The 72089-nt window shown below is 42.9% G+C and overlaps 1 pseudogene; it reads right to left on the bottom strand.

The window, feature by feature from the left end:
- Positions 1-12853: 12853 nt before the first annotated feature.
- LOC124860767 lies at positions 12854-56499 on the bottom strand (annotated as a pseudogene).
- Between the last annotated feature and the right edge of the window lie 15590 nt (positions 56500-72089).

Here is a 72089-nt window from a genome sequence, read left to right as displayed (position 1 = left end):
GAGAACGTAGATAATCTTAATCGTCCAGAAACGTCCGGACACAAAGACTGTGTACAATAATGTAGATCCAAGGTTCAGGTTTTCAGCCTGCAAAGGAACATAAACTAAGTTACACGAGATCGAAGGACGAAGCATAGACTTAGTGTTGGCTTGAGCTTGTTACCAAAGAGGACATACACTCTGGCGTCGAAGTGCTCGCACCCTCCTGCTTAAGTACTCCTCCATACAATCAGCAGAATAAGTCGCACGTGCCATCCAGCACACCTGAGAACTCCAGCACCATCTGAAACACTGAAACTATGTTGCAAGCACAAAATACACAAACACAACCCAGATCCCGACAGTGCCATTCTTACTCAGGTAATTGATGCAGACACGTCCGACCATGTGATGTAGTGATGGTACAGTGCACAGGGGTCAGAACAAGCCCCCATAGTCTGCGACTATGCGGCCACATATATACCAAACTAAGATGTTCTGTATTCAGCCAGCTTTATGTCAGAACCAGCCATAGCTTAATAGTCAACTTTAGTTACAGATGCTCGTCTGTGGAATTGGACCACCTGGGCAAGCCTTCACATCAGTAAGCTTACCCTGCACATGTCATCAGTTCACTACTGTTCCTTTCTTGGACCACATTTTTTATTTTGTGGCACCAGTAGCCTTTATTTTGTAAGTTTACAAATATTTGGTGGAAAAAGAGAGGAGAAGACATGCAGCAAAGGTCAACGGGCTGGGACTCGAACCCTTGACAGTGTGTCAAGGACCTCCAAACACTGGTAGCACACTTTACCCCGGCAACACTGCTGTTCCATCTCTTGGACAACTTTTGATAGATTCTGACCATTGCAGACCAATAAGACCTCACAAGAGCTACAGTTTTAGAGAAGCTCTGACCCAGTTATCTTGGCATCACAGTTTGCACTTGCAATTATTTTCCCACATATAAACTACCGGTCAAACGTTTTGGAATCAGTTTCTCATTTAATGTTTTTTTACAATGTAATGACTATTTCTCACTGCTGGCATCACAACTGTAAATGAACACATGGAATTATGAAGCAAATAATCAATTGGGAGGTTAAAGAACTTTATTATGTTTTATATTTTAGATTCTTTAAAGTAGCCGCCCTTTGCTGTGATAACTGAAGTATTAAACTTTGACCCTCTGTCAATGAACTTCTGGGAAGTTCTTTCAACACTCTTTGGGAAACCATTTCAGGTGACCAGCTCATGAAGCTCATGGAGAGAATGCTAAGAGAGCAAAGCAGTAATAAAAGCAAAGGATGGCTATTTTGAAGGATTTAAAATATAAAAATACTGAGAGTTATTTCACACTATTTGTTAATTGCATGCGTGTTCATTCAGTTTTGATGCCTGTGGTGACAATCTACAATGTAAATAGTTATGAAAATAAAGAGACCCATTAAGGGAGAAAGTGCATCTAAAACTTCTTACCAGCATTTTATTCCCTCCGTGGTCTTCCGATGTAAGAGGCAAAACTTGACACACAGCTTCATGGACTTGGATATTCCCTAACCCCGGGGTTGGCCCTTGTGACGTTGCGCTGCATGTCACTTTAATAGTGAGAAGGAAATTGTTTGCCTTCCCAAACAATGAGTAACACTGGGCTCTGACATGTCTACAGTAAAACTAACTTTCACTGCACATACGCAGACTAAAAATGGTGCTGGGCTATTGTGTGTCACATATTAACACGCCATAAATTAAAACAGAAATAATACTTCTGTGTTTTCAGTAATGTACAGCGCAGAATGAATCTCTTTGTTTTGATTCCTTTAATTATTCTTATCACTGAAGAGGCCAATGAAGAACAGATACTAAGGGGAGGTCACATACTATACAACCTTTATTTTGTATGGTTCAAAACAAAAACAGACTCAATCTAACAACAGATACATTACACCAGACAGAAATCCAATATATGACAAGATAGTGCCGACGATGGCAGCCTCGGAGCTTCGCTCTCTCTTTGTTTTTGTATTTTGTGTGTTTTCATGTTATTCGAGCCACAGTTTTGTGGTGTCGGGCCACAATACTGTGGTCTCATTCAGTAGAGAGGAACTTCTCAACATCATAGAGTCCTCTCTTGGGTTTTTTTCACCATCTTTCATCGATCCGAGGTTCACTGAGCTCCTGGCAAGCGGAGCTGCGGCTCTATATGGGATCCTGCGCTGAAAACGTCGAAGGGGAAAGCGTGCTGGCGCGCTGGTAGAGCTCTGCAAAAGAGGACTTCGCACACCACTGCTTTCAATCCACCTGGCAAATGTCCACTCTCTCAACAACAAGATGGACGAGCTGCTTCTTCTCACCGGTAAAAACACAGACCTCCGCGGATCAGCGGTTCTCTGCTTCACCGAGACATGGCTGAATGAAAACATCCCGGACAGCGCACTGCTGTTGCCGGACTTCCAGCTACTCAGAGCGGATCGCAGCGCGGAACTATCGGGGAAGAGTCGAGGAGGCGGAATCTGCTTTTATATAAATGAAGGTTGGTGCAGAGACGTAAAAGTGCTGGGAAAAACATGTAGCCCGGATCTGGAGTCATTTTCCATAATCTGTAAGCCGTTTTATTCACCGAAAGAGTTTCCTCGTTTATAATAATCGGCTCATATTTTCCACCGCATGGCTGCACTTCTGCCGTGGAAAAACATCTTGCTGAGCTGATTACAGACCTGGAGAAAAAATACCCTGACTCTTTCCTCATAATACTGGGAGATTTTAACAGCGCAAACCTCTCAAGTGTCCCACCAGAGACAAAAACACACTGGACCATTGTTACACAGCTTTAAAGGCTGTTACCCGGGCTGCTCTGGGTTTTTCAGATCATAATCTAATCCACCTCATCCCAACCTACAGACAGAGGCTAAGAGCTTCCAAACCCAAGGTTCACACTGTTAAGAAGTGGACTGAGGAATCAAAGCAGATGCTACAGGCCTGCTTTGAATGCACAGACTGGACTGTTTTTGAAACTTCAGCCACTGACTTAAACCAACTAACTGATGTGGTGACATCATACATCAGTTTCTGTGAGGACATGTGTGTGCAGACCAAGACCTTCTGCCCCTTTGGGAACAATAAGCCATGGTTTACTCCACACCTCGGGAATCTGCGCAGGGAAAAGGAAGAAGCTCACAGCAGTGGAGATTGGGCGCGGTACAGGTAGGCCAGGAACAAACTAACAAAAGAGATCAAAGCAGCTAAGAGAAGCTACAGTGAGAAGCTTAAGAACAGCCTTTCTACTGGTGACACTTCAGTTGAATGGACTAGTCTGAGAAACCTGACTGCCTACAAGAGCCGCTCCACCCATCCTGAACAGAGTCGTCTCCTGGCCAACCGTCTGAACGGCTTCTGCTGCAGACATGACAAAAAGCCATTCACACCTCAAATCATCCCCTCTACATCCCATTCAGGAACAAATTCCTCTCATAAAGCAACCAACCCCACACCATCACATCCTCTGCCTGCACTAAAGATATCCGAGGAAGAGGTAAACAGGCTCTTTCAGCGCACGAAAACAAAGAAAGCTGGAAGACCTGATAACGTCTCCCCATCATGCCTGAAAGCCTGCGCACATCAACTCGCTCCGATCTTCACAAGGATCTTCAACAAGTCACTGGAGAAATGTGAGGTCCCCTCCTGCCTCAAACGATCCACCATCATCCCGGTTCCCAAGAAACCCACCATTGTAGGATTAAATGACAACAGGCCTGTAGCCCTGACGTCTGTGGTCATGAAATCCTTTGAGCGGCTGGTGTTGAAGCACCTGAAAGATATCACAGGCCCCCTGCTGGAGCCCCTGCAATTTGCTTACCGAGCAAACAGGTCGGCAGATGATGCTGTTAACTTAGGTCTACACTTCATCCTGCAACACCTCGACCGTCCAGGGACGTACGCCAGGATCCTGTTTGTAGACTTCAGCTCGGCCTTCAACACTATCATACCAGACATCCTCCACCAGAAGCTCACACAGCTCAACGTCCCAGCCTCCACCTGTCAGTGGATCAACAGCTTCCTGACAGACCGACAGCAGCAGTTGAGCCTGGGGAGCATCTTCTCCCGATCCAGATCAATAAGTACTGGTGCCCCCCAGGGGTGTGCTCTGGGGTGTGTTCTATCCCCACTCCTCTTCTCTCTGTACACAAATGACTGCACCTTAAGGAGTTTCACGGACTCATCCGTGAAACTCCTTAAGTTTGCATATGACACCACTGTCATTGGACTGATCCAGGACGGTGATGAGTCTGCATACAGACAGCAGGTGGATCGGCTGGTACACTGGTGTGGTCACAACTACCTTGAACTCAACCCACTCAAAACTGTGGAAATGGTGGTGGACCTTCGGAGAACACCACCCCCATACACCCCCCTCACCATCCTCAACAACACTGTATCGGCCGTGGACCACTTCAGGTTCTTAGGAACCACCATCTCTGAGGACCTGAGATGGTCTTCACACATAGACACTGTTCGAAAGAAGGCCCAGCAGAGACTGTACTTCCTGAGGCAACTCAAGAAGTTCAACCTTCCACAGGAGCTGTTGGTCATCTTCTACACTGCCATCATTCAGTCTGTCCTGTCTTCATCCATCTCAGTGTGGTTTGGCTCATCCATAAAAAAACAGGACAGGTCCAGACTGCAACAAATAATCAGGACTGCAGAGAGAATAATCAGAGCTGACCTTCCCGCCATCCAGGACTTATACAGGTCTAGGGTCAGGAAAAGAGCTGCCAAAATATCTGCCGACCCCACACACCCTGCACATAAACTGTTTAGAGTTTTACCTTCAGGCCGCCGCTACAGAGCACTGTTTACTAAAACCAGCCGCCACAGAGACAGTTTCTTCCCCCAGGCTGTTTTTCTGTTGAACATTCAACAGCATACAGATGTTGCAAATGCACATTTTTATTATTATATATGTGAATATTGTACATTGTAAATATGTATATTCTGTAATACAAAAACAAAACCAAACAGCAAAGTGTACCGGAGTCAAATTCCTTGTTTGTATGTACGAACTAGGCAATAAAGCTGATTCTGATTCTAAATCATATTCTCAGATTCATTATCACAACACACATGTTTTAGATGTATCCTTGCTTTAACACACCTGATAATCAGCTATCAACTGAAATCAGGTGTGCTAAGGCAGGAAAACATCTAAAAACATATAGGGCAGCGTGCCTTGGGCTGAATAACGTAGCACTAGATGACAAGATGACTAGATGAGTACAGAACAACAGCATACAGATGTTGCAAATGCACCTTTTTTATTAGATATGTGTATATTGTACATTGTAAATTTGTATATTCTGTAATGCAGAATATTGCATTGTACATTGTAAATTGTAAATTGTAAATTTGTATATTCTGTAATGCAAAAACAAAACAAAAGAGCAAAGTGTACCGGAGGCAAATTCCTTGTTCGTATGTACGCACTTGGCAATAAAGCTGATTCTGATTCTGTTTCTGATATTCCCCAACATCATGGTAAATGGCCTGACTTGTGTAGCTCTTTATTAAGTCCACAGAGACCCCAAAGCACTTTACACTACAATCAGTCATCCACCAATTCATACACACATTCACACACTGATAGGGGTAAGCTACATTGTAGCCACAGCTGGGCCAAACTGACAGAAGTGGGGCTGCCATACAATTGGCGCCACCGAGCCATCTGACCACAGACAAAAGCCAAAAGGATATATACGGTCTGTCTAGGAGTGCTGCTGAAAAACTATTGCATGTATTTGTTACTTCATGGTCAGACTATTCTAATTCTTTACTATCAGAATGTCCAAAAAATGCAGTCGATATCTCTCAACCTCCCCCTCAGGCTCCTTCCCCGCCAGTGAGGTGTCATTCCATGTCCCTAGAGCCAGCCTAAGCATCCGGGGATTGGGCCGCCGAGGTCTCCACCTTCGTTTGCCTGCCAATCCTCTTTGCACCGGTCCCTCTTGGTTCCCCCTGCAGGTGGTGGGCACACTGGGGGATTGCCTCGTGTCTCTCCTTCAGGCTTGGCCCGGCCGGGTCCGGCGAGGAGCAACCCAGTCACCAGGCGCTCTCTGATGGGTCCCGACCCCAGGCCTGGCTTCAGGGTGGGACCCTGGCTCTGCCATACCGGGCAATCTGATTGTTCCATATTGCATTCTCCAACTACTCTCCAATTTTGCACTTTTTGCCATTATTTTATCTTTTAACTTTATTTTCTCTCTGTTTTTCTCTTTATAGAAGCTACATCTGGCCTGGTGTTCTGTTTAGCTGTAAAACACTCCTGAAGGGCGACATCTTCTTGTTTAATCCTGTCTCTCTCCTAGACATAGCCAAAAAATTTGCTTTTACTCCTTTACAAAAAAATCCCATGAATTTCACAAGTGATCACATAAGGTTCCCATTTCCTGAAATCATGGAAAATGTGGATTACCTTTTCCACGTGATCAAGTATTCTCTTCATGTGTTCCACCTGAGATTAGCTTTTAATCACATATTTTTCACATGTGCACAACGTGATCATATTTTTTTTTTCCCTATGTGATTGTGCTCAGTGTGTCAATATCTTTATTACGTGTCCAAATATAAAAGCATCTGGAGCATCTATTACCATTACCACTGCTGCATATTAAAAAGATTCAAGATTTTTTACCATCATCATGTCACCATAATGAAATTTAGCTGAGACCCAGCTCAAAAGATGCAATTGTAGGTTATAGACACTTACAAAATTTAAAAACACTTATAGGAAAAAAGAACATATGTACATGGAATGTGGCAAGTCGTATTTAATATATACATAAAGTGCAGCTTGTGCTGAAACAGCAGTGATGTTTAGTGTCTGCCTGTAGGGGGACAATTGCCTTCACTGCTTTGGGAAAAAAACTGTTTCTGAGTCTATTTGTTTTTGATGTGATGTTCTTAAATCGTCTTCATGACGGAAGTGGGACAAATAGTACATTGCCCAGGTGGGTGTGGTCTGTAGCAATGTGTCTAGCCCTTTTATGGACTCGTGCAGCAGAAATTGAGTCCAGATCCGGTAGACGACATCACACAATCCTCTGTGCTGACGTAACCACCCGTGCTAAATGTCATCGTATGACATCCTTGGACTTGGTTTGTGTTTTTGTATTAACCGTTCTTAGGTCTATGGTTTCCTTTATTGTTAATTAGTTCCACCTGTCCCTTATGCCTCCATGTCTCCTTGCCACACCTGTTCTTAGTTCCTGTGATTACCTGCCTTTGTTTTCTCCCTGTATATTAGTTGGTCTGTGTTCTTTGTTCCCCGCTGGTTCCTCCGTCACAATTCCTCGTTCACTACCCTTGTTTTTGCTCAGTTTTGCTACGTTGCAGAATTATGTACACATGTAAGTTTTTGGCTCGACTCATGTTTGTACTTGTTGGATTATGTTACGTTTTGGAGACCTTTAATTAAAGAAAAGTCTTCCTCTCATCATGCGGCTGCCAAGCTCTTATCTGCACTATGGTCCGATCCAAACCAAGAACGTGATATTAGGAACCAGCCATAAACAGGACCAAGCAGACAGAGCTAAAGAACTTAAGATGTGGATAAAGCAGCAAGAGGAGACGCTACATGCTATGTATGGAGAGGGGGTTGAGATTTTACCTTCGCCTTTGTTGCTGGAGGAGATGGAGTGTCTCGGTGTGTCTGACCGGGTCCCCATGAATGTATTACCGGATCGGAATCATACCTCTCCAGCTTGTTCCTCCTCCAGGCGACGTCGCCCTCGCCGCAAGCGCTCCACCCCAGCCATCCATGTCAGCAGCGGTTCCTGCGGAGCCATCCTCGTCTTCAGCAGCACCTGCTGTGGCCGAATTCCCCGCTGGTTTCGGCTCCCGCTATGGACGACGTCGTCGCCGCAGAACAGTCGCCATTGGCGCCTCCAACCCTTCTACGGAAGGTCCATCCGCCATGGCCTCCTCGCAGCTGCTTTCCCCGGAGTTGGTGGGTGGTCACCTCTGCAGGTCACTAGTCGCCGGTGCAGCCTCCAGCCCTGAATTGGGTTCAAGCCAGGCTAGAGAAAATGAAAGAGGATTTCATGAAGGGACGTTGCTGTGATTTTGTGCTTCATCTAATGGATCATCCAGAGGATCTGAATCTGGTGCACTCTGTTGTACAGGCCGAATTCATTGCGGAGGGATGGCTCGACGCTCCAGCTCCACTTTCTGCTGGAGGTCCTTTCGACCCTCTTCTTGTGGCCGTTAGAGCAGCACAGAGCTCCAAGGATTATGAGCCACAGCCGTCCGCCATCAAGCTTCATGAGTCACAGCATGCAGCCAAGCCTCTGGACTCACAGCCTGCTGCCAGGCCTCTGGACTCACAGCCTGCTGCCAGGCCTCTGGACTCACAGCCTGCTGCCAGGCCTCTGGACTCACAGCCTGCTTCCAAGCTACATGACCCAGAGTCCAGAGAGGGGTTCAATGGAGATCTGCCTCTCATCCTAGTTCCTGAGTTTCCTGAGGGGTCCGAGGACGGACCGCCTCTCATCCTAGTTCCGGAGTTTCCTGAGGGGTCCGAGGATGGACCGCCTCTCATCCTAGTTCCTGAGTTTCCTGAGGGGTCTGAGGACGGACCGCCTCTCATCCTAGTTCCTGAGTTTCCTGAGGGGTCTGAGGACGGACCGCCTCAGATCTTGGCTCCAGGACCCATTGACTGTGCTCCCGAGCTGACCTACTGTGCTCCTGGCCAGACAGACGCCAGGCCCAGACCTCTACGGGCCCTGCCTGGGCCCAAGTCTTCGCTGCGGTTCTGGCTTTGCCGCAGACCTCCGAGGCACCTGCTTCCACGTCGCAGACCGCCTGACACCTCGCTTTGTGGGCCTCCTAGACGCCTGCATCTCTGTCGCCGCCGGCCTCTTAGACGCCTGCATCTCTGTCGCCGCCGGTCTCCTAGATGCCTGCATCTCTGTCGCCGCCGACCTCCGGATCGTCGGCCTCTTCGCTGGCTACAGCGCCGCAGACCTCCGGATCGTCGGCCTCTTCGCTGACTACATCGCCGCAGACCTCCGGATCGTCGGCCTCTTCGCTGGCTACATCGCCGCAGGTCTCCACGGCTTGACCGCCGACCGCTCAGAACTCTGTGGAGCAGGTCCAGTCGCCCGCCTGAACTCTGTGCCTGCTGGGGACGACCTCCTGGTCACCCGCCTGAACTCTGTGCCTGCTGGGGACGACCTCCTGGTCGCCCGCCTGAACTCTGTGCCTGCTGGGGACGACCTCCTGGTCGCCCGCCTGAACTCTGTGCCTGCTGGGGACGACCTCCTGGTCGCCCGCCTGAACGGAGTATTTTTGTGTTTTGGACATTGTGTTTTCTAGTGTTCGTCTGGGATCCGACCTTGAGGGTGGGGTTAAGTCATGGCATGACATCCTTGGACTTGGTTTGTGTTTTTGTATTAACCGTTCTTAGGTCTATGGTTTCCTTTATTGTTAATTCGTTCCACCTGTCCCTTATGCCTCCATGCCACACCTGTTCTTAGTTCCTGTGATTACCTGCCTTTGTTTTCTCCCTGTATATTAGTTGGTCTGTGTTCTTTGTTCCCCGCTGGTTCCTCCGTCACTATTCCTCGTTCACTACTCTTGTTTATGCTCAGTTTTGCTACGTTACAGAACTATGTACACATGTAAGTTTTTGGCTCGACTCATGTTTGTACTTGTTGGATTATGTTACGTTTTGGAGACCTTTAATTAAAGAAAAGTCTTCCTCTCATCATGCGGCTGTCAAGCTCTTATCTGCACTTTGGTCCGATCCAAACCAAGAACGTGATACTAAATCCTTTCTCTTCTGTGCCTTGCAGCTGTCATACCACACTGTCACATGGATGCACAGGATTCTTGTGGCCCTGTAAACGTTTGTGAGCAGCTGAGTAGAGAGAGCAGTCCGTTTCAGCTTTCTGAGAAAGAAGAGCCGTTGTTGGGCCTTTTTCACCAGGATGGAGGTGTTCTCAGTTCAGGAGAGGTCAGAGGAAATGTGAAGGCCCAGGAACTTTATGCTGTCCACACGCTCCACCACCTCCCCCTGTATGCAGAGAGGCATGTGATCAGTCTTCCTGGACCTCCTGTAATCCATTATCACTTCCTTGGTTTTGCTGGTGTTCAGGATGAGGTTTTCCTGTAGCACCACTTAGATTGTGGACCACCTGTCTGTAGTGGGTCTCATCATTGTTAGATATGAGACCCACCACAGTGGTCTCGTCCTCAAACTTCACAACCATGTTTGTTTTGGGAATAGCAGAGCAGTCGTGTGTGAATAGGACGAAGAGGGCAGGGCTGAGAACACAACCCTGCGGGGTGCCGATGCTGAGGATCAGTGGGGCAGATGTGAGTTTCCCTATCCTCACCACCTGGGCCTGTTGGTGTGGAAGTCGCTGATTCAGGAGCAAAGGTTGTCAATAAACCAGGGTTGTGGAGCTTCATGGCCAGCATGTTAGGAAGGACGGTGTTGAAGGCTGAGCTGAAGTCCACAAATAGCATCCTTACATAAATGTTAGGGGGCTGCAGATGAGTCGGGGCCGTGTGAAGTGCTAACGAGACAGCATCCTCTGTGGAGCGATTCTCCCTGTAGGCAAACTGCAACCTTTCCAGACCAGCAGGGATAGCGTCCTTGATGTATTTCAGGAAGATACACATACAAAATGATTAACAGTTCCATGAACATTAGTCATGCTAAATTTTTTGATAGTAAACAAAGTAAATAGCTATCATTGCCCTTTTTGTACACAACAAATTTTACTTACAGCTGACTAATGTCCACAGCAGTCAAATCTGTAAATTCAGATGTGAAAGACATTATGTTTTGATCTGGGATCTAGGTTTTACCACAGTTAATGAAAAACCTAAGTTGTGTAACACAATTTTCACAAGACAAAATGCACACTTTCAGCCATCAGAAGAGTTAATGCTTACAAAAGTGACTATTTAACAAGGGTTCACAGACATTCTCACAGCACTGTTATCCTGCTGTAATTAATGGTCATAAGCATTTGAGAGTTTCCTATTGCCTTGAGGTTAAACACAGCTTGATCATTGACAGTGTAGCCAAGGCACTATTCAATGACTTTATTTTAATTTGGGCTGAGAGCTCTGCAACAACCATAGCCAAAAAAAAAAGAAAGTCATTACATATTATTTGTGAATGTTTATTCCTGTTATATCCACTCATTTACATTACATTTTTACTCCTCTTTCAGCACTTTTCATCACAGTTTCACCAATCCTCTCCACATGCTTTAGCAAAAGAAAATAAGTTATTATTTGTAAGGGTACAGACTACGTAGCAATATAGGGTTAGGGTTAGGGTTATAACAACATAAAGGTCCCTAATTTCTGACTGTATCACTAATGCCTGTTTCACACGGCAAGCTTTTTATGCAGATTTTTGACTTGACCTTCCCCTTCTTTCATTGTGATGGCTCTTAAGATAATTGTATATGTTATTCCTGCTGTGTGTGGTGTGTTAAGAGTAATCTAGTCTGCTCTAAATAACGTCGGGACCGCTCCGACCTCATATTGGATATTGTCTTCGCACGATATCCTTGCATGTGGGTTATTCCCAGAGGACAAATGAGCACCCCACCCTCAAGGTCGGATCCCAGACGAACACTAGAAAACACAATGTCCAAAACACAAAAATACTCCGTTCAGGCGGGCGACCAGGAGGTCGTCCCCAGCAGGCACAGAGTTCAGGCGGGCGACCAGGAGGTCGTCCCCAGCAGGCACAGAGTTCAGGCGGGCGACCAGGAGGTCGTCCCCAGCAGGCACAGAGTTCAGGCGGGTGACCAGGAGGTCGTCCCCAGCAGGCACAGAGTTCAGGCGGGCGACCGGACCTGCTCCACAGAGTTCTGAGCGGTCGGCGGTCAAGCCGTGGAGACCTGCGGCGATGTAGCCAGCGAAGAGGCCGACGATCCGGAGGTCTGCGGCGATGTAGTCAGCGAAGAGGCCGACGATCCGGAGGTCTGCGGCGCTGTAGCCAGCGAAGAGGCCGACGATGATAGTAGCCTAGTAACAACAATCTATTCTGCGCTTTACAGTGTTTTCATCACAAGAAGAGCGCACACCTGAGAGGAAGGATGAACCGGCTCCACACCCCTTTCCTGTTTCTGGTTCTGTTCCGGAGGGGTTCATGGATGAACCGCTTCCACACCCCTTTCCTGTTTCTGGTTCTGTCCCGGAGGGGTTCATGGATGAACCGCCTCCACACCCCGATCCTGTTTCTGGTCCAGTTCCGGAGGGGTTCTTGGATGAACCGCCTCCACACCCCGATCCTGTTTCTGGTCCTGTTCCGGAGGGGTTCTTGGATGAACCCCTCCACACCCCGATCCTGTTCCTGGTTCTGTTCCGGAGGGTTCCCAAGCCGAGCCGCCCTCATACTTTGTTCCTGTCCGTGCGGGGCTCGTGGGTGGACTGCCTCCACTCCATGCTCCTGTTCCCAGTCCTGTCCTGGAGGGCTCCGAGGACAAACTGCCTCCCTCCCTGGTTCCCGTTCCGGAGGAGTTTGTAAAGGACCTGTCTCCACTTCCTGTTCCTGTCCCTGAGGGGGGCGAGGACGCACCCTTTCCGCCTGCTGTGTCTTGGCGGCTCCACCGCAGATCTCCATGGCCTCGCCGAAGGTCCCAGCGGTCTCCGCATCGCGCCTCTGGGCTCCACCGTGGGTTCTCCTGGTCCCGCCACCGGCCGTCAGATCATCAGCTCCTACGTCACCGGCCTGCTCAGCCCCTACGTCGCCGGCCTGCTGATTGCCGGATCGGCTGGAGACGGCCTGTGATCGCCGGATCTGCCGGGGACGGCCTCCGGGCTTTTGGGTGCTGGGCATGTAATGTCCTTCGCTTCATCGGAACAGAAAGGCCTGATCTTTCAATAAAGATAAGTCTGCCAGTCCAGGTGCAGGCAGGGCAGGAACACAGGCGACAGAGGGTAAAACCTCCGGGTCACAAAGCAGCTGAAAGCTAACAAGCTTTGCATCGGTGGGAATCCTAGCTAGGACCTCACCATGTCTGTTGGCATCAAAGCTGTAAATAAAAGCACACAAAAGACAATTAAAATATTGCATGTCGCTGTGTTGTTGACACATACAGATTGTGGAAGTCTGCATGAGAGATACCTGAAGTGCTGACAACTCTTGATCTGTGGGAGCTTTCGGAAGTAGGGACTCAGGTGTGCCTGCCAGTCAAATGTCTTGACTATCACTGTGCGATCTTCTAGTCCGACCAGCTGAGGGTAGTTGAAGCAACTTTCAAGAGAGCTGTTTTCCACTACCTGTACACAGAAGGACCGTCATAGAAATAAGCATATTAGTTTTCATGTATATGACTGACTTTCTTCTTCATTTTTGTATCAGATTATCAGACATTGGCAATATCTACCAATGTGCTGACCCTGGTCCTCTTATATGGTTGTTTGAGAAGCCCAAAGCCACAGTCTGGGGCAAATTTTGTGCGGCCAGCAATCAGGAAGATGATGTTTAGAGTGGAGTGAAGCCTGTGTGTGTGATGGACTGAAATGTGGTTATTATAAGCCAGAAGAATAGTCTCTCTGTTCATACCTGAATGTTGTATTGACTTCATTGAAATGTGCTTATTGTAAGCCAGAGGTATAGTTTTTCGGTTCATACATGAATATTGTGTTGATGTGAATAGGTGTAGTAACCAAAGGCGACCAGCAGAGGGGATTGAGCGCTAGTGAGCGATAACAAAGAGCACGGCACTTCTTCTTCTTCAGTCAATATACGCCTGAGCAGAGGAAAGACGTGTCCGCGACTCATTTATTTAATATTCCCCTTTTCAGGTATGAGTTTCTCATAAACCAATCTGTACTGTCGAGAGTGGGTTTACTAACTGTTAGACTAGTTGAGGATGTTTGTTTTGTTATAATTACAGTTACATACTTTGCTATTATTAAATGAGATTTAACCACGGTTAGCCGGTAGCTCACAGCCTAAGATGCTAGCCCAGGTCACGTGTGAATGATGCAGCACATAGTATGTCTAGCTGTAGACAGCCTTTGCACATGAGGTTAGGAATGTTGCATACATTTTGAAGTTAATTCATGCACTATTGAGCGTGTGTATTTTGGATTTTGGAAAAGGAAGCTATACAGAAATATGACATATCACAGTAAGTTGGATTATTTTGTATTTTTATGTTTTTTGTCACTTGTTACTGACATATTTGTGTACAACAATATTTTGTGAAACAACTACTGAAGTATATGGATATAATTATTATCCTGTATATACCTATGTTGCAATTTGTTTCAGTCAATATACGCCTGAGCAGAGGAAAGACGTGTCCGTGACTCATTTATTTAATATTCCCCTTTTCACAGGCGATTACATTTGGAGGCACCGCTGGGATAGTGATTGTGAGGCTGGGATCCTACTCCAGAGGAAAACACCCCACATCAACTATCTCATTATCGTAACCCAGGTTGTGGAGAGTGCAGTTAGAAACAAAGGTGATGCCTGTCCAAGAGGACTCTGTATTCTGAGGTGGAGAAAAGCCATTAGGGAACATCAGTCCTGCGGTATCTGGCAAAACACTATTATTCAGCACACTTTTCCACTTAAAAAAAAAAAAATTTGATTCAGAAGTTGACAAGTTACAGTTTGAAATTAAAGGAGCCCTTTTCCAACTTACCAGTGACTAGCTGATACAAATATGTGACTTCCTTGCAATTTCTGGAGCAAGGCAAAACCCGCAATGCTCTTGTTACACTAATCAGCAAGCATATTGAATGTGATGAGCTAAGGCAACTGGAGAATGAAGGAATGTCAGCATTGCTGAGTTTAATGGACATGATAAAAGAAGTGCAGAAAGCTATCAAGAACAGCACACCAGAAAAGGAAGACGAGGAACCGGAGAAACTTGGCAGAGAACTAGAGCAACTAAAACTCATAATTCAACAGAAAGAAGCTCAAATGCAAATTCTGGCTAACAAAAATGTAAAGAAAATTGAGACTGTAATGTGCCAAGCTGCCCCTGCCCATATAAACAGTCCCTCATGGAGAAAATACTTTAAGATCTCAGGTCAAATTGGCGACCCTGGACAAAAGGACAGACTAACCTTTTCCAGTCTGGCCCGCCAAATAGAGAATGGCCTCAGCAAAGGTTACCCTGAATCAGAGATAGTGGATGCTGTTATTAGGGCAATAGTACCTGGCCTACAGCTGCGGAGCTGTGGGGAACTGCTTAGTTTCAGCAGAGGTTTGCACCACAGAGATACCCAGTGCCACGCCAATGACCGAGGTGTGCTGCATGCCAGCAGCAGGGAGAAAACGTCTGTCAACACTGCTACAGGTGTGGTAGTAGTGAACATATCCAGGCTGGATGTAGAGGGAGCAGCAGTATTCCCACCAAAGCAAGAGATTATCCTTTAAACGATGGAAGGTTGCCCCCGGGGGACAGGGAGTGACCATGCCCACCAAAGCGTCCCAAAAATGTGCCAGTTGTGGTGGAATGGAAGAATACCAAAACTTTGGACAGTGCTCAGTGTGCAAAAGAGTGCTCTATTGTTCTAAGGATTGCCAGGAGAGTCATTGGCTAGAACATAAGGAGGCCTGTAAGCCCCCCACAAACATTGAAAAACCCTTTGAACACATACAACTATGCAAGACTATGAAAGGTAAAAAGAAAAACACTCTATCAAAGAAAAACTTTACATTAGCTGACCTGGTTGGAAAGAAATGTCTTGTTAGCTGCTACCTACAGCGAAAGAAAACTCATGCACTCTGGGATACAGGGTCACAAATTTCGGCAGTGGATGAAGCATGGAAAGCTGAGAACCTTCCAGATGTGCAGCTCAGGGACATAACAGAAATTGTTGACTTAGGAGACCCCCTACAGATTGAAGCTGCTAATGGTACAGAAATACAATATGTGGGATGGGTAGAAGTAATGTTCAAACTAGCAGCTGGCCCTGAAGAATTCCATGTACCCATGCTTGTTATGAAAGGCAGTCAACTTCTCCGCCCTATTATCGGCTTTAATGTTATTGAACACATTATTATTAACAGTCAAAAACAAATGAATAGCTATGAAAAAAAGAGGGAATTTTAAAAACAGTGAAAATGGCTTACCCAAATTTAAGAAATGGGACCAAGAAGGCTTTCATTGAAGCAGTGAGTGTAGAGAGAACGAGTGAGTATCTTGTAAAAACAGCATGTCAGAGAATGAGTGTACCAAGCCATAGTACTGTCCAAGTAAAATGCCGGGTAAATGTCAGGCCCTTCAAAGAAGATGTCACATTAGTGTTTGAACCAGATGGAAACCCACTATGGCCAGAGGGGCTTCAGTTTTGTGACACAGTATTTCAGGTACAGAGAGGTGCACAGCCTAATGTTATCCTTAGTGTACAAAATCCCACTGATCATGACATCACACTAACAAAAAGAGTAGCCATTGGCACAGCACAGCTAGTCACATCTGTGTACCCATTAAATATAGATGATGGTTCAAAGTTGTCTGCTGCTGTGAATAATATTAAGACCCATCATATCAAAGATCAGAATGTTTACGCAGACCCCTGGGATCCTCCTATTGATCTCAGTCACCTGAATGAGAGTCAAAGACAGGTGGTACGTGAAATGTTGAGGGATGAGTCAGATTCTTTCTCTCGAACAGACGGTGATATTGGATGTATTGAGAAGCTTCAACTGAAGATTGATCTGAAAGACTTTGAACCTGTTGCCCGTACCTACCTGTCCGTTCCTAAACCGTTGTATGATGAAATGAAGGACTACCTAATTGATTTGATGGCACATGGATGGATTGAGAAATCTCACTCATCCTATGCTTCACCTGTCGTTTGTGTAAGGAAACAATGTGGGTCTTTACGCCTGTGCATTGACTACAGGGAATTAAACCGGAAAACTCACCCTGATCGACAGCCATTCCCCAGAGTCCAGGATATTATGGATGGCCTTGGTGGAAACACCATGTTCTCATTGCTTGACCAAGGAAAGGCTTACCACCAGGGGTTCATGGCAAAAGACAGTAAACATTTGACAGCCTTCGTTACACCCTGGGGGTTATATGAATGGACCAGAATTCCATTTGGGCTTATGAATGCCCCAGCAGCCTTCCAACGCTGTATGGAAGAGTGTTTAGAAGGGCTTCGTGACAAAATATGTGTCCCATATCTGGATGATACACTAGTATTCAGCAAAACATTTGAAAGTCAAGTCAATTAGGTTCGGAAAGTTTTGCAAAGACTTAGGCGTCATGGAATAAAACTAAAACCAAGTAAATGTGAGCTGTTTAAGACCAAAATCCGCTATCTTGGAAGAATTGTATCAGCAGACGGAAACAAGATGGACCCTTCTGACACTGCAGCTGTCCAAGTTTTAAAAGACAAACAACCAAAAACAGTTGGTCGAGTTAAGACACATTTTAGGACTGTTGAGCTACATTAAAGACTTTTCCCGCATTGCTGCCCCTCTGTATGACCTGACTAAGGGACCAGTTAAAGATGAGGACCAGCCGCCCGGTAAGGGGAGAAAGTCACGCTGCATGAATACAAAAGTGGTGCCATCGCACACTCCAATTAATTGGACACAAAGCCACCAACAAGTTCTCGAGAAACTGATAAATTATCTGATTCAGCCACCCATATTGGCATTTCCAGATTTCTCTCTCCCATTTGTTATACATACAGACGCATCCAATAAGTGCCTGGGGGCCGTACTGTACCAAAAATGGAAAATTACGCATCATTGCATATGGATCTCGAACGCTGTCAGCGGCAGAAAAAAACTACAACCTCCATTCAGAAAAATTAGAATTTCTTGCTCTCAAATGGGATATCAAAGAAAATTCCGAGATTATTTGTACTACGGTCCCTTTTTCACAGTTTACAGTGACAACAATCCATCAACATATGTGTTGTCAACAGCAAAGCTAAATGCTACAGGGAGTAGGTGGGTTGTGGAGCTTGCCGATTTCAATTTCACTGTAAAATACCACCCAGGCAAATAAAACATTGATGCTGATAGTTTGTCTCGGATGCCATTGGATGTGGAGAACATGATTGCTGAGTGCACAGAAGAGATGTCATATGATGCTGTAGGAGCAACTGTTCTAGCTGTAGAGACAATCTGAGTCAAACCCCTCTTGGTCAATGCCCATCTGTGTTAACAGTTTGTTTGATACTCAAGAGAATTATGCTTCAATAGCACCAGCTCAGATACAATAAGATCAAAAAGATGACTTATATTGGGATTGTGTTGCAGTCTAAACAGTCTGCAGTAAAACCTTCACAATATGAACTAAACAGACTTGATTCACAGAGTCGGTGTTTTCTCAGGGAATGGGATAAGTTGGAGCTGGATGAAGATGGGGAGCTTTGGAGAAAGACTGCGCACAGGAAGCAATTGGTCCTTCCAGAAAAACATAAAGCAATGGTTCTAAATGAACTACACAACTGGATGGGTCATCAGGGCACTGATAGGACAGTATTTTTGATTAGAGATAGTTTTTTCTGGCCCTATATGCAACGTGAAATAGAACAGTATGTGATGAAATGTACCTGTCTGAAACAGAAGAAACCTAGCCGAGAGATGAGAGCTCCTCTTGTAAACATACAGGGGTTGAACAATGAAACTGAAACACCTGTCATTTTAGTGTGGGAGGTTTCATGGCTAAATTGGACGAAACTGGTAGCCAGTCTTCATTGATTGCACATTGCACCACTAAAAGCAGTGTGAAGGTTCAATTAGCAGGTTAAGAGCACAGTTTTGCTCAAAATATTGAAATGCACACAACATTATGGGTGACATACCAGAGTTCAAAAGAGGACAAATTGTTGGTGCACGTCTTGCTGGCGCATCTGTGATCAAGACAGCAAGTCTTTGTGATGTATCAAGAGCCACGGTATCCAGGGTAATGTCAGCATACCACCAAGAAGGACGAACCACATCCAACAGGATTAACTGTGGATGCAAGAGGATGTTCGGGTGCTAACCCGGATTGTCTCCAAAAAACATAAAACCACGGCTGCCCAAATCACGGCAGAATTAAATGTGCACCTCAACTCTCCTGTTTCCACCAGAACAGTCCGTCAGGAGCTCCACAGGGTCAATATACACAGCCGGGCTGCTATAGCCAAACCTTTGGTCACTCATGCCAATGACAAACGTCGGTTTCAATTGTGCAAGGAGCGCAAATCTTGGGCTGTGGACAATGTCAAACATGTATTGTTCTCTGATGAGTCCACCTTTACTGTTTTCCCCACATCTGGGAGAGTTATGGTGTGGAGAAGCCCCAAAGAAGCGTACCACCCAGACTGTTGCATGCCCAGAGTGAAGCATGGGGTGGATCAGTGATGGTTTGGGCTGCCATATCATGGCATTCCCTTGGCCCAATACTTGTGCTAGATGGGCATGTCACTGCCAAGGACTACCGAACCATTCTTGAGGACCATGTGCATCCAATGGTTCAAACATTGTGTCTTGAAGGCGGTGCCGTGTATCAGGATGACAATGCACCAATACACACAGCAAGACTGGTGAAAGATTGGTTTGATGAACATGAAAGTGAAGTTGAACATATCCCATGGCCTGCACAGTCACCAGATCTAAATATTATTGAGCCACTTTGTGGTGTTTTGGAGGAGCGAGTCAGGAAATGTTTTCCTCCACCAGTATAACGTAGTGACCTGGCCACTATCCTGCAAGAAGAATGGTTTAAAATCCCTCTGACCATTGTGCAGGACTTGTATATGTCATTCCCAAGACGAATTGAAGCTGTATTGGCTGCAAAAGGAGGCCCTACACCATACTAATAAATTATTGTGGTCTAAAATCAGGTGTTTCAGTTTCATTGTCCAACCCCTGTACATATATTTATATTATATTGTAGATATGTTTATACTGTTTAATTTGTGTTGTATTGCACCGACTACGCCAAAACAAATTCCTTGTATGTCCAAAAACGTACTTGACAATAAAGCTTTTCTGATTCTGATTCTACCACACAGCCATTTGAACTCGTGTCAGTGGACTTTCTCCATCTAGAACATTGCAAAGGTGGCTATGAATACATATTGGTGATTGTGGATCATTTTACACGATTCGCTGAGGCCTATCCCACAACATTGAAATCTGGGAAAACAGTAGCTGACAAAATCTTCAATGATTATGCACTGAGATTTGGTTTCCCAACACGTATCCACCACGATCAAGGTGGTGAGTTTGAGAATCAGCTATTATCACAGCTCTCCAAATATTGCAGCATGGCAGGATCAAAGACATCTCCATACCACCCTCAGGGGAATGGTCAGGTGGAACGGTTCAATCGGACATTGATTCAAATGCTTCGAACACTCACAGATAGGAATAAGACAAACTGGAAAGACTCTTTCAATAAGCTTGTCTTTGCTTACAACTGTACACGCACAGAGGTGACAGGATTTTCCCCCTTTTATTTGTTATACGGCCGCTCTCCAAGACTGTCTATTGACATGTTGTACAGTTTACCGACAGACACAGGAAACTATGACCACCATGCTTATGTTGAACAGTGGAAGCAAGGAATGCAGCAGGCACATAACATTGCACAACAAAACGCACAGAAATCTGCCCAAAGAAACAAAAGAATATACAACGCCAAAGTAAGGAGCTTAGCCTTGTTTCCCGGTGACCGGGTGCTAGTGAGGAATTTGACTCCTCGTGGTGGTCCTGGTAAGCTGAGGAATTACTGGGAGGACACCATACACACTGTGGTTCGACAAGTGGGAAAGGATGTCCCTGTGTATGAGCTAAGACCTGAACAGGGAAAAGGAAGATCTAGGGTACTTCACAGAAACCACATCTTGCCTTGTGATCAGTTACCACTGGAAATTAGGACAAAGACATCTGTAAAGACTGTAAGAAAAAACACAGTAAAGAAGGAAACCAGGGAGGAATCAGAGGATGACGATGACGATTATCATTTCATGGACCCATCATTTCATTCACCAACTCGGCCAATGACATCAACGAATGAGGTGCCTGCAACCACACAAGATGCAGTTGAATCTGAACCAATGGAGCAGTTATTAGAAGCTCATCAGCTTGAGTGGGATAACGATCAGCAGTTAGAAATTCAAGACACTCAGAAGGAGAACTCACCCGATATTGGAGCAAACACACCCCTGGTCCCAACTCATCACACTTTCGAGTGTGAAATGGAAGTCAGACCACAACGACCACAAAGACTGTGTCGGCCCCCAAAGACATTAAGATATGACAAAGTTGGTTCTCCATCGTGTTACAACCTTGCTGCATTGCCCTCTTAGGCAAGGCCTCCAACTTGGATTCACCCTGTGCAGCTATACAACAACCAGCATCTTTATTTGTATGGACAGTAAAAGGACATTTGTATAGAAAAAGAAAAGCCTGTTTTGATTATGTCTGAGGCACCTGTACTGAAGATGTGTCTACTTGATCTGTAAGACGTAATGTGAGCGGTTCAGATATGTGGAGGTGACAGTTTTCTTTAGTTGTTTCAGAGACGTTTTTCCAGAGTTTTTCAAGTGATTGGAATGTAATCGGAATGACTGTATGATTACCACAAGCTGTAGCCTGTAAGAAATGTGTGAGAGCCGTTTTCCATTATGTCCCAATATAAAGGTAGTATATGATGTTGACGACAACATCTAACTTTGAGGGGGAGTATGTGATGGATTGAAATGTGGTTATTATAAGCCAGAAGAATAGTCTCTCTGTTCATACCTGAATGTTGTATTGACTTCATTGAAATGTGCTTATTGTAAGCCAGAGGTATAGTTTTTTCGGTTCATACATGAATATTGTATTGATGTCAATAGATGTAGTAACCAAAGGCGACCAGCAGAGGGGGTTGAGCGCTAGTGAGCGATAACAAAGAGCACGGCACTTCTTCTTCTTCAGTCAATATACGCCTGAGCAGAGGAAAGATGTGTCCGTGACTCATTTATTTAATATTCCCCTTTTCAGGGCGATTACATGTGCAAACTTGTTTTTTTTGTTTTGCCCAGTGCAGTTGTCACAATGAAGACACACATCAGTTTCTCCAACCCCGAAATGAGTGAAGAAGTGGTGCATGTAGCTGATGACTTCATTGCTCCCCTTCCCTGACGACAGGCCTTTATAAATCAAGAAATTCACCTGTTTCTGCAGGCCTTCCGAAAAGACACCAAAAAGTCCACATTCCATGGTGTCAGGAAGTACATTGGCCCAGGCTGCAGTGGGTTCGAGGGGAAGCGCATCCGATGAAGACAGAAGAAAAAAAATACAAGCTGTGTATCGTTAAAGCTGTAGTGCATCCTGATCTTCTTACTACAAGGTGGGGAGGGACCGATGAATAATTGATAGTCGTCGCAGGTCTTTTTGCAGGCAGTAGTCATGTTGTTGTAGACGGCCCTCTCTTTTTGAACAAGCTGAAGATGATCCTGTTGTTTCTTGATTGCTGCAGTCTTCCTCTCTTCTGGAAGGTTTGCACTTCTTATAAGCTGGTCGTTATTCTGTTGGCACTGCCAGCAGAGGTCGGTGCAGGGCCTACAGCTTCTTATGTGTGGGAGTAGCTGGGTCAAAGGCGCCTTGAAGCTTGATTTAAAAATTTCACGGTCACCCGAAAAGAAAAATATCACAGGGTTATTAATTTTTGATGAAGTTTTACATTACTGGTCATTAGACGGACGTCACTGTTCTATAAAAATATATAGTTTCATTCATACGAAGCACCTTAGCTGACTTCATATAGAGACGCCACACTGAGGCCTTTGACACATGTGTTGGCAGTAGCTTCACATGCCAATCCCTGTGGCCAGGATGTCAACCAGGCAGCATGATGGCATGATCCTCAGTAAGGTAAGGTAAGTTTATTTATATAGTGCTTTTCAGCAATGAGACACTCAAAGTGCTGTACATTCATTTACAATACAATCACAAAGCAAATAAACACAGATATACACATAGAAAAACAAATCAAGTGATAAAATCAAACAACAGAGGTAATTTAAAAAAGTAAAATAAAATAAAGAATAGAATGATGGACAAGAAAATGAAAGGAAAATTGGACTGAAAACGCAACTAATCATGCCTAGATGGCACAGTCAAAGGCCACTCTAAACAAGTAAGTTTTTAATCTTGATTTAAAGCAACTTAGGGTTCCGGCGCTTTTACAGTTTTCTGGCAGTTTATTCCAGATTAGTGGAGCATAAGAACTAAAAGCTGCTTCTCCATGTTTGGTTCTGGTTTTGGGTACACAGTAGATTTGAGCGAGATGATCTGAGAGGTCTGGCTGGTTGATACACTGACAAAAAGTCTGTAGTGTATTTGGTGCTAAGCCATTCAGTGATTTATAGACTAACATAAGTATTTTAAACTCTATTCTCTTAGCTACAGGGAGCCAGTGTAAGGACTTTAGAACCGGGGTGATGTGCTCCACTTTCTTAGTCCTAGTGAGGACGTGGGCAGCAGCATTCGACTTTTTAGGCAGGCCTGTGAAGACACCGTTGCTGTAAACAATTCTACTAAAGATGAACGCATGAATTAGTTTTTCAAGGTCCTGCTGAGACATTAGTCCTTTAATCCTGGAGATGTTCTTTAGGTGATAGAAGGCCGACCTAGTTACTACCTTTATGTGCCCCTGAAGGTTCAGGTCTGAGTCCATCACTACACCCAGGTTTCGAGCCTGACTGGTGGTTTCTAGCTGTGTTAACTGAAGCTGTGTGCTAACTTTTAAACGCTCTTCCTTTGGTCCAAAGATTATTACTTCAGTTTTTTTTTGATTCAGCTGAAGAAAATTTAGGCCCATCCATGGATTTATTTCTTCTAAGCATTTACCCAGCACTTGAATGGGTTCATAGTCACCTGGTGACATCGTAACGTATAGCTGTGTGTCGTCCACATAGTTATGATAACTTACGTTGTTGTTTATTAAAATCTGAGTTAGGGGGAGCATGTAGATATTGAATAGGATGGGCTCTAAGATGGACCCTTGGGGAATGCCACATGTGATTTTTGTGGTCTCTGATGTAAAGTTACCTACTGACATAAAAAAGTCCCTGTACTTAAAGTAGGATTTAAGCCAACTGAGTGCTGTACCAGAAAGGCCGACCCAGTTTTCCAGGCGCTCTAATAAAATGGAGTGATCAACAGTGTCGAATTCTGCATTGTTAATATTTTTGCTGATGATCTCAGAAAAGAAAGATTCCCTTGCATTTTTCAGTTGTAGGTTATAGTCTCTCTTTATAGATAATATAGTGAACCTGGAATATAGTGAACCTGGAGTCCAGTCTTTCACCACCTGCGTTCAGCTTTTCGACACTCCTTTTTTTCACTTCTGACTGGTGGAGCACTTCTCCATGGAGACATTTTCTTCCCAGAAACGACTTTCACTTTAATTGGAGCAATTTAATCAATGATGTCCGAGATTTCAGAATGAAAGTTTTCTACCAGCTCATCTACAGTGTTACAGGGCAAAGTGGAGGTAGAAGAGTAAATCTGGTTAAAGGTTTCAGCAGCACTGTCCTTAAAGATGCATTTTCTTATCATGTCTCTTTGGCAAACTGAGTCATTGCAGATGATGCCTTCAAAAATAACTGAAAAGTGGTCAGATAGAGCAACATCAGTTACAGACACCTTGGAAATGTTTAGACCCTTAGTGATGATCAAGTCCAAAATAAGTCCCTGTTTTTGCGTTTGCTGTTTAACATGTTGAGTCAAACCAAAATTTCTAAGAGTGTCACATAGATCTATTGCACTTCTGTCTTCAGGATTGTCCATGTGAATGTTGAAGTCTCCCACAATAATTAAACAGTCATAGTCAACACATATCACAGATAAAAGCTCATTAAGATCACTGATAAAGTTTGTTTTGGACTTAGGAGGCCTGTAAATATTCAAGAACATTGTTCGGACCTGGCTCTTTACCTGGAGAGCCAAATATTCAAAAGAGTCAAATTTGCCCAGAAATACTTTTTTACACTCTAATAAATCTTTAAACAAAGTGGCCACCCCTCCACCATTTCTTTGCTGTCTGCTCTCACAAAGAAAATTGTAGTTCGGAGGTGTCGCCTCTATCAGAATGGGAGCTTCATTAAATTCATGTAACCATGTTTCTGTTAAAAACATAACATCAAGATCGTGGTCAGTAATGAAGTCATTGATTAAAAATGATTTTCCTGACAGAGATCAAATGATCAGTAAAGCCAGTTTATATGACTTCGTTGTTGATATTAACTCTGTGTGTGGTTGTACCTGACAGTTTATGGCTTTTGTTGATTGTTTATTACTGTCTCTTATCCATTTGACTTTGTTCTTTCTGTCATGTATAAGCACAGAGATTTTACAACTATCTTCTATTAGGGGCCCAAGTTTTTCCTGGACATGCTCATTTATGATAGAGTAACCACTGGGGCCCAGACTGTATCACAGAGATGTTATTTGATGGTCCTGATTAGGAGGAGATAGATTAGGAGGTGGTGGAGGTCTGCAGCATTTGGAAGATGTTGGTTTAGTAGCAGGGCCTCGGCTACGGGGGTGTTGAATGGAGAAGATGTCAGAGCCATTTGGGTCCTGATCTTAAAAGCTCCTTTCATGTTATCAGAATCCAGTAAAGCAAAAAGCGGGCTCAGTGGGGAGATAGGAGAGCTCTGTGCAGACTGGGTCGGGGTCTGGGGTGAAGGGGGTTTACCAGGGGTGTGGGTCTGGGTCTGGGTTTGGGGTGATGGGGGTATAATGGGGGGGTCCACTTCTCCTGTGGATTTCGACGGGGAGACCTTTTGTGATGACTTTTCTTTCTCAGCCAACTGGCCGATTGTTTCTGCTGGAGCTGTTGGAGGCAGGGTTATCATTGTTGTTGATACTCCATGTTCTCTGCTGAAGGTCGAAGCTGCTGACAGATTATTTACTGAATAGAAGAGATTAGATGTGAGACGTCTGGCTCCTGGCTTGTTCAAAGAGAAACCATATTGCTTGAAGAGTTGTCTTTTTTCCCAAAAAATATTAAAGTTGTTGATGAAGTTCACAGGTGTGGTGGCACATGTTTTTTTCAACCACTTATTAATCATCAGAAGTCTGGAAAAAATCTCACCTCCACAGAAAATCGGTGCAAAGGGTCCGCTGAGAAACACCTTGATATTGAGACCTCCAACAATATTCAGAAGACGAGTGAAATCCTCCTTCAATCCTTCTGATTTTTTCTTAGCCACGTCATCATTGGCTCCACAGTGTGTAATAAGGTTTTCTAGAGACGGGCGCTTTTCTGTGATTGCAAGAATATTCTCTGAGATATCAGACACCACGTTACTGGTACCAATCATAACTTCTGTGTTTTTCTTGTTGCAGAGGTTTTTAATCCCATCCACAGCTGTGTTGCCCACTCTTAGGGTTCTTAGTCTGGTGGGGCGCTTTTTCTCTGGAAATTTAGGAGAAGACAGTTTAGAATGAAGGTTGTGTATTTCAGTGTATTTCTTTATAAACTCCAGAACTCTGCGGAGATGCTCACTGCTGATAAAATGATCCTGAGGATCCTGTGGACATCATAATAGTTTTTTTAAAACTATTATGATGCATCTCTGACCTGAATACCTTTCTGTTTCTCACCCCATGAGAAACAGAAAGGTATTCAGTCAGACTTCGATGCCTCCGATGGAATAAGTTGTCCTGGCATGTTTTCTTTTCCTTGGTGTCTTCTTGGTGGATGTGGTCATTGCTGAAGTTTCTAGCGTACGCCGGTTTGCTTAAAGATGTCCAAATATTCTCAGGTCCTGCCACTCCCTTTCTGCTACAGGAAGCTACAGGACTGTGTTCCAAGTGAAGAATTCTGCTTTCTTCTCCCATAGCATGTACAGTCAAAGCCTCTATCGTCTTCCGCTTCATCTCCTTCTCTAGCCACGGGGTTTCTTGAAGCATGCTGTCATATCCAGACATCACGGTATGGGACCATGTCATACTTCTGTTAACCTGTCAAGTCTTGTGAGTAAGGATAATTAAAACTCGACTCACCGTCATTCATCTGACTCCTGGCACCTTCTCTGCACTTTGGTCCTACCACAGACCTCAAATCATGACAGAAGGAACCAGCCTGATGGACCAAGCGAGAAGGCAGCAGGGGTTCGAGTCAGGGCAAGAGTTGTTTGGGCCACTATAATGCCTTCTGACTGCAAGCAGCTCTCCCTGGCAATGTCTGGACCCAATAGAGAATCTGTGGGATATTGTGAAGAGAACGTTGAGAGACTCAAGACCCAACACTCTGGATGAGCTAAAGGCCGCTATCGAAGCATCCTGGGCCTCCATAAGACCTCAGCAGTGCCACAGGCTGATTGCCTCCATGCCGCGCCGCATTGAAGCAGTCATTTCTGCCAATGGATTCCCGACCAAGTATTGAGTGCATAACTGTACATGATTATTTGAAGGTTTACGTTTTTTGTATTAAAAACACTTTTCTTTTATTGGTCGGATGAAATATGCTAATTTTGTGAGATAGGAATTTTGGGTTTTCATGAGCTGTATGCCAAAATCATCCGTATTAAGACAATAAAAGACCTGAAATATTTCAGTTAGTGTTCAATGAATCTAAAATATATGAATGTTAAGTTTTCATCATGACATTATGGAAAATAATGAACTTTATCACAATATGCTAATATTTTGAGAAGGACCTGAACAAAAGGACTCTCCAACCTGTGCCTCAGAGTCACTGAGACTCCTAGTGGCAGTTATATGTCAAAAACAATGGGAACTTCACTCTATGGACATCAAATCTGCTTTTTTACATGGAATGCAACTGTCCAGAGACATTTTTATCAAACCTCCCCCAGAGGCCAATAGCACAGGTGTGCTTTGGAAACTGAGAAAATGTGTGTATGGTTTAGCCGATGCTTCACTGTATTGGTATAACAGGGTAAAAAGCATCACGATTGAAGCAGGAGGCATTATGTCTAAGGTTGACCCTGCAGTTTTCTATTGGCTGGATGAGCTGAAAAGTGTAACTGGTGTACTTGCTTGTCGTGTTGATGATTTTATATGGGGTGGATCACACATGTTTTCAGAGTCAGTCATACCTCACCTGAGGTCAAAGTTTAATGTCGGTCGTGAAGCAAATAATAGCCTTTCCTATGTGGGGGTAGATCTTGTTACTGAAGGTAAGAAGGTACAAATACACCAAGAAACATACATTCAGCACCTGCAGTCCATACACCTCTTACCCTCACGAACAGCAGAGTCAGCTTCACCTTTCACTAAATAGGAGACAGAGCAGCTCACATCTAAGATAGGCCAACCTCTGTGGGTGGCGAGACAGAGCAGGCCTGATGTCATGTTTGATGCTAGTAATTTAGCATCTCGTCTTAAACATGCTACAGTACAGACCATTAATGAAGCAAACAGAGTTGTGTGTAAACTCAAGGCCAAGTCAGTTGAATTGAATTTTCAACACATTGGGGAAGACAGTAACTTAAAGATGGTTACATTTACTGATGCATCTTTTGGAAATCTTTCAGATGGGGGTACTCAAGGCGGGCACTTCATTGTTTTGATGGGAGACAAGGGGCGGTTCTCTCCCATTTCACGGCAGTCAAAGAGAATTAAGAGAATTGTCAGAAGCACACTGGCAGGTGAAACACTTGGTATGTCTGAGGGGATTGATAATGCCATTTTTCTTTCCACACTCTTTTCTGAACTCAGTGCTTGTAGTACTGCGTATCCTCCACCTATCATCTGTGTGACTGATAATTTCTCTCTTGTTGATGCACTTAAGTCAACTAAGTTTGTTGCAGAGAAAAGGTTACGGCTGGAAATCAGTTCATTTAAAGAGCTGATTCAAACTAAGAGAGTTTATCAAGTGTTGTGGTCTCAAACAAAAGACCAACCTCACTTCTTAAGGCTCTTTATGAAGGCCTTTGGACAATTCAATAAATTCATTCACAAGGTGTTTCACATTCTATCATGTTGAAACTGTTCTAACAAAATCCTTAACGGCTGTGCTTTCTCATGAGCCTTAAAACAATCTATATCTTTGTTTTTGATAGGTATTATTTAATCAACTCAGAGGTAAGGAAAGACACCGAGTCAGTTTTACTTGCAAGGGTAACTGTGCACTACAGACTACGAAGTATTAGCCCCCTCTCTCTTTATTTATACATGCTTGGTCACACACAGTTCAAACATCATTCAGAGTGGGTGTGTGTGTGGGGGGGGGGGGGGTCAGAAAGGTTAGGGTTCATGTGTCTTGATTTTAGAGAAAGGAGTGAGGATTGGTGCCAGTCCCTAGATGTTGCTGATAATAGCATAACTCACCCTTCTCTCTTATCTCTTTGTCTATGACATGTGGGGGAAGAAAGCACTTAGAGCAGACACAAGTGATAAACAATATAAAAAGTCGTAAAACCCTAACAGTTCCCCCCTGTTTTATCACGAATAAGTCATGAGTAAATACATGTAAAATGAAACACTCTGTGTAAGTACAAACCCACAGGACGGAAAACAGATTATTTTGTGGGAAACACTTACACGGTCCCTCCGCCAGGCGACCACCAATCATGGCAGAGTAAAACAATAATAAAGCAAAGAAACAAAATGTAAGAATAAAAAGTAAAAGAATTAAAACAAGCCTTGTTCGTATCATCATTGCACTTTTTCTCATTTCACTTAAACAGCAACTTTTTTCAATTTTCTGCTATAAGGTCATTTTATGAAGTACAATTATGAATACACTCAGGCATGGAAGATATATTCATTTACAACATGTCATCATAATCATCTGCTTTTGGGTTTAGTGTGGTGTCAACATTTACACACAGTATTTAAAAGAGTATATGGGTGTTATCACCACTTAAAAGAGTTTGTGCTTTATGACCCTAGACCGTTCTCGGGTTCAGAGGTGAGAAGGTTACCTAGGAACAACATCTGCTCTTCCAAAGGCATCACCCTAACAAATGGCCTTAACCATTAAACTTCTGATAATGGCTTTTACAGCTTCCACCACTAAAAGATGTTCAGGGGAGTGAGGTAACCCAAAGGTCAAACACTTTGGAACACTTAATAAAATAATTTCCATTACAACTCCTTCCTTCTGATACCGAAAGCAAACAGTTTTTTCCTCAAAGAAAACAAATTATAACAACGGCGGAAATGAACACATTTCAAATTTGTGCCATAATGATAGATATCAAGCAATAAACATGAAAGTTAGATAAAAGCATCCAAGATTTCCTCCTCAGAGTCAGTTTCGCTGTCAAAGTGGGAGAAAAGAATTTGGCTGACCCTCACTGTCCAGGCAAAGGAGCGCCTAGTAGCCACCAAATATTAAGAAATTAAGGAAAATAAGCATCATGGCGCATGTTTGACTGTCTCTCTGTTGCAGACGTCGCCAGTCCATCATCCAGAAAAAGGTTATGTGCAAATGTGTAGAGGTCTTCTATGTGTGTCTCACTGTGGTGTGTGTGCAGTGAGGCAAATGACCTTATGATTTCTAATTTTCAAGCAATGCGATGGCCTTAAGTAGATTCTGAAATAACGTTGCACTGCCCAAGGGATTATTGTGCCCTTGTAAGAACAGTGTTCTTCAACCACCTCTTCAATCACTCGCCAGTGATCAGCTTACAGTTCTTTGTCTTGTGGTGGTCCGCTGTCCTCAAACCTTTCGAGCCCTGGATGATCCAGCTGGAAGATGACTTGTCCTGGAAACCAGATGAAGCTGGAGGAGCTGGAGCTTTCCTGCAGCTTTCCTGGGTGTCTAGTAGGATCTGATATGGGCCATTCCAGCCCTGGACTTCCTGTGTTTTCTCCTAGATTCTCTGACCAGAATCCAGTCGCCAGGAATAAAGGACTGGAGGGTTGAAGTGGCTGTTTCTGGTAATGCAGCCTTCACCATCTGTGAAACTTGAGAAAACACAGTGGACAGGTTTTGACAGTAACAACATCCTACCTTCACACAATGATGTGGAAAAAATTGATCTTGGAAATATCTCCATGTTACTTTATTCTGACATTCCCCCCTGTTGGCGCAGGGTCCAACCCCTGCGACAATCCAGCAAAAGGTTTAAACAAGAATGTTCTTGTAACCAAGATCACATTAGATAGAACCAAATAAATTAATTCTGACATAACTATGTGTCACTATGAATTTAACGAAAGCAGCATAAAGAAAATCCAGATGGTTTTAACTGTAACTCAGTTCCATTAACAACAAAACACAAACTTCAGTCGTCGTACAGTTCATCAATATTTCACTTAGAAATAAGTCACATATCATCCTGATTTATCTTGTATGAAGAAAAGTTTTAGATTAATGGACATCTAATGTAATTCAGATGCATAAACCCTACAAATTCGAATCTAATAAATAATTCCAACCAAGTATGAAATCATAACTCTGATTCTTTATCAGAAATATATTCCTTACTTTTGGCATATCTTGAACTGTCAGTTGGCTTAATGGCACGAGGGAAAACTTTCAATCTAATAAATCATCAATGATTATGTATGCAAAACATATTCTTCAAACTAGTTTAAACTATTTCATTAACCTTTTAATAGTAAAACACATAAATCTAAATGTCATCCTACATCCAAAAAAACATGTTATTAAGGCAACAATCACTACAAGCATTTTGATTCTATTGTCTCTTAAACAGTGTTAAAACTCAGGAAGGGAGGTGCTGAGCATTACCATGACAGCAAAGGCATGAACCAACCTGGTAGGTGGGCAGAGTCAGGCAGAACTAACCTCTGATTGGCAGCCTCAGAAACAAGCTGCTTCTTAATTCTCCTGAAAACTCAAAGTTTTAATCAATCTGAGATTTAGAAATATTATTCTAAACATGGATTATTGTTTCATGCAACAAATAAACAAACATTCATTCCAACAAAGAAAGACAAAACATCAAAGACAGACAAATGGCCAAATTTGAAGCTTCAGGAATTAAAATAAATTTTTAACAATCTCTTTTCAGAATATGTTTTCTCAGCCATATCTTTTAATGCTATAATTGATAAATTTTGTTATGACAATCTTCAGGATCCTTTTTAAGATGAGTGCACAAACTATTTAGAAGCACAGCAACAGTTTTCTCTTAAATTAATCCAAATTTACTGATGCTGAAACCTTTTGCTAATTCTTTGTACTGTAACTCTGTAATAATAACTACAATCCTGAGAGTTATTGTTATAATTCTCTTTTTGTTTGGCTCAATTTGATCACAGCCGTATTGCCGAATTTCAGGTTAAATGCAAATAAGTATTTTAATTCAATTCAATTCAAGTTCAAAAATACTTTATTGATCCCCGAGGGGAAATTAGAAAAGTCGGCATTGACATTTTTATGTTATACCCAAACTAAACAAACTGCAGTGTTTGACTTAATCAGAAATTAAGATAAGAAGCTTGTCTCCAAACTGGACTTTTTCCCACATAGTGTTTCAAAAAAATAACAAATCATTTTCTTTAATTTGGGCTATTTAAATTTTGAGAGTTGGGGAAAACTTATTACTAGAACCCCTCTTTAATAATCCACATGCTGATAAATGTTCCAATATTTTATCTCTTAGTAATCTGAAATTACCTTGTGTACCTTTGTACTCATATGTATTCCTATAATCTTTAAACCCTAAGAAATCAAACAAGGAGACTGGAGTTTGAGCCGACCATCCTCTTTAGTGTTGAGAGGGCCTTTATTTCTTTTCTTTTCCTAAAATGAAGGATTTTACTTGTCTTGATTCTGTTATAAAAATCCTAACTTTGGTTCCAAAACAAAACTCTTCAACCCCAATCTGTGTTCCCCAGACTAGAAATTTTGAGTATTATTGCATTTCAAAGCCACCAAATGACTGGAACTCATCATTGGCTTAGATCTGTTTTAATAGGTAATCGGTCTACCTTTAGTTAAATATTATAATTTTATGGACCCAAAATCTATGGCTTATGGTCTTCAGGAGTCCAGGAACCACAGGTTGAGTACTACTGCATTGAACAATGGTGTTAACTTTCTGCAGAGATTGAAGGATTGGCTAAATATGTTATTTCTGCTTTGACAATAATCAGATTTAAAATTATTAGTTCACAGCTCCTAATTTACCTCAGATCATATTTGCTTCTAACACAGTTCATAAGAAGCTTCAGACAAACATGCTAAAAAGCCAAAAACAAAACAAAAACCAGATCTGTTTTAAAATAAAGAAAAAGCATGCTTAAAAAACTTGGTACTGTGGTGGAAAATAACTCCACGGTTCTGAAGGCCTTTTCATGCAGACTCTTTTAGGAAACATGAGATTAGTTTAATTTTTTTTGTGTGGTACCACTGTCCAATCAGAATCTTTCTAAATAATCCAAACTGATCAGGTTTCCTTTCCTTCCCCAAAGGGAGAAAAAAGGAAACTGCAGAACCAAGCCTTTCATAGTTTTTTTGCCAGGACCTGATATAAGGTACAGTGTAAATCAACACGCTGCATGAATCAGAAGAGGGAAGAAAAAAAAACTAATATAACCTCTTCCCAGCAGCTGCTGTGAAAAACAATGAATTTGTACTTTCCATAAGCGTCAGTTAGCACTTGCAGACAAAAACTGCACCAAACTGTAAATACTGTGTCAGAAACTGTATGAAGACCATCTGCAGTAAAACTAAGCCTGTTTTAATGAGGTCTCTACCCATTAGATTTATGGGATACAAACTCTGACAACAGAAAATAATATCTGAAGGAGAAACCTTCAGGTTTTACGCATGCGCTGGGTTTTAAAAATGCTCCTTCATGAGATCTGTCCTGAGAATAACATAGAAACACATGGTTACTGCTGAGTTTTGGAGATGTTGTAACTTCCTCTGCATTTTAATAACTTTTAATAACTATAATAATTGACCCTGAATATTCCACGACAAAAGATAACTTGTTTCTCTAAAAGAATTAACTGGAAAGTATCAAATGAGTTAAGTTATCACCCTTTTAAAGATACTTTCACACACAGTCCTCTATCAGTCCTAAAAACAACCAGGCCCTTCCCAGGTCTGTTGGTGAGACATTGAATCATTCTTTGTCCACTTTAACTTCTCCAGGAGGGAGTTTTAAGTACTTTTCTTCTTTCATTTCTATAGCGCTTAATCTTATCTCACGTACTGTATTTTAAAACTGTCTCACCTCTGAGTTGACTTTCAGGTGACTCTGTCGGATCTCCCGGACCCGCCCGGCATCGAGCAAGACAATAATCCACCGGCCAGATGCGAACGTCACACACCGGGACTTTCAGCCACCAGGCCTAGATGCGGCTGTGCGGCAGCGCTTAACTCGACGTCTGGCTGTCTCCGGAGATCTGCCAGTCACTGCAAAGAAAGATAAAATCAGTTTAGTTCTTATAATATCCGGCTCGAAGGACCAAATTAATGATAGGTATTATTTAATCAACTCAGAGGTAAGGAAAGACACAGAGTCAGTTTTACTTGCAAGGGTAGCTGTGCACTACAGACTACGAAGTATCACCCCCCTCTCTCTTTATTTATACATGCTTGGTCACACACAGTTCAAACATCATTCAGAGTGGGTGTGTGTGTGTGTGTGGGGTCAGAAAGGTTAGGGTTCATGTGTCTTGATTTTAGAGAAAGGAGTGAGGATTGGTGCCAGTCCCTAGATGTTGCTGATAATAGCATAACTCACCCTTCTCTCTTATCTCTTTGTCTATGACATGTGGGGGAAGAAAGCACTTAGAGCAGACACAAGTGATAAACAATATAAAAAGTCATAAAACCCTAACAGTTTTGTTTTTCTTTTTTAGAAAAAGTGGGAGATTGTTACTCCTTTGTTTTGTTCGTATTACATGTTCATCCGCTAGGGGCACTGTTTGTGGTGAGGACCGTATGTTGGGGAGAGGGCTCTCTTCGGAGGAGGAAGAGTGGGTCCGGGAAAATGTTCATGGTGGAATAAAGCTAACAAAGAAACAAGTTATTGTTTTTTCTGACTAACGCTGACCTGGCTGCAGGTGAAATAACTCCATTATGGTTCTTTCCCTACCGGTGCTACCTGGCCTGCGATGACTTCTCTTTCAGGACACCTACTTAGAGAGGCTAGCTTGTCAAGGTTCTTGCAACTTCTTCCCTTAAGAAGTATTCCTCATATTTTACCACCTGTTTCTACTACAAGACACTTGCTTTCTTCTCTCTTGCACTCATACTTGAAGAAAGCCTGAGTCTCCCAACTTTGTCTGTTGTCTTTTTACGGGCTAGTGTTGTGAGCAAAACTGTCATTTATAAGTGCTGCCAGGGACTATGGGTTGTCCTACAATGCTGACAGTTTAAGTAACTGGTCATGTGGAAAAAAATCCATTTCACGTCAGTTCGTAAGGCTTTTAAATAAATTGATAAACATGAAAAACAAAGGGTATTCTGTCAATTATTTCAGTTCGTTTTAGTTGGTTTTAAAAACCCACATACAGTTATAGTTAGTTATAGGTTTTCCCTTTTAATTAGAGTTTTTATTTATTCCATTTAACAAAAATGTTTTCCCAATTCCATTTTTTTGTTTTTTGTTTGTTTTTGTTAACTATAATATCCCTGGATATAGCTGCAATGAAAGACAACTTTATTAGATTTTTATAAATAGAATTTTATAATCTATTCAGCAATAATGTCATTATGGAGGCTGTGTTTCACAGGACTTAAATGGGAATGTTTCCAGTGAAACTCTACAAGTCACTGTAAGTACCCTCACTAATAGATTTTCTGTAAATCCCAGTGTCTCACAGGCACAGTAACAAAATACAACAAAGACAGTGAAGAAACGTGACAGCCTTTTGCAATGAGGATTCAGTCTATTCTCTGTGCTTCATCTAACATCTATATGTCTGTGTTCTGACACTTTGTTCTGAATCTGAGAAGCCAGTGTGCGGAAATTTCTCATGGGTTTGCGCCGTGCACTGCCGAGACACCGTCCTGTCACTCCAGCAGGTCTCAGAGTATCTTTCCATATCCGTAAAGTGCTTTTCTGTGACAGCTCAACAATGGCAGCAATGCAAAACCATCGGACAGCTCTGTCAGCAGCCATTACCCAAGTGCATAGGTAGCCTGAATATTTAATGCAGTTGCTCTGCCACACTTGTCACGACAACAACAATAATTGATTTCTGTGTTAAGCCTGTTAATGTATTTTCCCTTTCACCACCAGTCCATGTGTTTCAGTTAATTTGGCAGGGAGCATCTTTCACCAAGCAGATGTATGGGACAGTAATAATGGGAAATATTGTAGAAGAAAGGGAAAGAAAAACAATTATATGACACTAGGTGGATGTTAATTAGAAATGTACCAAAAATGGAATCTCCAAGGAAACTTCAGTTGAGTGGTGATAAACTCAATGTGTATTGTTTGTCATTAATGAGCTAGACCAATAGAAAGTAAGGGCTAATTGTTAGGTAGAAAGAAAAATATAAATGGCTTTCAACACCTTTTACAGACATGAATCTGAAAGTGTGCGGTGCATTTGGACTTGTCTCTACTAGTTTTGAACATCTAGAGACCTACACTTTTGCTCTCACTTTGCAAAAAAGCTCAATCCCAGTGAGAATTGATGTCAGTAAAAAAAACAATTTTCAAGTCTTGCAACCCATTCTCAATTAGATTTAGCCCGGACTTTGAATGGAACACTCTAACACATCAATATGCTATCCTTGCCCTTGTCTAGTGTCCCATTTCAAATTTATGACACCTTTCAAAGAACATCTGTGTTTATACTGAGATTAAACTGCACATAGGTGGACTGTAATATTTAGGTAACTCCTAAAGACTATCGGTTGCACTGGAAGAGAACTGAGTACAAAAGCATCAAACTTTGGAAATTTTTATTTGTACAACTTTTGAAAACCATGCTACCTTTTTCTTTGTGTTGGTTTGAGTGTTGTTTTAGGTTGTAAAATGACAACATTTGAAAACTTTGAAGAAGTATGAATACTTTTGCAAGGTGCTGTTCATCAACAGAAACAAACCCAATGATATTATAGACTGAAAGGCATAAACAAGAATGGTTGAATCAATAAGGTGACTTCCACATAGCACTTTTTTCTAACCCCTGGTATATCTTCACATGGTGTGCAGGGTGTCCTTAAACATTTATATAAACCTTAACAAGTGCAGGAAGAACTAAGTCACAGGCCTGAAGCAAAAAACAATGTCTAAAAGACACATCCTTTAGAAATAGTAAAAAAATACAGTAAAACCTACCTGGGATTTGGGAGTGGGATATAAAAGTATGAATCGTTCTTGAAATGTTCCCTCTTCTGAATGTACAATGAAAACCAAGAAGCCCCACAAAGAGATCTGCAACAACAGTTTGTCAATGTACAAGTTGGTGTTGGTATATTTTTAAACACAGTTGCATCTTACAGATGTAGTTGCACTCAAAATAATGTAAATAGTACATCTTAACAAACAAGTCCATCAACTGTTCGAAATTCAATGTAGCAAGAACCTCTTCAATGGGAGACTGAAGTCATTCCTGCTCATGTGGTCTAGTCTGCATGACTAAAGATTCTTAGAAGAGTCTAATAATAATAATGGCAAAACTTTTTATCTTGTACTTACGGGCCTATTCACTGTCGGAATTCAATAGAAAATGTTGTCCACAATACCGGAATTACACTACTACTACTAACAGCAGTACTATTGTCCATTTGTTATTGTGAAACTACATTCTTCAGGCAGCAGAATGTAGAACAAGTTAGAACATAAGGTCAGTCACTCAGTTTCTTCTGCTGCCTGTTTGGCTTTTATTTGTCTGTTGGCCAGGTCAGAGTGGTGGCTTCTTCTTTATAAAAAGATATATAATCAGGCATTGATGATGCTGGCTAGGACAAAGTAAGCAGCTGACACGGCACCCCAGACCATCACTGACTGTGGGTACTTGACACTGGACTTCTGGCATTTTGGCATTTCCTTCTCCCCAGTCTTCCTCCAGACTCTGGCACCTTGATTTCCGAATGACATGCAGAATTTTCTTTCATAAAGTACTAACCCTAACCCTAACCCTAACCCTAACCCTTGACCCCCTGCAGTTTGCCTACAGAGCCAACAGGTCTGTAGATGATGCAGTCAACCTAGCCCTTCACTTCATCCTCCGGCACCTGGACTCCACAGGAACCTACGCCAGGATCCTGTTTGTGGATTTCAGCTCTGCCTTCAACACCATCGTCCCAGTTCTGCTACAGGAGAAGCTCTCCCAGCTGAGTGTGCCCGACTCCACCTGCAGGTGGATCACTGACTTCCTGTCTGACAGGAAGCAGCGCGTGAGGCTGGGGAAGCACGTCTCTGACTCCCTGACCATCAGCACCGGTTCCCCCCAAGGCTGTGTTCTCTCTCCTCTGCTCTTCTCCCTGTACACCAACAGCTGCACCTCCAGTCACCAGTCTGTCAAGCTTCTGAAGTTTGCGGACGACACCACCCTGATCGGACTCATCTCTGATGGTGATGAGTCTGCGTACAGATGGGAGGTGGACCATCTGTTGGACTGGTGCAGCCAGAACAACCTTGAGCTCAACGCTCTAAAGACAGTGGAGATGGTTGTGAACTTCAGGCAGAACCCAGCCCCACCTGCCCCCATCACCCTCTGTGACTCACAATTGACACTGTGGAATCTTTCCGCTTCCTGGGAACCATCATCTCCCAGGATCTCAAGTGGGAGCCAAACATCAGCTCCCTCATCAAGAAAGCCCAGCAGAGGATGTTCTTCCTGCGGCAGCTGAAGAACATTCAACCTGCCAAAGACTATGATGGTGCACCTTCTACACAGCCATCATTGAGTCCATCCTCACCTCCTCCATCACCATCTGGTACGCCGCTGCTACAGCCAAGGATAAGGGCAGGCTGCAGCGTGTTCATTCGGTCTGCTGAGAAGGTGATTGGCTGCCAGTCTACTGTCGCTCCAGGAACTGTACACCTCCAGGACCCTGAAGCGGGCAGGGAAGATTCTGGCTGATCCCTCCCACCCCGGTCACAGACTCTTTGAAAACTCTCCCCTCTGGCAGGAGGCTGCGTCCATCCGGACCAAAACCTCACGCCACAAGAACAGTTTTTTCCCATCTGCCACCAGCCTGGTTAACAAAGCTCGGAAACCACCCTGACACTGTCCCTTTCCCCCACACCTCCCCTTTTTTTGCTGACAGGACACTTGTAACTTGTAACTCTATGTGTTACATTAACGCTCAGCTTGGACTCCTGCTTTACTTGCACTGCTTTACTTGCACAATGATCACCTGCACTGTTGTATTGCTCTTGCATCTTATACTGCTCTATATTTACTCTCACTCACTTAAAACTGTGCACATATATTTATATTATATTGTAGATATGTTTATACTGTTTAATTTGTACTGTATTGCACCGACTACGCCAAAACAAATTCCTTGTATGTCCAAAAACGTGCTTGGCAATAAAGCTTTTCTGATTCTGATTCTGATTCTAAGTTCCAAGTGGTTCTGACCACACCAGTGTACCAGCCGACCCACTTCTGTCTGTATGCAGACTCATCATTGTCCTGGATCAGTCCAATAACAGTAGTGTCATCTGCAAACTTCAGGAGTTTTGCAGTCATTTGTGTAGAGGGAGATGAGGAGTGGGGAGAGAACACACCCCTGAGGGGCGCCATTGCTGATGGTTCCTGTGGAGGAGAAGATGTTCCCCTGCCTCACGTGCTGTTGCCGGTCCTTCAGGAAGCTGGTGATCCACTGACAGGTGGAGGCATGAACTTTGAGCTGGATGAGCTTCTGGTGGAGGATGTCTGGGTTGATAGTGTTGAAGGCCAAGCTGAAGTCCACAAACAGGATCCTGGCATAGCCCCCGCTGTTGGAGCTTTATGAGCACGACGGCTCTCTTCCCTCTCCACCGTCTCTGGCAGTAAGCCCATAGAGAGCCGCGCTCTGCTGGCCAGGATCTCCGTGAAGCTGGCGTCAATGAATGATGGTGAAAAATTGCCAAGAGACGACTGTCTGATGTTTAGAAGTTCCTCTCTGCCAAAAGAGACCACTGAATGGTGGCAGAAAGCATCACAAAAACAATCAGAGACAGCAAAGCTCCGAGGATGCCATCAGCGGTGCCATCTTAGATTCACTTATCCAAGATAAGTGTATGTACTTTAAAGTCAGGATGATGAACTTTGAGGACATGAAAGAAACACACAATCCAGGGAGACAGTAACAACAACAGCAATAACCACAGGGACTACAACAGGCAACCTGACAACGAAGGGTCAGAAAGCTGGAACTTAAATACAACTGAGTTGAAAGGAACTACAGGTCCTTCTCAAAATATTAGCATATTGTGATAAAGTTCATTATTTTCCATAATGTCATGATGAAAATTTAACATTCATATATTTTAGATTCATTGCACACTAACTGAAATATTTCAGGTTTTTTATTATCTTAATATGGATGATTTTGGCATACAGCTCATGAAAACCCAAAATTCCTATCTCACAAAATTAGCATATTTCATCCGACCAATAAAAGAAAAGTGTTTTTAATACAAAAAACGTCAACCTTCAAATAATCGTGTACAGTTATGCACTCAATACTTGGTCGGGAATCCTTTTGCAGAAATGACTGCTTCAATGCGGCGTGGCATAGAGGCAATCAGCCTGTGGCACTGCTGAGGTCTTATGGAGGCCCAGGATGCTTCGATAGCGGCCTTTAGCTCATCCAGAGTGAGTCTTGAGTCTCTCAACGTTCTCTTCACAATATCCCACAGATTCTCTATGGGGTTCAGGTCAGGGAGAGTGGCAGGCCAATGAGCACAGTGATACCATGGTCAGTAAACCATTTACCAGTGGTTTTGGCACTGTGAGCAGGTGCCAGGCCGTGCTGAAAAATGAAATCTTCATCTCCATAAAGCTTTTCAGCAGATGGAAGCATGAAGTGCTCCAAAATCTCCTGATAGCTAGCTGCATTGACCCTGCCCTTGATAAAACACAGTGGACCAACACCAGCAGCTGACACGGCACCCCAGACCATCACTGACTGTGGGTACTTGACACTGGACTTCTGGCATTTTGGCATTTCCTTCTCCCCAGTCTTCCTCCAGACTCTGGCACCTTGATTTCCGAATGACATGCAGAATTTTCTTTCATCCGAAAAAAGTACTTTGGACCACTGAGCAACAGTCCACTGCTGCTTCTCTGTAGCCCAGGTCAGGCGCTTCTGCCGCTGTTTCTGGTTCAAAAGTGGCTTGACCTGGGGAATGCGGCACCTGTAGCCCATTTCCTGCACACGCCTGTGCACGGTGGCTCTGGATGTTTCTACTCCAGACTCAGTCCACTGCTTCCGCAGGTCCCCCAAGGTCTGGAATCAGCCCTTCTCCACAATCTTCCTGAGGGTCCGGTCACCTCTTCTCGTTGTGCAGCGTTTTCTGCCACACTTTTTCCTTCCCACAGACTTCCCACTGAGGTGCCTTGATACAGCACTCTGGGAACAGCCTATTCGTTCAGAAATTTATTTCTGTCTTACCCTCTTGCTTGAGGGTGTCAATAGTGGCCTTCTGGACAGCAGTCAGGTCGGCAGTCTTACCCATGATTGGGGTTTTGAGTGATGAACCAGGCTGGGAGTTTTAAAGGCCTCAGGAATCTTTTACAGGTGTTTAGAGTTAACTCGTTGATTCAGATGATTAGGTTCATAGCTCGTTTAGAGACCCTTTTAATGATATGCTAATTTTGTGAGATAGGAATTTTGGGTTTTCATGAGCTGTATGCCAAAATCATCCGTATTAAGACCATAAAAGACCTGAAATATTTCAGTTAGTGTGCAATTAATCTAAAATATATGAATGTTAAATTTTCATCATGACTTTATGGAAAATAATGAACTTTATCACAATATGCTAATATTTTGAGAAGGACCTGTACATAAAACAAACACGTGGGTGCAATTATTAGAAACACAAACAGGTGAGGGTCATGACAAATGCAGGGAAGATGTTAACTTCCTCTATCTGTCAGATAGGTGGTCAGGTGACCATGATGATTGGCTTTAAAAAAAAGCTGCTTCGCACCTGTTTTGTCGCTCAGACATCCTTCTTTCATGTCACAAGCTCTGATCCTGTGTATCAGCCGAGCATCCTCTCCGGTACCGTATGTACCATTGGTTCTTCCTCTATATCTTCCCTGTTGGGATCCAGGACCACTGGTAACACTGTCTCCTACCCAAGATCACATTTAGCGCTTTAGGTGTTACTATATCAAATTGCATGCTTCCATCTACCCACCGCTAACTTCTGCCAATGTTTGGATTTCCCCAGCACACTACACACTAATACCTATCTCAGTATCCGTGCCTTCGGTCTTTCATCTGACAGGATGTCAAATAGATCCCCCGGAGTTCGACACTTTCCCTTTAACAAAACCTTGCTTTCAAAATTTGGAACTTTCACCTTTTAAATTCAAAAGGTTTATTTTTAAACTTAGTAAACTAAATGTTACTGTATCTGATAATTCAAACACTGTACTCTTCCCTTGATATTATTTAAAATTCCCATAATTATTTCAACAGGAGAAATGGAGGCTTAACCTTATTTAACCCAATATATAACAACTTTTTGTCCAACTAATGTTGTTAGTTTTCCCTTATGTCCAAATGAAGGTCTGAAAAGGCTCTATGTATTTAACAGAGCAGAAATGATGGCTTCTGTGTCTGAAGTAAGAAATCAATCACTCAGCAGTGGAATCACAATTATTAAACTGCTGAAACACTCAGCTGTTGTGTTCTCACAGGCGATCAGGCTCTTTAGAAAGAGATAAATCAGTTGGAAGCCTGTGTGAAGGCAGCTGGTCTCAGCTGTTCTTCGATACCATGCGCAATGTCATCTTCTTCCATTAGCGTTGGGTTAGGCTTTGCTCTGCCGCAGTGATTCAAGCAAATGTACTCATATTTCGTCTCTTGACAGTGCATATTAGCAGGTCTGCAGCAGGGAGGGGAGAAGACGACTGACAGATACACATTTCACTTGAACATGTTCCACTTGCAGATCTCATGTATACAAAAAACAAATGCATGGGAAATCTGATCAGCATGTAAATGATGTACAGAACACAGGTATGAGGATGTATTTGCACCAATGCACACACACACCCACACAGACTCATCTTTAGGGAGGGCTGTCCTTACATATCAATTCTCTGTGGTTAGGTGTTCCAGAACTCTGCACTTCAAAGGATGTACTCCTTATGAACCTGTCACTGGGTTCGCTGATGAACTGAGACCCTCACAGGTTCGAACCAGAGAGCTCACCCTTTCCTGGGACTCCAATGCTTCAATCAGACCCTCATTAGTTTAGTGCATCTTTGGGTATATGAGTGTGTGTGTGTGTGTGTGTGTGTGTGTGAGTGTGTGTCTGAAATGAGTGTAAAATAACCATCCCTCAAGGCCCCTCCCTGTGTGTAAACTCCCATGCATCTTGTTAACTACGGAAGCTTAGAAGACAAGTCTTTTTAACACAAACTGGGAAGGCTGAGATCACACAGGTGTGTGTGTAAGTGTGTGTGTGAAGATGTGTAAGCACAGACATGCTGGCAAAAAATGATGAAAACCATAACAACAGACAATTAGACTGCAATTTGATGAAAGGAAAATCTAAGGGCAGAGGAAACACCTCTCTTCTACTCTGGAGTGGTCCACGGGGAGAGGCGGCGGGCTGGGGTGGGTTTGCTTGTCGCCCCCTAGCTCAGCCGTCTCGTGTTGGGGTTTACCCCAGCGGATGAGAGGGTCGCATCCCTGCGCCTTCGGGTTGGGGAGAGGTCTCTGACTATCATTTCAGCCTACGGGCCGAGTGGTAGTGCGGAGTACCCGGCCTTCTTGGCGTCCCTGTCGGGGGTGCTGGATAGTGCCCCTCCTGGGGACTCTATTATTCTGCTGGGGGACTTCAACGCCCATGTGGGAAATGACAGTGACACCTGGAGGGGCGTGATCGGGAAGAATGGCCTCCCCGGTCTGAATCCGAGCGGTGTTTTGTTATTGGACTTCTGTGCTAGTCACGGATTGTCCATAATGAACACCATGTTCAACAGTGCACTTGGCACCAGGATACCCTATGCAGGAGGTCAATGATCGACTTTGTTGTCGTTTCATCAGACCTTCGGCCGCATGTTTTGGACACTCGGTGAAGAGAGGGGCTGAGCTGTCCACTGATCACCACCTGGTGGTGAGTTGGATCCGCTGGGGGAGGAGACAGCCGGACAGACTTGGCAGGCCCAGGCGCATAGTGAGGGTCTGCTGGGAACATCTGGCGGACCCTTTGGCCAGGGATGTATTCAACTCTCACCCACACCCGGTGGTGGACACCGGCAGTAAGGGATGCTGTCAAGCTGAAGAAGGAGTCCTATCGGCTGTGGTTGGCTCGAAGCGATTCTGGCAAACCGTCTGGCGCCTCAGGAGGGGGAAGCAGTGCTTCGCCAACACTGTTTATAGTGGGGGTGGGAGACTGCTGACCTCGACTGAGGACATTATTGGGCGGTGGAAGGAGTACTTCGAGGGATCGCCTCATCCTGCCATGCCACGCATTCCCTGGTGGAAACAGAGGCTGGGGACTCGGGGTTGGACTCTTTCATCACCCAGGCTGAAGTCACCGAGGTGGTTAAAAAGCTCCGCGGTGGCAGGGCTTCGGGGTTGGATGGGATCCGCCCTGAGTACCTCAAGTCTTTGGATGTTGTGGGGCTGTCATATGGTTGACACGCCTCTTCAACATTGCGTGGTGGATGGGGACAGTGTCTTTGGATTGGCAGAATGGGGTGGTGGTCCCCCTACATAAGAAGGGTGACCGGAGGGTGTGTTCCAACTAGAGGTGGATCACATTCCTCAGCCTCCCTGGTAAGGTCTACGCCAGGGTATTGGAGAGGCGAGTCCGGCCGATAGTCGAATCTCGGCTTCAGGAGGAGCAGTGTGGTTTTCGTCCCGGCCGTGGAACACTGGACCAGCTCTATACCCTCTACAGGGTGCTCGAGGGTTCATGGGAATTTGCCCAACCGGTTCACATGTGTTTTGTGGACCTGGAGAAAGCATTCGACTGTGTCCCTCGTGATGTCCTGTGGGGGGTGCTCCACGAGTATGGAATCGGGGACCTTTACTAGGGGCCATCCGATCTATGTACAAGCGGAGCATGAGTTTGGTCCGCATTGCCGGCAGTAAGTCGGACCTGTTCCCGGTGCATGTTGGACTCCGGCAGGGCTGCTCTTTGTCACCGGTCCTGTTCATAACTTTTATGGACAGGATTTCTAGGTGCAGCCAAGGGCCGGAGGGGGTCTAGTTCGGGGACCAGATGATTTCGTCTCTTCTTTTTGCAGAGGACGTGGTCGTGCTGGCCCCCTCTAGCCAAGACCTACAGCATGCACCGGGGCGGTTCGCAGCCGAGTGTGAAGCGGCTGGGATGAAGATCAGCTCCTCCAAGTCCGAGGCCATGGTTCTCGACCGGAAAAGGGTGGCTTGTCCTTTTCAGGTTGGAGGGGAGTTCCTGCCTCAAGTGGAGGAGTCTAAGTATCTCTGGGTCTTGTTCACGAGTGAGGGAAGAATGGAGCGGGAGATCGGTGCGGCTGCCACAGTAATGGGGGCGCTGTGCCGGTCCGCTGTGGTGAAGAGAGAGCTGAGCCGAAAAGCGAAGCTCTCAATTTACCGGTCGGTCTACGTTCCTACCCTCAACTATGGCCATGAACTTTGGGTCCTCCGTAGGGTGGCCCGGCACTCCCTTAGAGATAGGGTGAGGACCTCGGCCATCTGGGAGGGGCTCGGGGTAAAGCCGCTACTCCTCCACATCGAGAGGAGCCAGTTGAGGTGGCTCGGGCATACCAGATGCCTCCTGGACGCCTTCCTCTGGAGGTGTTCCAGGCACGTCCCACCGGGAGGAGGCCCAGGGGACGGCCCAGGACACGCTGGAGGGACTATGTCCCTCGGCTGGCCTGGGAACGCCTTGGGCTTCCCCCAGAGGAGCTGGAGGAGGTGTCTGGGGAGAGGGACGTCTGGACGTCTCTGCTGAGTCTGCTGAGTCTGCTGCCCCTGCGACCCGTTCCCGGATAAAGCGGAAGACGGCGAGTACGAAACTCTTTACTATGCTAAAACCCAACTAAACTACCAAACAAAATGAAAGAATAAGGAAGACCAATTGGCTATGTACAATATAAACAAGTGAATCAAAGATGGTTGAAAAGTCTTGGAACCAACAGGCAATTATTGGTATACCTTCAAACAACCATTCACAATGCAAGATCAGATAAATTAATATTGTAATAAAATAATATTTTAAAGAATGATTGGCTGAATAAAACCAATCTTCTTGATGACCAATTCTCAACGGTGTTTAATTAGCTGCCTTTATTTATTAAAATTATATTTAAAGAAATAATATTTAAGGAAATATTATTTTGAATAAGAACCAAATCTTCCTGGATAAATGGGTCTTAATGGTGTTTACCTCATGGTGTTCTTAGCTGTTGGCAGTTGGGGCTAGCAAAAAAAACACATCCCTTTAAAATACTAAGCACTAACATAGCTGAGTTTTCAACACAAACAAAACCAAACGTCGTAAAATGAAAAATGTTTGGATTATTTAATTCTAAACAACTGCTCTCTGGCCAAAACACTACCTCTTATGTGAACCGTGCTGAGGATAAGTTGTCCGGGGCGACGAAGTTGAGGAAAGCATCCACAGTGAACAAAGGGTTAACTTGCAGCTAACCTCCATAGCTGTGGGGTGGGGCTCCTCATTCGGCCAGGCTGGCTGAACTGTGTGTTACTCCTGTAGCCAAGGTGATGCAGTCCCCGTTGTCCTTCTTCAGACTGGGAAAAACTGCTCCGCTCAGCGTTGTAGAGACAGGGTCTCTGCTGGGAACTCTCTGGAACACAGTTTGCTTCTGTAGACCTCAGAAAGATAAGTCATACCAAGCTTGTACCTTAATTACCCCATTCATGAATGAATACCGGATACACAACCAGCAATTAATTCCTACTTAACTTAGTGCATATGATCGCGTGATTGTATGACACTCTTTATCATAGTCTGAGGTTGTTTTGGACCAGGATGCAAACAGTCGCTTGGGCTCAGCATATTGAAAACAGAATCTCTTTAATTCAGGCTCAAAGATAAACACAAAGTCGTCAGAGATTCACAGGCAGGATATCTTAGGCAGCATAATCAAAAGGACAGACGTGACAACATGGCGAGCATGACATGAGGAACCAGCGAATAATAATTAGAGGAACCTGGTATGTAAGCAGGGAGAGAAGGAGAGTGGACCAATGAGGGAGAGGCTAGGTAAATCAGACAACAAGAACTACTAGGGGAACAGCAAAGAAGAAAGGCAGAACAAAGTAAACAGAAGGAATCAATAAACATAGCTATCAAACCAATAGAAACACGTAACATAAGCTAAACATAAATAACAACTCTAGAAAAAAATTTAATCTAAGGACATGTAAACAAGCACAAGAATCTAAGCAAATATTAACTAAACCAAGTAAACTACTAATCAAAGGAACAGGGACAACTTTTAACACCAAAGTAAACAAAAACAAAGAACAAAATGGCACATCCTGACACTCTTGGATCCAGTTTTAAGAGTTTATGTCTGTTTGCCAGCAAAGAGACATTAGCGTGCTTTGGGTCCATTTCTGCTGGGGACCTGTGTGGAAGAGGTCAGTTTGTTGCAAAACGAGGTTTTTATTCAAACAGTGACTTCACGGGAAGTCCGTTGTAATTCATGTTCCTGTCTGTGCTGGAAGTAGGTTAATGCCATTTATTTGAAAGTTCCATAAAAGTTCCTGCTGGCCTTTAATGTTGTAACTTATGGCTGGGGTCCCAACAAGAACTATGGAACTATGAACTATATACAAAAGTTAGGTCAATGCCAAGAGCCCAACCAAATTAAATGAGTTCACCATCGCTGCTAAGAAGAGTAATTAAATCCAGTCAGAAGTATGCCTATGCCACTACTTAGCTACAAAAACCATTTGGTTTTCATTCAAATATTAGTGGCTGGTGCATTAATGCATTTATTCCTGTATGTATAATTTTAACCCTTTCTCTGTAAGTCAACAATAAATTTGGACTTGTGCACCAAATTAGTTACAAGTTTTTTTGTTGTTTTATTATATTGAAAACAGAACGATACATCATTAAGAGGTCCCAAATTATTATGCCATCCATGCCAATGTTGACTGTATGAAAGCTTCTGCCAACAAATCTCTGTTAAAAACATCTTAATGTCTTAGAAATGCACATACAGATTATTGTGCCTCTGTCTTTGTGTCTGCTGCTTTCAATTAAATAATGTAGGCATTTCCCTGACAGTCAACAAATAAACTCAATTCAATTCAAAGATACTTTATTGATCCCCAAGGGGAAATTAGAATTCCAGTACAACCCATCCAAACATACATCATGACACAAGACAAGGGGGGGACTGGTCACCGAGGCTTTGCTGCCCACTCACAGGCGCTGCCCTTGTTGATGAGAAAAGAGGCCACATTAGGTAAGTAGAGGGAAAACAAATCATATTTCACACTTTATCCTTAGCAGGATACAGTTTGAGATTGCAACAAACCTCAGCACAAAGAAGCAACAAGTTTACAAAACAACATCATGCCGGGAACGGTGAAGGTGGTGTGAGGGGTGCATATGTTTATCTTGAGCACGTGTGTGTGTGCAAGTGAGTGTGTGCAAGTAAGTCCATAAAGCACTGTCACAGAGGCCATTGTCCTTGATGGTTTGTTGGAATGTACATCAACCGGCCAAGTTCTGAGCAGGTCCACAGATGTCCTCAGGGAAGGGAGGGGGCAGAGGGAGCAGAGCGTCATGTTTACATAACTTCCAGGAGAAGTTGAAGATAACCAGCCATCAAAGCCGCGCAGGGGAGCCAGATTCAGAAAAACAATAATTATTTAGGTTAGGCTGACTCTTAATTTTCCGTCAGCATTGAGAATCTCGCTGGTGCTTCTCAAAGGCAAATCCAAACAGCCAAATTCCTGGTCTTTCGCCAGATCCGAGCGAACAACTTTCTCCAAGATTTATCCCACTTCACCCCTGAGTCCAGCCTGCGATTCAGCTCACGTAACATCTCAGTCTGAGTGCTGATCACCCTGAAGATCCCATCACACATGCCAGGCAGCCTCACAATTGCCAGAACAGCTGCTGACATTCTCAGAATTTCTCGATATTCCAGGTAACCGCTGACTCCAAAAAGCAGATATCCTGATATCAAACATCCAATTATATACATATCTTCCACATCCTCGACTGACATTATCAACAAACACACAATCCTCCACTTCTGCCAGGAGTCCATTGTGTATCCAGAGAAAAACGTCCAGTCCAGACAAGTGGGCTCTCCTTCACCCTGTCTTATCCTCGAGAAGATTTGATCAATTGCATCGAGAGACCAGCTGACCAAATCCGTAACTCAGAATTTGGAAGATATGCAAAAGGAGGCTCCAAAAAGAAGACAAGACACAGAGCTGAAGCAGGGCAGATATGGGAGGGTTGCGGGAGACAGAGAAAAAGCGTCCTCCACCGAGAGCAGAAACATGTTCATGCAGGAGTATAGACTGTCTCTCTTATTCTTTATCTCAGGTTAATTTAGCCAACATACAGTCATTCCTCACCCAGAATCTTATTATGAAGAATCAAAGAGGCCATCAATGTTTAAACCTCCCATTAGACCTGCCATCTTTCACCAGACAGACACCTCACACTGACCTCCTCCCATTCCTATGTGCAACTTGTTTTTGCTTCCAGGCTGATGACAAGGTATCGTGTCACAGGGGCGACGGGAGGTAAAGGGTGGCTTTAATTTCACCTCTTTGCTCATCCCGGACGTGCAGCAAGTGCTCAAGCAGAAAGCATTTTTAAATATTGATTGGGGTGATTGTCTCTACAGTAATACCACATGAGGAAACTAGAGAGCAGGAGATGAAACTCGATAGTTTACAACTTACCGACTGGTCCATTAATTAAAGTAAAAAGGACGGTTCAAAAGAGTGACTGAATAAGTTATGTGGAAGCATCAGGTACATGGACACATTTCAATCTGGTTGAATGTAAAATTACTCACCTAAGAAAATTGTCACATTTAGATTTAATTAAATGTGATCAAGCTCAACCACATTTAACTAAACTAATTGAGACTATTGTGATTTTGCACATTTAACTACTACTTGCGTGCCAATGGCAGAATGTGGATTCCCATTGGGAAAGATAGAAGATACAGTCAAAATTGAACATAATCTGGTGCTAATGCAGTACTTGATGGAATCCGATATGAGTGGCATTGAGTCTGAGGCCAGTGGTCACAGTATTCAGTTGGCATGTGGTGCATACAGGTGTCACAGTACTCCGACATTGGGATCCGTGTGTAGGTAAAAGCGCCTATTAAAGAGTAACAAGTAATTTACTGTCATTTCATGTACAGTAAAACTATAAAATTTAATTAAACTGCATTTGTCTTGTTTATGGTATAGCAGTTAAATGTAGTTTTCCTTCAGATGTACGAACAGTAGTTGCAGGGGAGTTAAACCAGTCACATCTCCTGACACCCAAACAGTAGGTGGACTTGCGTAAGAAGTCAACATGAGCCCTGGTTTAAATCCGCTGGTCTTCACGAAGAGTGTCACACGCCGGAAGCACATGCACTGTCTGTAGGGGGCATGTACTGTTGTTTCATCCGGTTGTACGCTCGCCTTTTACATTTAGTACGATCTGGTATATTCGAGGCCTACCTCCTTGGTCAGCAAAATTGTCTGTTCATCAGTCTCTCATTAGTCAGCATTGTAACTACTGTACTGGGTGGTATGAGATGGTGTTCTCCACTAGTTTCATTCCTACAATTAATTTTAACCCTGTTGTCCTCATTTTCTGTATAATCCCGGTGTCCTCCGCGTCAAAATAACCCATCTTCACTAAACCCCCAATATAAACAGCTTAATTAAATTTTAAACACCAAATTTCATCTTGCATATTGTCATTGAGCTCAAAATGTGTGAATACTTGAGTTTTCCCCCTTCAGTTGAATTTCTATAGCTTAAGAAAAGAAAAAAAATGTGCAAAAAGGAGTTTTGAATACATTTTTATTCATCCCAATGACTCAGTTTCATTTTTTTTTCTCCAGTGAACAATTTAAGACAATGTACAATTCAAAAATATGAAAAAATAACATAACCCATTCAACTAATTAGCACATGTATGGCAATATACAAGTGCACAGCCCTTACAGATATATTTCTTACACCTGCAGCACACAGTATATGTTTTACAGTCCTTCTTTTGAGGGCAGAACTGACATCTCTTCCTCTTACTTGTCCTAGCTGGGGAAGTGGCTCTGGTAGATGGATCCTCAGGTTGATCCTCAGAGCTCCTGCACTCTGAATAGCTTTCACAACTGCTGCTGAGGGTTCTGTGCGGGGGACATGCTTCCTTCTTTCAATGAGTGGAGTTACAAGTGCCTTTCCTAGCTGCTCCAGGAACAACTTCCTCTTGTTCTGCTTATGAAACATCCAGGTTGGGTTGATCTCTCTCCAAATCACAAAGACATTGTCGGAGGCAACATCAATGATATTGTGGAAGATGACCTCAATGATATTGTGGAAGATGACCAGGGGCCAGCGGGCAGTCATTCGTCTGCAGCTATATGTTCCAATCACCTTATCCAGGTTGTCCACACCTACTTTGTTGCAGTTGTAGTCTAGGATGATGATTGGCTTCCTGTCCTCACGATCACTAATGTCACCGTCTGTGTGCTGTGTGCTCAGAAGAACTACATTCTTGTTTTTCTTTGGGAGGTATTAAACTAGAGTGGTGTTGGGCATGAAGGCAAACTTTGAGGAGAAGACTTCTATCTTCTTTGATGCAAGCAGTGCAGGTGGGAGCTCAGGCTTATTCTTTCGAACTGTACCAACCATGGTGATCTTCCTCTTCAGGAGCTGCTGTCCAAGTTCATAAGAGGTGAAGAAATTGTCACATGTCACATTGTGACCCCTCAGTTCCTTTGTCACATCAAGCACACCTCACATCCCCTGGTTCTTCTCTGGGAATCCACTGGTCGGCTTCCCAGTATAGACTTGCATTTTCCAAGCATAGCTTGATTTGGCATCGCAAATCAAGCTATGCTTCCTGTGCTGCAGCACCTTAATCCCATATTTTGCTGGTTTGCTGGGCATATACTGCCGGAAAGGACAACGACCTTTGGACAAAAGACATTAGCATCAGTGATTAGTATCAGTGTCACAGAAAACAGTCAAATAAATCAATAGTGAAAACCACTTTTATTACAAATATGACAACAGATTACCTCTAAATGGAACCAGTTGTTCATCCACTGTTACGTCAGGCCCTGGATTGCAGAGGTAGGGCAGCCGCTCCACCCACTTGTCCCATACCTCTCTTATGGCTGCAAGTTTGTCTGTCACACGTCTTGCTGGTCTTGACTCACAGTCATCAAATCGGAGCAGTCTCGAGCAGGTGTGAAAGACTTTGAGTGGCATTGTGGTTCGGAAAATTGGCCTTCCACTCTCAGTATCCCATAGAATAGCTGCAGCCTCACCTCGGGACCTGTATACACCTGCTAAGATTAGCAGCCCTAAGTAGGCCAGCAGGTCAATCTCATCCATCTTTTTCCAGCTGTCTCCATATTTGCAAAAACCCTCCAGATTTGTCATCCCCGGGATTATTTTTTCTATTGCTGGTGTGATAAACAGGTAGAATGTAGAGACAATATTATGGGCATGAGAAACGACATATCTTGTGGGTCCTGGGGTCATCTTTATGATGTTTTGTTCTGCATGCCTGCCATGTTGGTCATATGCTGCTGAGGACCATGTTATTTTGCCATTTTTTGAAAGGAAAGTCTCTCTTTCAGCTTCAGGGTTTTATTCTTCTTCTGAAGATGATTCATCATGCTCTGGGTTGTATTCCTCCCCATCTTCTTCTTCGGATACATCTTCCACTTCCTCTTCTGAATCAGAGTTGTCTTGCTGGACATCTGATAAAATCAGTTCTACAGCGCCTCCGGTAGTATAATGCATACTCATGGCTTCAGCCCAGACAGAATTTGGGGTCCTGTTATCTGCAGCACCTTTATAACCTCTGGAAATAAACAGGTGGTCTTCTGAAGCCTGTGAGAACACCACCTGATTTGCCTTATTTACTTCTGCTACTGATTGATCTGAGACACATTTAAAACATTGTAACATTCTGTGGTTTGTAAATAACTCTGTGACCTTGATTTCAACTCTATTTGTCTCACGGGTCATTTTGACCCAAAGACCACCTTTGTACCTTTTTTTGTACAGCTTATATGGAATTGTGAATAAAAGCAACATTTCACTTTTTCTATTGTTGGGGCCAATCTAGGAAAAGTCATAAAATTTCAAGTTAAAAAAATTGCATTTATTGGATTTTTTGGGGGGGTTTAACACAGTGGCAGGTAATTTTGACCCGAGGACAACAGGAGGGTAGACTTTTCTGTTAGCAGCAGATCCACTACTTTGCTGTCTGGATTGAAGGATTTTCCTTGGTCTATCATATATATAGCTAGATACAGTTAGGTTGCTATGCTTTTTTTATTTTTATTATGGATGTTCACTTGCAGCTGTTAGTTGTCTATCTTGTTAACTTGTTAACCGATAGATTGACCTTGATAAGGTTTCAGTCAGCCAAGAAAGACCACTCCTCAGGAGGTTTGTTATATTGTGTGCAAAGTATGAGAAAGCCATGTTCCATGTTTGTCTACCATTAAATCAAAGGTCCTGGACACCCTAAAAAAAAAAACATTGTGGAATGATATGTTGTATGTATGTTCCCTCACATATCTGTTTGTTTGAACATTAGATGACTGTGACAACTGCAGCCCTCACATACCAGGTGATGGTGTCATACAACTGTATGACGTTCCAGCTCTTTATATTATATTTAAGCTGTTTACGTACAGCTTGCTTGGAGTCAAACAAGGCTCTCTGGGTGCATAACTTTTTTTTTTCTTTCTGTTTAAAACAAAAGAAAAGCAAACCCTCACTGTATCTAAATATATAAAAATTGTTATGTTGTATTTACTGAGGCTTAATTTGGTTAGATGCTGTACCTTTTCTCACATTTTACTGGTATATGAAAAAAAAAACGGATGACTCCCTGATTTGTCTGAGTTTCTCTCTTTAACTTTAGCAGAAACAAACAAGATCTGGTTTGGGAAACACTGTCATAACGGATTTGGATGAGCTAACAGTGCTGTCATTCAGCCACTGTGAACAGGAACTCTTACATTTACAAGGACTGCGCAGTCCAAGCAATTTGGCCTTTGTCGTCCAAAAGAAAAATCTGCAGGAAATGAAAGCGGAGCTGGCAGAGGCTTTGAAAACTTGCAGACAACTCTCTGTCACAACTGTTGTACAAAAAAGCTTTGCTTTTGCCTGTGAAGACATGTTTCAGTTAAAAAGATTAAATGGATCCCTGTTAAGGGTGAGTAAACATAAACCTGCAGGAGTAGAAATACAGCCCAAATCAGACATACTTTACAATAAATTGACAAATTCTGTTATCTTATGGTAATGAGAGTATGGGAAAATGTTGAGTCTATTTATGTTTGACAAGACACCAAGGTTAAACCAGAGAAGAGAGAAAACAGAAACAAGTAAAGAAAAATATGATGCTGACAAGTGACGTCAAGAGAAAATGAACAATAAAGGAGGGAAATAACATGAAGGACAGCTAGAAAAAGAAGATAAACATCTGAAGGACTAACAAGAATCAGCTTAGATCAGCCCTTAACTTTTAGTGAGCTTTTATTTGTAAGGCACAGATCCTCCAGTCTCTAAACAATGTTTTGACATATTTATGTGGCAGTCCAAATTAGAAATTCTCCATTCTCCTTTGTGTGGGGTCAGCCAGGTTCCAGTACTGCCAGAAGAGAACAGAAATTATGGGAAGTTGTCACAGAAAATTCTAACTTCTCTCATTGGTTGTTATCACTGCATCAGTCAGACCAGAGTTCATCAAACACAATACAAAGCAAACTGCGGTGGTGGCAAAGCTCTTCTAGGCAAATCAAGATCAAAACTCTTAACACAGCAAACGCTAAGGTACATAAAACCCAAAAAAGTGCGGTGTACCATAGAATACCAGGGTTTTAGTCATGTAAGACATTAACAGAAATGATGCAAGGGGAAATGTATGTTACAGTCTGCCAAATACAATAACTGTACAGCATATATTTTGTAATGATGTAGAAGGTAGACAGAAAAATAAATGACATTTATAAATATGGACCAACTACAATGATGCAGCAAAACCTAAGGTACAAAGGTTTTATCAGCATTTATTTTTGTTGGTTCTATTCTGACAGAGCCTCATTGTAGAATATGAGCCTTGTGAAAAAAAGAGAAGAAACAACCATACAAAATCTTCATGTTAGCAAGGCTCATAACAGAGCAGAGGATGACTCCATTCCTCCTGTTCCTGGATCCAAAAAGGGTGTCATGGGTCACCTGATTAGCAGCCTGACAGATAAAGTTCTACATTTAATCGTTCCTGACCACCCCCCTGAATCGTCTGGGTTTTGACCCTCATCCCCAATATCTGCAAACTCTAGACAGGCCAGGCAAATTTGCAAAAAGAAGGCTCTGAAGGGTGGCTTAGATATTGCAGATACTGCAGGTATCATGGAAGACCCAATGAAGGGACTTCCATGGTTGCTTCACTCTCTGAGCCTGCAGAGCTTCTTCAACAGCCCCTTGGTCTCCAAGGCACTTCAAGGAGGTTTTTCAGCAATCTGTGAAGCCTCCACGCTGTCATCCAGAGGTCTTTTTTTAGTCCCTGCTACCTCTGGACCATTCCTTCCTGACTGCCAGTGGCAGTAAACAAAGTGGATGACTTATGCCAGCAATGTCACGAGGAATGCAGTAGTCACGCACCTCTCAGTTAGTAGAAGGGGCCAGAGGCAGGATTGCCGAGGCCAGTGCGGACTCATGTGCCACAATGAGGCGGTTGAAGCGTGCAAACGTGCACGGTGTTGCCCAGCAGCACGCCCCTCAGTGCCGCCCAAGACGTAGACACTTTCCTGGTGGAATGGCACACAACACCAGAAGGGGCAGCTGCCCCCACAGACTCATAAGCCAGCGCAATAGCATCTACGACCCAATGCGACAGCCTGTGCTTAGAAAGGGCTCGCCCCCTGTTCTGTCCCCCGTGGCACACAAACAGCTGGTCCGACTGGCGAATAGCGCCTGTAGCCACCACGTACAGCTGCAATGCCCGGACCGGGCACAGCGTGTTAGCCAGCCTCTGTTCCTCGGACTGAAACGGGGGAGGGCAGTATGCCCCCAGTTCAATGGCTGTATTCACGTAGCCTGGGGGCAGAACCTTAGGGAGAAAGGCTATGTTTGGCCACAGCGTTACTCCGGACCCGCCTGCCTTCCAACGCAGGCAGGTAGGGGGGATGGCGAGTGCGTGGAGCTCACTGACCCGCTTGGCTGTTGTTACCGCCAACAAAAAAGCAGTCTTAACAGACAGCAGTTTCAATGGGGCAGCCCCCATAGGCTCAAAAGGTGGCCCACTGCTGATGGCGCTCCAGTGCCCTCTCGGCCTCCGGTCCAAACAGCTGGCCCGGTATCACCGGCAGCCTCCACAAGCTCTGCCTACAGTCATCCGAGATCGGGGCCTGTGCCAACCAGACCTGGCGTTGGGTGACCACCAGAGTGGACAAAAGGCGACCAAGTTCCCTGGACATGAGTCCAAAGGCCTGGAGAGCTGCGTCATTTGTGTTGCCCAGTGCTGCTCCCGCCATCTATTTAAAAAAATTGTTTTTCTCAGACCATGATCCCCAGGATTGCGCATGCACGCCAGGATCTGTGCGTCTCAACCATGGTGGAAGAAGCTTCTAGGATCCCTCCAGCAGCGCTGAAGCTCTTTCAGGAAGGCAGACGACAGTGGCACCTCGAATGGAGGCGTTTCCCGTTGGCCGGGCCACGGGTGCATCGTCCAGGTCAACCTTGGCCAAGGCTGCCAAAATAATTGCCAATAATTGGCATGGCTCCTCCCCTGGGCCAGAGCTAACTGAACTCCTAAAGGAATTACCTGAGCCATCATTTCCTGCAATACTCGGGGGATCCCCCTCCCTATCCCGAGGGTCTGGGAAGGGGTCCCGCTGGTCCTCGATTGACTGGAACTCTGAATTGGAGGCCCTCACAGAGACTCCATCATCTTCCAGGTCCTCCCCCGACTCCCAAGCTGATGCTGCTTGGAAGGCAGGCGTGGGTTCTGGGGCCTTGAGTAGAGCCTTGAGCTGCTCCACCTTGGCCCTCAAAGAGTCCATTTCCAGCCGAGATGGGCGCTCCAGCCGAGGCCTCTTCCTCTGTGGCTGCGGCATTCTTCCACTGGCGCATCCCCCCGCCTCCCAGAACACGGTTGTGGCATCCCTTAGGGTGGCAGCTCGGCCGCGAAGAGGAGATTCTCCACCTGAGGTAGCCTGTTCTCTCTAACAGGCAACGGCAAAATGCTGCAGTTCATGCATGGGTCCGTCAGAGCTTCCCTGAGATGACCCACGCCCAGGCATTTGGGGCACAGGTCATGTCCGTCTTCTACCTGTAGAGGAGCCACACATGAAGCGCACGCCAGCATCCTGATCACAGACGTGGGAAATGCAGGCAGGCACCAGGCCAACTGAGCGAGGACTTCAATAGAACTGAAGAACGCGATCAGAGGCCTCTTTTTAATCCACTGCTTCTCAATACAGACACGAGCCAGGCAATCCGAGCGAGAACTGTGCAGCACAGAACGCAGTCAGAACATCCAGCTTCCACTCACCTGAAAACTGCAGCTCTCCGCTCCTCCCCACCCGGTCTCAACAGGGGAAAAGAAGCGCCAGCATCAAGCTTCCGGCTACTAGAGTTCTGCTAACACAGAAACAGAGAAATGTTAACCACAGCCTTAGAGGGCTACAAAGAGCACTCCGACGAAAAAGTCACAGGCAGGATGATGCCGAATCACACCAACAGTGTGCTTACCTCTTTTAGACCAGCAATACCCAATAAGCGCCAAAACACGGACTTATAGGAGCGACCAACCTGCGAAACACGCAACGGTTGACAGCGAGAAGATCAAAGAGACCGAACGTAGCCTTCCACGTGCTACTTATAGACGCACGCCCAGGTGGGCTACGTGTCACGTGCGTGACTTTGTTTACATTTAATCTTGACCGGCGCGGAGCGCGAGGAGACATATCCACTTTGTTTACTGCCACTGGCAGTCAGGAAGGAATGAAACAGAACCAGAAAGCAACACTGAAAACAATACAGCTGTGTTTATACAGGTATCAAAATAAGATTGACAAATAATTAAATCTACTAGTAAAGCATTATGTCAGTTTTAAAATTGCAATCCTGTGACTCTGATTCAGTACAAGAAACATTTCCAATCTTTGGTTGTAAATCACATGCAAATGGACAAGGAGAGCCACAAAGGAGCTCACAGGGCTAAACATCTCATTATAAGTGTGGTTCAGGACAATAAGCCTTGTTCAAGCAGAGATTTAAAGAGTAAACAACGAAAAAACCTAAAGCCCCAAAGGCAACTAAAGGACAAATGACAAAATAAAATAAAAGTGGAAAACAAAAGACTGAACAATTATATTAAATGCTGACAGAGGAGAAGGGCAGGCATGTTCAGGAGAACAACAAATTAGCAAAGAGAAGTTGAAAACAAAGGAAGAAGAAATTCAGATCCAAGCCAGAAAAAGACAAACAAAGTTTAAAAAGAGGGTAAAGAAAAAACAAAGGAATACTTTAAAAGGTGAAGGTTGTGGCCTTGACTAATTGTCCATACGGCTCGGTGGCAGCAGAACAGCAGGGAGCCTCTATGTGTTCATGACACATGAATATGCATTGTTTATGTCAGACATCAGGCTGCCAGCAGGTTGCCAGCCCATTTTAACCAGGGAGGACAGTTAACATGGATCATGCACACTTGGCTGCACACAGAGGAACTGTAGCTTAAGTACACATAGAGAAGTGCACTGTCCTATCTAGCTCTGTGGACACTGAGCAGAAGCTGCAGGAACCTTGACACTGCTGAAGGAAAGAAGCACAAAACTCATAAGGCAATCTGTTTGAATACGTCTTATGGTAATATAATTTCTAACACATCATAGTAAGACTTTCTTATGGATAATGAACGATTATTTTTGATCTCAGTCACACAATTAAACTATAATCTATCTGGTTTTCTTCAGTTGGTTTTTCAATGAATACACTTTGTTTCTGCACTCTGTCAGTCAAGCCTCTCAAGAGTCCTCAGAAGATATGTTGGCAACAACCTTGGGCAATATTGTCTCTTTGCTGACCTTGATAGCAACACTGAGATGGCCACTGATGTGTTTTCACAAGAGGCACAGCAGAAACCAAGTTTCCTTCTTTCAAAAGCTCCCCATCAGCCATGCTAGATGCTACAAGTTGAAAAGGTATATGACACATGGAGGGTCAATACTGCAATGTAAATTGCCTTGCAAAAGTTATGACCCTTCTTGGCTTTTACCTATTTTGTTACATTTCACCCTGTAAATTAAATGTTTTAATCTTATTTTATTTTATTATTGCTGGATCTACACAAAATAGTTTAAATTGGTGAAGTGAGAAAAAGAATATGTAAAGAAAAAAGAATAATAAAGAATAACATGTACATATGTACACTTTGCTATGAAGCCCCTAAAAAGTTATGGTGGGATTAATTACCTTTAAGACTCACAAAATTAGTGAAATGAGCCCTCCTGTGTGCAAACTAAGTGCCACATTATCTTTCAGTATAAACACACATTTTCTGAAAGGCCTCAGAGGCTGTGGCACCAATAAGCAAAGGGCATCACACCATGAAGACCATGGAGCTCTCCAAACAAGTCAGGGACAGAGTTGTTGAGAAGTACAAGTCAGGGTGGTTTAAAGGGAAACATTTAAATGTGTTGTTTTGCCTAGTCAAAGTCCAGACCTCAATCCAAATGAGAATCTGTGGTTAGCCTTGAAGATCACTGTTTACAAGTGAAAACCATCCAACATGAAAGAGGTGGAGCTGCTTTGCCTTAAATCAACAGGACAAAATCCCAGTGTCAAAATCTGGCAACCTCATAGAAACTTCCAAAGGGTGTTGCAGTTGTAATTGCTACAAGAGGTGGTATTTGGGGGGGGGGATGAACATTCATGCACACCAAAGTTCTCTGTTACTTTGTACTAGGTGTTGTTTGCTTCAAGATAATACAAATAAAACATATTCAAAGTTGTAGGTATGTTCTGTAAATGAAATGATGCAAACTCTCAGACAATCCATTTTAATTCCAGGTAGTGAGGCAACAAAACATGAAAAATGCCAAGGGCTGCAAAAGTGTAATAGAGTCAGCAAGGTCTGGGCTGCACAGGTTTACCTTCTGAGAGACAAACATGTCACTAGACAAAACAGCTGGCTTCAGACCAATTATTGACCTAATAATGTGATGCATTGTGAATGGCAGGGCCCGCTTTTATCATTTTGCTTTGGGACCCTCCGCTGACTCGTTAAAAAGGACACCTGGTGCCAAATTACCTAAGCTGAGCATGTTATTGGTTGCACACAGTTCTGAAACAGAACAAACGGAGGTGGCTATCCTGTATGTGTTCCTCTAACATCAATGGACAAAGACCATTTCAAAGCAATTTACAAAGGAGAACACAAGTAAGCATGGGGTTTTCAACAAGTATTAGTGTGGAGAGTCGTGTATGGATAAATTAAACATTCAGTCATAACGAATAACATCTTTGGACTTTCAAAATAAATTACCATGAAGGGAGAAAGTCTGCCCCCTCCACCACATGCTTTCAGTTCCTCAAGTGTGCAACATATCGCAGCCAGTTTACTCAGATAGTTTAGTAGAGTTTTTAAGATGTCATCCTAACCAGTGTTGCATTTCTTTTCCAAGGGAGTTGCAGTTTCAGTTTGTTTAAATTGGTAAATAGAAAGACACTGTTAATTCTATTAGCCAATGTACATATATTGGAAAAAATCTAGAGAGTGACTGTCAATTTACTCATTTTAGGCATGCTGGGTACACAATGAATTTAACCCTCCTGCAGTGTAGCTCCCAGTAGTTAAATAATAGTAGTAGTTAAATTGTTAGATAAAACAATGGAAATTCTTACTTCACTTGTAATAACAGCCATGTTTGCCTAATGTAGGCCTTTGAAATATTTCTGACCCCCACTAGAGATGCTTCACTGACCACAGCATGTAGCTCTCCATATTAATGTATGAAAGCCTAAACACTAATAGTTTGGACTACCTTTGCTACATTTAGCAACTTGAATGGGTCTACTCAAAGAAATTTCATATTTTCATTGAAAACCACCATATCTTCCTTTGACTGTTTTTAACTCTTCCTTTCACCAATTTTTCTGCATGTGTCACCGTGGTTACTCTTGTAGCTGCTCTTTCTTGGCCTGTTAAGTTTTGTGTTAACTATGATTATTCCATGCATACAGGTCAAAAAGTTGGGAAAGTCTTGTAAAGCAATTTTTGAACAACTGTTCATTCCAAAATCAAGTGAGCTAAATTGAACTGAGAATCCGATGTCAGATGACTGTCAGTCACTGATTGGCTAGGGGGTGGCAGTACTGGTTGCATCACTACAGTGACTTGTTTAAAGGCTGCATACGGGTACAGGCGAACACCAAAGCATTTTCGTGACAAGCTTAAAATGCTGTAAAGCAATCATCAGACCATCCAGAACTACAATGGGTGAAGTGGTTTAAATAGCAGCTATTTACCAGCACCAACTGGCAAGCAAAGGGAGGGAGAATGTATTTGATTATGTATGTGACTGCATTATTGGATTCCATTTAAGATAGTGGTGAATGTTTTGTAACTTTAAACATCTTTTATTTTAGTCATGGTGAGTTTACTTTGAACATGAATATTCTGAAAGTGCATAAGGACACTAAGATAGCTAGTTAGCATTAATGCTAACTCTGTGCTCTGCTTGGGTGTTTGCTCGCTGTCTAACGCATGTTGTATTAACATGTCTCTGTGTACTTCGATTGTGTTTTTTTGTTTTTGACTTTCTGTGTACATATTCTTGCACCTCTCTTAATTTGGACCCTCCAAGCTCTGTTTCCCACACAATTGGCAGCTTTGAAACAGCCAATGCCTAACACAACGCAGCAACGTGCCCCCTCCCAGATTTTTATTTATTTAGGGGACATAAAAATGTATATACCTTGAGTTATTTGCTCTCCATAGTAGAAGAGCCTGTCCTCTTGATTATTGTTAATAGTTTGTATTTTGCTTCTGTCAGTAATAGAATAATTGTGACTTATGTGCTTTCACCATAATTGCTTTATTTTATCTGAGCACACATTAGTGGGAGGAGTCAATAGTATCACTCAAGCATTTGTCAGTGACATTTTTGTGCATTGATGGCTCATTTTCAAGAAAAGGTAACCTAAATAAATTATTTTTTTTACTGGGTGAAGTCATCACACAAATGACTCTATTCTTCGAAGTGCCAGTGCAGAAGAAACTGTACTCTTTACTGATAGCACTTTTATGCTAAGGAATTCTGTGGCATATTAACTTCTGTATTTCCTGATATTGGGATAATTGTCCATTTATTTAATTTGTTTTATCTGACTTCTTTGTGGTTCATAATTCTGTTGATCAAATCATACCAAACCAAAATGATTTAACTGTTACATTGTTCTTAGCGTTTTCTTTTAGAAGTCAGTTTGTCATAGTCTTTGTAATATGCTCAAAACTAAGATAAAGACATTTTTAAGACACCAAAGTTTACTGTCAAAATTCTTAGTATGATACTTTCATACATGTTTGGGCTCAGGGCTTGGAAGGCAACAAGAATATTTTTATGTTTCCAGCCGCACAAAACTGCTCAATTCAATTGTGATGCTGACTCTTGCATCTCGTCACTCCAGAGCTAGATGCAGTTTGTTGCACAGGAAGCTAAGCATTTGTTCAGACATCAAGAAGTTCTGCAACCAAACATCGCACTACAGGTAGTCTTGGTTAAATGCCAAGACTGAAAGTCTGCAGTGTGAAATTTGCACAAGCAGAGAAATCTGAAACTCACACACACACAGCATGCATATTACAATAACTAATATCAACCATTAAATTGTTGTACACTGGGCTTATTGTGTATATGACCACTATAGCAAGCTACCATTAGGTACCATTAGCTTACCCTCACACATCTAGGATGTAACCTTCAGTTTGATACCTCTCTGTGTTACTTTTTGCACTCTGGGGCTGCCTTGCTATGACGACCCCACCCACTCTGAGGTGGTACTCAACTGTATTGAAAAAAACAACCTGAACAATGTAGAGTCGAGTTGAGTCGAGCAGGTACTAGTGGAAAAGGGCCATGAAAAAATCCCTGTTTTCAACATTGCTTTGCAGCTCCAACATGAACTTTTCCTTCAGGAGAAACATTATATAGTTAGACTAAACCAAGATTAAGCTTTCTGACCACAATATCAGTAAGTTACTGAGACACTTTTAAAACTGAAAAACTGTCTAGTATGATGCCGGGAGGATCATTACTAGACATTTATGTTAGTGACACTTCTGCTTTTTACAAAGTACATGGAATAATGAAAAAGGGGGGGTACTTCCACCTTTTGTAACTTTAATAAACAGTCAGTCAATCATTTTGTATACTGCTTCGTCTATAGTGGCTCACAAGGAAGCTGGTGCCTATCTCCAGCAGTCTATGGGTAAAAGGTGGAGTACACCCTGGACAGGTCATCAGGCCATTCCAGGGCAACACACAAACAACCATGCACACACCTAATTCAGAGAAACCAATTAACATAGCAGTCTCAATGCAAACTCCATGCAGAAAGACCCCCAGCTTGGAGTCAAACCAAGGACCTTCTTGCTGCAAGGCAACATTGCTACCAACGGCCCCACCATGCAGCCCTTTAATAAACATTTACAATTAAATGATTGAAATTTGGACAATTTTTGGTGTTCCAGCAGAACGTTTTGTTTCAGCATTTAAAAATCAAGTCAACCTTGAGCTTCAAGAATGTTCTTCTGTAAAACCTTATCTTAAAGGGGACCTATTATGCAAAATATACTTTTTGATTGTTTTTATACTTCCATTTGGGTCTCCAATGCTTCTACAGTCCAAATGCAAAAAAAAAAAAAAAAAAAAGAAGAAGAAAAAACAGATGTTTTTTTTGGCTATAAATTGTTTTATTTTTTTCTAGTAAATGAGTGGTTTCAAAAGCTGTGTAACTGTCACATCACTGGCACCTAGCAATGTTTCCTGAGTCCCATCCTTGACTAGCAACTGAAGCGGAGCTCCACCCACTTGATTTTTAGCAGAGGATCATGTCTCGCTGGCTGGTTTTACCTAACACATACTGTGCAATGGCTACCCTCAAAGGCAGATGTTTTGTTGTTGGCTGCAAAGACCCACATGTGTCCATGCACATTCTCCTGCTGTTGGATAACAGAGATTCATGGCTTCGTTTCATTTTTGAGGGCAATGTTCAAGTAACATTCCCGACGACAGTACTAGTTTGTGCGAATCCCTTGACCACGGACTGCTTTGAGAACTCACATCAGTATATGTCAGGATTTGCAGAAAGACTTAGACTGAAGAAAACTTCAGTCCCTTCTGTTCCTGGCAAATCTGCAGATCACAGAAATGTAAGTACTTACTGTAGGGTCTTATAAGTTTCGGTTTCATTTTCATGTGTACGAAGTGCTGGTTGTTGGCGCAGCCAGATACAGCTAATATGCATAAAAGTGACAGAGCCCTAAAACAGCTCATTCTGAAAGGAACTCATAAAAAGGGGCAACTGAGGAGGTGCAAAAAATGTAAACATGTTTTGTATAGCCTATAGACCTATCCCAAATGTTAAAAGGAAGTACAATAGGTCACCTTTAACCTTTTAGCAGTTTTTGGGTTGTGCTTCACTGCCCTGGAAACAGTTTAAGTGAACTCCACCACTGCTACCAACAAGACTGGTCAGATACCCAGCCATAAACTTGTTGATAGCACAAAAAGGTACACAAAAACTAAACCATGTCATCAGTTCTGGAAACAAACCAAAAGTAGTTCCTTGTATTAGGAGCAAAAGCAATATACAGGTCCTTCTCAAAATATTAGCATATTGTGATAAAGTTCATTATTTTCCATAATGTCATGATGAACATTTAACTTTCATATATTTTAGATTCATTGCACACTAACTGAAATATTTCAGGTCTTTTATTGTCTTAATACGGATGATTTTGGCATACAGCTCATGAAAACCCAAAATTCCTATCTCACAAAATTAGCATATCATTAAAAGGGTCTCTAAACGAGCTATGAACCTAATCATCTGAATCAACGAGTTAACTCTAAACAACTGCAAAAGATTCCTGAGGCCTTTAAAACTCCCAGCTTGGTTCATCACTCAAAACCCCAATCATGGGTAAGACTGCCGACCTGACTGCTGTCCAGAAGGCCACTATTGACACCCTCAAGCAAGAGGATAAGACACAGAAAGAAATTTCTGAACGAATAGGCTGTTCCCAGAGTGCTGTATCAAGGCACCTCAGTGGGAAGTCTGTGGGAAGGAAAAAGTGTGGCAGAAAACGCTGCACAATGAGAAGAGGTGAATGGACCCTGAGGAAGATTGTGGAGAAGGGCCGATTCCAGACCTTGTGAGACCTGCGGAAGCAGTGGACTGAGTCTGGAGTAGAAACATCCAGAGCCACCGTGCACAGGCGTGTGCAGGAAATGGGCTACAGCTGCCGCATTCCCCAGGTCAAGCCACTTTTGAACAAGAAACAGCGGCAAAAGCGCCTGACCTGCGCTACAGAGAAGCAGCACTGGACTGGTGCTCAGTGGTCCGAAGTACTTTTTTCGGATGAAAGCAAATTCTGCATGTCATTCGGAAATCAAGGTGCCAGAGTCTGGAGGAAGACTGGGGAGAAGGAAATGCCAAAATGCCAGAAGTCCAGTGTCAAGTACCCACAGTCAGTGATGGTCTGGGGTGCCGTGTCAGCTGCTGGTGTTGGTCCACTGTGTTTTATCAAGGGCAGGGTCAATGCAGCTAGCTATCAGGAGATTTTGGAGCACCTCATGCTTCCATCTGCTGAAAAGCTTTATGGAGATGAAGATTTCATTTTTCAGCACGACCTGGCACCTGCTCACAGTGCCAAAACCACTGGTAAATGGTTTACTGACCATGGTATCACTGTGCTCAATTGGCCTGCCAACTCTCCTGACCTGAACCCCATAGATAATCTGTGGGATATTGTGAAGAGAACGTTGAGAGACTCAAGACCCAACACTCTGGATGAGCTAAAGGCCGCTATCGAAGCATCCTGGGCCTCTATAAGACCTCAGCAGTGCCACAGGCTGATTGCCTCCATGCCACGCCGCATTGAAGCAGTCATTTCTGCAAAAGGATTCCCGACCAAGTATTGAGTGCATAACTGTACATGATTATTTGAAGGTTGACATTTTTTGTATTAAAAACACTTTTCTTTTATTGGTTGGATGAAATATGCTAATTTTGTGAGATAGGAATTTTGGGTTTTCATGAGCTGTATGCCAAAATCATCCGTATTAAGACAATAAAAGACCTGAAATATTTCATTTAGTGTGCAATGAATCTAAAATATATGAATGTTAAATTTTCATCATGACATTATGGAAAATAATTAACTTTATCACAATATGCTAATATTTTGAGAAGGACCTGTATGCACATTGGGGAAAAATTATACTTTTTAAACATTTTCCTTACAGACACAAAGGATTATGTTATTATTTTAGAACACATTCTGATATGTTAAATTCTGATGACATAATAGTCGCATAATGCCATATTTTTCAATAATATAATGCCAAAGGCCACATCTAAAGTGTCTGTTTTAGTCAGTGTAGATTATTTATCTGACTGCCACTGACATTAGCCCAACTGCCACTGGTCATTCAAATCATATCTCCAACCCCTGCACTACATTTGCCATTAAGTCTGTAGTCAATCACTCTACTCAGCTGGACGGTAGCCAGAGGCTTTTCATTTGCAGAACTACTCAAGCTGCGAATGTCCATTTCACTCAAGCTTCTGGTGTGTTGGACTGGAGATAGGTACAGTAGCTTGGCAAACAAGGAGGATGGACACAAGACAAATCAGGTGGCAGGAAGAAGGTACATTCGAGCATGTTAGCAATCAAATGTTTTCTATGTGTACTTTAATGATCAGTTGTCAGTTGCATGGCGGCTGAAGATACATATAGCCCTAGATATGTTTACTGGCATCCCTAGCAAAGATGCCTCCATGGCTTTATAATAGATCCATCTTTTTTGTAGAAGTATAATCTCACATTGAAAAGATTTGAATATTCCAGCCTTTCATTGGAGTATATTTACTTAGTAGGGGGGAAATCCCAAGTTAAGAGCGTACTTTTTAACAGAATCACCGGTGCCTCTATAATTGGTACCCCTGCTGTTAATACTTTGTATAGCCCCCTGTTTCCTGCAGAACAACACTTAGTCTTTTCTCCTACTTTTCACAAGGCTGGAGCATTTTGGGGATCTGTGGCTGTTCCCCTGTGCCAAGGCCCTGTGGATAATCCCGATTCTTGAGTCCCTTCTTATCCCTCCTGTGTTGAGCTCACCTCACAGTTTTTCTACTTTCTGTCTGGGAACTACTGTCCCATGTTTTCCATTGACTCCACATTGACTGGCTCCAATTCACTCAGCCGTTTTGCAACAGTTTTCATTACTGGCTTTCTCAGCACCTGCTCATCAGCAAGCAACTTTGGGGCTGACCAGGGCTGAAATCTGACATGGACAGTCTGCTGTTTATTAGCCATGAGCATGGTCATCCGTATGATGCAGCATGAGAAACAATTTCCGTTTAAGCAATTTGCGTGTAAATTAGAATTAGTGTAGTATTTTTATATGTTACTCTATTTAAACTTAGCACAAAGAGTGAGGAATGTGTGCTTGGTTGATTATTACTTTATTGCATACAATGCTTATTGGCAATACAACAAATGCTGTTGGAAAGCCTTTCAATTTCCCTTTAAATGGTACCATATTTGGAAAATGCATTTTTAGGTTCAGTAGTAGAGTTGAGTACATGGGTTCCTCAAATGAAAACTTGTCATATCCTCTCTGCCAATGAAAAATAGCTTTTAGGGGAGGCAGTGTGATGGTGTGGGGCAGCATTTTTCTCACTGGTGATTAGCATAAAGCACAAGTGCCAACGTGTTATAATGAGGCCACTTTTTGATTAGTGAATGAATTATTAAATTTTCAGTAAGTCTTGTTTATTTAAACTTCAATCATCCCATCCGACAGCCAACACCAAACAGGTTTTAAAAGCAGAATAAGCTATTTGGCATTGACAGAAAGGACTTGGGAAACTTTTCCTGGGTGCCACTCCACATAGTGAATTCTGCTACTCAACCCACAAAAAGATTTTAAAAAGCATTGGCAAAACGAAGAAATAATGGACCAAACGGAAATTTCCTTACTTTTATTGAGCTAAATATATTTGTTGGTGTTTCTTTTGCTTTAATAATATTGGTGATCAGATCAATAATAATATATATACTATTAATTTATTCAGATTAAAAACATATGAATTCTTCTCAGTATAAAGTGTTAATTTTAGTGTTGAATCTCAGTAAATTTCCAATTGTGTTTCTTCTTCTGATATACAGGGATCACTCCTTGGACAGGTAAAGAAATTATTCTTCAGATCCATTTTTCATAGATTTTGACACTGGCTGGTTTCTAAACATGAATACAATTTAACATGATTAATCATTAATCATTACAAAACCGAAGCATATTAAAAAATATGCTGCTATATCCTCAATCTAAAATACACTTCCCCTTGTATTTGGCAAGCAAAAAGTAACAGCTTGGTGCAATTATCCACAGTACAGCACAACAGCTTGTATTCATAGCTGACAGTCTCAAATTGCTATCAGCGGAGTTTAATAGCAATATATACAAAAACAGCTACAGAGACAAACTTTATTATTTACACTTTAAATATTTCTTCTGGACTCAAAACTTTGTTCAGTGTTATTTAAGGGTGCATTAGTATTTGATTACAACAGGAAAAGTCATTTTGCTTCTAATCAGACCTCACTGCCATGTTACCCATCAAAGGATGTGACACAGAGGAGCTGTGAGCACTTATTTATTTCCACATGTCTGGGCAGGCTATTAAGCTCATCTTCAACTTTTTGGAATAGGAATTTATTTTCTGTGTTCAACTCTTTTCATTTGAACTTTTATATAGCACTTCAGTCGTCTCCTGAACTGAAATCAGCAGTAAACTTAGTTAATTAGCAGTTTATGGCTTCAGATGGAGAGAAGATGCTCTATAAATTAATGCTGTTTATAGTTGGAGACAGCAGAACATCAGTGTTTTAAGTTGTTTACCCTTTTGCAAGCACTTGTCTCAGTCTCCAACAGCAAATGCAATGCAGTCACAGTTGAAAAAAGCACAGCCCTGTTTGTTTTAATAAAGCTATGCTTCATATTCTAGCTATGCAGTGTACATCCCCCTTCTGCTAGGTTCACTTGCCTGCAGACCAATTTTATTGCTCCCGCAGTGAGATTTCAGCTGAATGTCTTTCAATAATATTTCCACATCAACAAAAACATGTCAGTCTACCTTTTAAATACAAGCTGATTCATTTATTTAGTTGCTGCAGGTTGCGTCGTACTTGTTCTGGTTGGATGCATTCAGAATTGGAACTATATAACCAACTGAATCTGTAGTTGGTGTGACATGAGCATCCGAGGTTTGGGTGAAGGAGAATTTCAATTAAACATGGGAGAATCCAAAGACAACAAGACCAAAACTGGGAACACCTCAACATGATGGTTGTGAAATATTACAGCCAACATATGACTTAATACATAATGCCACATAAAATGTGCTGCTCCTGTACAGTTGTGCATGATGCCTGTATCGCTCACCTAATTTCATTCTTGAACTCTGTAGTTTCATATTGATCACATCCCCCAGGTCAACATGGAGCAGGCCTAGAATGTCAGCAGGGATGAAGTAAAAAGTCGAAGGATTTCAGAGTCAAACAGCAAGTCTGCAAAATATAAGACAAACAAAAAAAAAAACATTAGTATGAAAGGTGGTGACACTCTTGTAAGCTATTGTGTGTTGGATTTACGAAGTAGGTTAGTATGACTGTTTTGTGCTTTTGTGTACTTTAGCACTTATATAAAACAATTTGCCATCACACAAGCTTTTTTAACTCCAAAATATAGGATTATTAAAAACTATTTACCCTTTACAGATTATTTTATCAAACACATGTGTTGTGTGACAATATTTTGGTTTGCTATTAGCAACTATTAATTAATATAATTACAACAATTATAACAATTATTAACAAAATTAGTAATAAATTGAGCATATAAAACTTTTAGTACAAAACAAACAAGACCACATCCTGATCAGGAATTAGTAGCCAAATAACTTTTGGTCTATCAGGTATTGTCCTGTTAATCCCAGCCTAATGCAACCTGGTATTAGAACAATAGATGATAGAGTGAATTTGAGCACTGCTGTTCTCTAAAGGCAAGCAGGGCACACATATATAGAATAAACATAAACAACAGCCTTCCAAAGCATAAGAATTTGCTAAAAAAAATGATCAAACACCAAGTTACTAAACTATAAATGAGAAGAACCAGGAAAATATAAGAAATATTTTGTCTCAAAAATTGATTCTTTATGTTGTTTCTAACAGCCACCATTATTTTATTAAAACAATATTTAAAAGAAATATTATTCACCATATTAAAAAGCACTAACCTTTCAACCAACTGATTTTTAGTGTTGTTAACTACCCATGAAAGGCTGTGATAGCTGTGAACATAAAAGCAATGGCGTCTGCTTTTAGTAGTAGCTGGGGGGGCAAAGCTTTTGCTCCTCGGACTGATACTCAACTTTGGATCCAAGTTTGACGTTCAACCACTGAAATCACGTTATTCAGGTTTGTTGTCTTCCCTTTTGCTGATCTGGGTGAGCCAGTGGTATGAGAGTGAACGTCATCGGGATTCCAGTTGTGACCTCTCTTTAATAACGATAATTAGTAATTGAAATTTTGCCGCCCTCTTTTTTGCAGAGTTCTTTTTATTTAGCTTTGTTGACGGTTTATTCTGCATGAACTGTACCGTTTTAAGGTCATGTCACAGCATCTCAATTGGATTTAAGTCCAGACTTTGGCTAGGCCACTCAAGTCAAAGTGGCATTATTTGTAGCAAGTACTCCCTATCATGAAGATGCAAAGGGGCCACAGACCACCACGCCAGTGCTATATTAGCTTTCACTTTACTTGTATTTTCATCTGACCAGTCCATATAATATTTTCCCAAAAGTCTTGTAATTAGGATAGTTTTTGGCAAATGTGAAATGGCCTTTTGTGTTCCTTATGGTCTACTGAGGGTTTTGCTCTTTCAAGTGAGATCTGTAGTGTTTTCATGCAAAATGTGTTAAGGAACAGACAACTAGGTCTCATCAGACAGAAAAAAAAAACAACACGATCTAAAGAATCTCAATGAAATGCAGTCTAATTCAGCTGCTCTCTAGGGGTGATTTTAGTGTAAACTAGCCTTCTTGTTTAAGATAAACTAAGCATGTATATATGTTTCTAATCATTATCTGCAGTACTGGGACGTTTAAGCTGCTTGTTTTAGTTGAAATGTGAAAGCAAATATTATGTTGCCCAAACTGTCTAACTCTTGAGTTCAAAAAGCCTAAAAATATAACTGTCTTATCTAAACTTTCTTTTTCACTCCCTTTCTATTTCTAACAAGCTGCCAACGCTAATATCTTGGGTTGTCATGTATAAACATATTCTCTTTAGTCAGCTCAGACTGCAATTCTCAGAGCTTGAGATATCAAGTGGTAAAATTCCAAAAATAAAATAAAGTTAGAAAATGTTTGCAATAACTTTAGCTGAATATAACCTACTTTAATTTCTGCTGAACTCAAAGCTGATTTAAGAGCTTGCAACTTTTCTTGAACAGGTAATTTATATTTGAACCCAAATTTGACCCTTCCACAAAAAAAAAAAAAAAACATTCAACAGTA

This window comes from Girardinichthys multiradiatus, chromosome 23, assembly GCF_021462225.1.
Source record: "Girardinichthys multiradiatus isolate DD_20200921_A chromosome 23, DD_fGirMul_XY1, whole genome shotgun sequence".
Classification (NCBI taxonomy): Eukaryota; Metazoa; Chordata; class Actinopteri; order Cyprinodontiformes; family Goodeidae; genus Girardinichthys; species Girardinichthys multiradiatus.
This window is presented reverse-complemented; position numbering and strand designations above follow the sequence as displayed.